Here is a 72,089-nt window from a genome sequence, read left to right on the forward strand (position 1 = left end):
CGATCTCGGCAGGCATCCCGAATCGGCATATAATGTGGTCCCAAATGAAGTCTATGTCTTCTTTCTCTCTAATTTTCTCGAAATCCTGTGCTTCAACCCACTTAGAGAAATAGTCAGTCATAAAAAAAATAAATTTAACTTTACCTGGGATCGATGGTAGAGGGCCGACAATATCCATTCCCCATTTCATGAATGGCCATGCAAATAAGACTGCGTGGAGTTGCTCTCGTGGTTGGTGAATCATCGACGCATACCTTTGACAATTGTCACACTTTTCAAACAAACTCTTTTGTATCATTTTCCATATCGGCCCCAATAGTATCCTGCTCTGATGACTTTGTGAACCAATGATTCGGCACCAGAATGATTTCCGCAGGTGCCCTCATGGATGTCTCGTAGGACGTAGTCGGTATCTCCTGGTCCCAAACATATTGCCAATGGCCCATCGAACATCCTTCTATGTAGTATTCTATCTTCGGCCAATGTGAATCGTGCGGCCTTCGTACGTAGAGTCCTCGATTCCTTAGGGTCCGATGGAAGCTTCCCGTTCTTTAGGTACTCGATATATTTGTTCCTCCAATCCCAAGTTAGACCTTTGGAATTGATTTCGGCGTGGCCTTCTTCGATTACTGACCTTGAAAGTTGTACGACAGTCCCCGAGATAATCTCATCGTCTTCGACTGATGACCCCAAATTAATAAGGGCATTGGCCTCGCTGTTTTGTTCTCGAGGCGCATGCTGTAGGGTCCATTCTTTAAACCGATGTAGAGTCATATGTAGTTTGTCCAAGTACCTCTGCATTCGATCTTCTCGAACCTCGAAGGTTCTATTGACTTGGTTTACCACAAGCAGGGAGTCACATTTGGCCTCGATGACCTCTGCTCCCAAACCTTTAGCTAGCTCGAGACCTGCAATCATGGCCTCATACTCGGCCTCATTGTTAGTTAACTTGGAAGTTTTGATAGCTTGTCTAATTGTATTACCCGTGGGCGGCTTCAAAACGATGCCTAGCCCGGACCCCTTCACGTTCGAAGCGCCGTCTGTGAAGAGGGTCCACACTCCCAATGATGTACCCGACTTTAATAATAGTTTCTTTTCGACCTCGGGTACGAGGGCTGGCATAAAGTCGGCCACGAAGTCCGCTAATATTTGAGACTTGATGGTCATTCGAGGTCGATACTCGATATCGTACCCACTGATCTCGACGGCCCATTTAGCCAATCGGCCCAAAAATTTGGGCTTATGCAAAATATTGAGAAGGGGATAAGTAGTCACCACACAGATCGGGTGACACTAAAAATATGGTTTTAATTTCCTAGAGGCGCTTATTAGGGAAAGCGTTAATTTTTCTAAGTGTAGGTACCGAGTCTCGCTGCGATTTTCGAGACTGATAAGTATAAGTAAAGTTGCTCGTTCGCTTTCGGGGTATGAAGCAGTGGCGAACTCGAGAGGTACCGCTTTAATTCTTCCAATGCTTTTTGGCATTTCGGGGTCCATGCAAAATTGTTCTTCTTTTTTAGCAGTGAGAAGAACCTATGACTTCTATCTAAAGACCTCGAGATGAATCGGCCTAGGGCGGCTATGTGCCCTGTTAATCTTTGTACGGCCTTAACATTGTCCACGACTGTGATGTCTTCGATTGCTTTGATCTTATCGGGGTTGATTTGGATCCCCCTATTTGATACCATAAAGCCAAGGAACTTGCTCGAGTCGACCTCGAATGCACATTTCTCCGGGTTGAGTTTCATATTGTATTTCCTTAGTATATCGAAGGTCTCCTGCAAATGTGTCAAATGGTCCTCTGCTCGTAGGGACTTAACTAGCATATATTCAATATAAACCTCCATTGATTTAACTATTTGTTCTTCGAACATTCGATTTACTAAGCGTTGATAAGTGGCAACAACATGTTTTAGTCCAAACGGCATTACATTATAATAATAGGTGTCGTACTTAGTGATGAACAAAGTCTTTTCCTGATACTCCGGGTTCATTTGTATTTGATTGTATCCGGAGTAAGCATCGAGAAAACTAAGGATCTAGTGGCCGGTCGTGGCATCGATCATGCGATCGATATTTGACAGAGGAAAAGAGTCTTTAGGACATGCTTTGTTTAAATCTTTATAGTCTACACATATTCTAAGTTTATTTCCCTTTTTAGGGACTACGACTACATTTGCTAACCATTCGGGATAGTTTACCTCCCGAATGGATCCTATTTTGAGAAGTTTGGGTACCTCGTCCTTGATGAATACATGTTTTACCTCGGACTGGGGCCTTCTCTTTTGTTTTACCGTGCGGAACTTCGGGTCCAAGCTCAGTCGATGTGTAGTGATCTCCAACGGGATCCCTGTCATATCTAGGTGGGACCAAGCAAAACAATCCATATTATTGATAAGAAATTTAATGAGTTTTTCCCTGAGCTCAGGGGTTAACCCCGTACCCAGGTATACCTTTCAATCGGGTAGATGCTCGATCAGTATGACTTGCTCCAGCTCTTCGACTGTTGATTTGGTGGCGTCGGAATCCTCGGGGATTATGAAGGACCGAGGGATCCAGTAGTCATCGTCCTCGTCTGTTCCCTGCTTCTCTGACTGAGTCGAGGCTGGTGGATGTGGTTTCTATTTAGCTTCATGTTTTCCTTTGGACTCCGATCCCTTTGTTGATGAAAGCGCCGATACCGGTATTACTTCATCAACTGCGAACATCTCTTTGGCAGCATGTTGTTCCCCATATGTTGTTTTTACTCCATCCGGCGTTGGGCACTTCAGCATTTGGTGAAGGGTTGAGGGGACCGCCCTCATGTTGTGAATCCAGGGTCTTCCTAGTAATGTGTTATATCTCATATCGCCCTCGATCACATGGAACTTTGTTTCTTGAATAGTTCCGGCTACATTTACTGGTAGGATGATTTCACCTTTAGTTGTTTCACTAGCCATGTTGAAGCCATTGAGAATCCAAGTTACGGGTACGATCTGATCTTGTAGGCCGAGCTATTCCACGACCCTCGATCGAATAATATTGGACGAGCTTCCTGGATCAATTAAAACACGTTTAACCTAAATTTTATTCATAAGGATAGAGATTACCAAAGCATCATTGTGGGGTTGTGAGATCCCTTCTGCTTCCTCATCATTGAATGATAAAGTACCTTCTGGCACATAGTCTCGAGTTCATTTTTCCCTGGTGATTAATACTTTAGTGCATTTGAATACAGGCCCTTGTGGAATATCGACCCCACCAACGATCATGTGGATCACGTGATGTGGTTCTTCCTGCTCGTTTTTCCTATATGCATCCCTGTATCTGAAATGGTTTTTAGCTTGGTCGCTCAAGAATTCTCGAAGGTGACCCTCGTTGAATAGACAGGACACCTCCTCCCTTAGTTGTCTGCAGTCTTTGGTTCTATGACCATGTGTACCATGGTATTTGCATATTTGATTGGGGTTTCTTTGGGATGGATCAGTTTGTAGGGGTCTGGGCCATCTAGTATCTTTGATTCTCCCAATGGCTAACACAATACCTGATGCGTCGATGCTGAAGTTGTATTCTGATAATCGTGGTGCTTCTGTGGGATCGGCATATTTTTATCGAAGCCACTTTTGCTCATGAGCCCTCGAGAGCTCTGTCCTCGATCGTTATTTCGATCATTTCGGATGTGATTGCATCCTGGGCTGATGTTTCTATGATCTGTATTATATGGTTGATACCGATCTCTGTTCTACTAGGGTTCTCTATCGATATCCCTTTGAGTTCTGCCGACGGGCCTATTTGGATAAACGGAACCGGAATGGGTCCCCAATTGATCGTCCTCGACCCTGATCTTTGACTGGTATTGATTATATACATCGGCCCAGGTTACCGCTGGATATTCAATTAAATTCTGCTTAAGCTGTCGTGATACCACCGAACTTCGTTCGTTGAAACCTTGAGTAAAGGCTTGAACAACTCAATCGTCTGTGACCGGTGGTAGTTCCATGCGTTCCATCTGGAACCGAGATACGAATTCCCTCAATATTTTGTTGTCTTTTTGTTTCACCTTGAAGAGGTCTGACATCCTAGTCGCAACCTTTATTGCTCCGGCATGTGCATTTACGAAGGAGTCTACAAGCATGGAGAAGGAATCGATGGAATTAGGAGGCAAATTGTGGTACCATATCACTGCTCCTTTCGACAAGGTTTCTCCAAATTTCTTTAGTAGAACAGATTCAATCTCATCGTCTTCCAAGTCATTCCCTTTTATTGCGCATGTATAAGAAGTGACATGCTCATTAGGGTCAGTGGTCCCATTGTACTTAGGAATTTCAGGCATTCGTAATTTATTCAAAATGGGTTTCGGAGCCGCACTTGGAGGGAAAAGCTTCTGTACGAATTCTTTTGAATCCATACCCTTTAGAATCGGCGGTGCCCCCGGTATTTGGTCAACCCGAGAGTTGTATGTCTCTACTTTCGTGTCATTTGCCTCGATTTTCTTTTCTCCCGATTCAATCCGTTTAGTGAGCTCCTCGAGCATTTTCATAATGGCGGGGTCTGTCCCCGATTCGTTGGCGTTTGACCTTTCCAGCACAGGCTCGGTCTTGTGGACGACTTCTAGTTCAATCATACTCGGTGTCCGGTGCTGGTTTTGTAGTTGTGCTATAACGGCTTGTTGAGCCTGTAACATTTCGAATATTAATTGGAGGCTAGCTCCACCATCTTCTCCGCCCTACGTACCTCGACCACCTAATCGAACTTCCCTGCGTACGCTACCTTCGGGATCAACACCCAAATTTGTATTTAGGGCGACATGTAAACTGACATCGACGGGATTTGCAATTGGTGCTCCCTCGAGGTTAGCCTGAAGCATCTCGATCCCTGGGGCGGCTATTGTCATTTTTCCCGTCAAATCCGAGGCCGTTGTCACCATGTGTAGGTGATGCTTGTGAGTTTGACATGTTTATCCTGAAAACAAAGATTCTTACGTGAACAAGTGTAAAGCAGTGTGTGTTATCAGAATCAGTATTAAGCAATCACTATTATCCTTGGCTCCATGATGGGCGCCAAACTGTTTACCCTTAAAATTGGATAACAATTAAACGTATAATGTGGTTCTAAGGACACATGATTTCACTTAATACCAATTGATAAATATGACGATTAATAACATAAATGAACTATAAAGTAAAGCAAACCAGTGTTAGAATGGAACTCAGCCCTCGAGTTTGAATACCCTTGAACTGATTGATACAAGAACAATTAAAATAGGCCAAATACCTATACGGTCCCTTAAACTTGGCTCCAGTTTCCATTTAAACACTTCAACTAAGGCCAATACCTATTATACACTTTAACTTAATGCAATATGTACCTATTAAACACCTCATGACATGTGGCACGATGTGTTATTTGCACTTAAGAGTTCGGCGGGTGAACAAGAAATGTTATATTTTTTCTTTGTTCTTCTAGACATACTTTTTTTTATTCTTTTTCTTTCTCCTTCATTTCTCATCGCTACCTCCATATACCACAAGACTTTCTTCCTCCTAATTTTCTCTAGGGCCTTTTTATAGATTCATCTTACTTCTAACATTGATTAACTTACTAATTTACTTCAAAGAATTACTTACATGCCAATGAAGAAGAGTAAAACCCAGAAATAATTTATCAAAAGAGAATGAGATAAATATTGAAATCCAAATTCGAAGTTGTAGTGTTAAATTTTATTTCTGGATTATCTTTTCATTACAGAGCGACACCTTAGAATTCACTTCAAATTTGAATTATTTACAAGTCAAGGAATAGCTCAAACTCATTTTCCAGAGAAAACAGAAAAGAAACTTAGCAATTTCAGAAAATAATCAAGCAAACTCGAGTAAATTTTGCAAAAAGAAACCCAACAAGAAAAGCGCAGCAATTTCAAACATCAACTCTGTAAAATTGATTTGATTTTACACCAATAAAACTCAACAAGAAAAATTCAGCAATTTCAGACATCAAAAACATGAATTAATTTTGAAGCAACAAACATGGAGTTCAATCCAACGATTTCGCCGGCATTGAAATTTTCCGTCAAGATGTGAAATTTAACGGCGAAGATGTACAGCTACAAACATGGAGATTTTCCAACCAAGAACACAACAATATGCTTTTTGTTTGGACATAGCTAGAGAGAGGTGGAAAACTATGAATGGGCAGGGAAGAAGCAGATAGCTTGAGAAATGAGAGGGGAAAAGAAATGGATGTCCGGAAAAGATGAGTATGGTAGGTGGGTGGGGGAGTAAAGTTTTTAATATTTTTTTAAATCTTTTCCAATTTGGATTATTTAACCTTAAATAAAGAAAAAATAAAATGGGCACAACCACGTGTCACTCTTTAATTGGATGTTGCACCACATTATCTGAAAGTGAACACCACGCACTTACCTTTTTACACTGGGTGAGTGAGAGGTATTTAATAGGTACATATTGCATTAAGTTAAAGTGTATAATAGGTATTGGCCTTAATTGAAGTGTTTAAATGAAAATCGGAGCCAAGTTTAAGGGGTCGTATATGTATTTAGCCATTAAAATATAACAAGCTGACGAACAATAGTATAAACGAGAAAGAGAATTATATTGCTTTGATATCTGTGAACAATCTACCTTACAAATGATTAAAACCCCCTTTATATAGTAGAGAAATTTCACGTATGGTATAATTCTAATTACAGAAAAAAAATCTCATGATTAGCTAATTAACTATTTCTGATTTGATCCGTTCCGAAATTTACGCCATGACCCTCGACCAGTAGCGGATATCTCGCATTTCTGTTCTTGTGCTATCTTCGATCTTGCTCGATATCTGTCTCATTTGGCTTCGATCGCTACTAGTTTCGATCTCGACATGTACTTCGATTCTGAACTTGGTACCTTATCCTCTCGTGATTTAGTCTGTTCCGTTACAAGGCCGTCCTTTGATACAACCTCCCGATTTCGGTCAAATAGTAAAATCGGGTCGGCCTGATTTTAACGGTATACACTAATTTCTGAAACAAATCTTGGAAGATATAGGGATAGTCCGACTATGATTATTATATATATCGTAGCTCTAGAAGTCTAGTTTCGATAGTCGCAAACCCGCTAGTTATTTCGATGTTCGTACATCAAAATATGATTTTTTTTGTGAAGGCGCGCAATATGAAAAGTCCAGAAACGAAAACTCAAAATATTACCTGAGATAGTACGGCAAGAATTTTGCTTCGATTCTTGGATATGCTGCAGCCCTTTGTATTATTTTAGGAGGATCAATCCCTCGTATTTTGGACTCTCCTTCACCTAAGATATGATTTATTCAGCGAGAGCGTGATTAGATTTATAAATCAAATTCAGAAATTAAGTTGGCCAATCACGAAGGAGTTTGGATCTGAATTTTTTATATGCCACAACCCTTCGAGTTCTAACTCTGTGGAAACAAGAGGCTTGTGATTTGAATACTCCTAACCCGGGGTATAAATTTCTCAATAGGAGTGCGCAAAGCTGCAAAGTCGACATGTCAGACCTAGAAATAAACTTTAAAAATTAATTTTGGTCGATCCGGAAGGAATTTTGATCTGAAAATTTGATACATTGGTGCCTTCTAAATATGGCTTCTGTTGCATCGAGCGTCTTGCAATTTGACTCATCTACACTTTGGCACAAGTTTTTGGTTAAGGCTTTTGCCAAGCCGCAAAGAGGAGATGTGTCATGTACTTCTTAGGCAAGCCACAAGGGAGGTGGGCACACCAACTGTTTGAGGTCCGTTGTAAACCTGCAAAAGAAAAAGAAAGAAAAAAAAAGATACAGCGCCTACGGTGCCATTGGCACGATGCTTCAACTCGTCATGGTGGACTTTGGTTCCAATGGCACGACTCCTCGATGTGGAGTATACAAGCTGTATCAGCAGTAGCACAATTATATTGTTCTAGTTCTGACATGCGAAATATTGTACAATTTGAATGTTGAATAGAGGTCTCCAGTAATACAAGTAGAAGAGCTTTGCGGATATCAATATGCGGTTCTTGTGTTTACTCCTGGTTCTCCTTCAATTTGCCAATCTATATCACTTGCGTGCTGCAAGTAAACAAAAAACAATTGCAAGTTAGGAGGCGAAAAAACAGATCAGCACAGAAATATATATATATATATATATGCTTGGAACCTGAAAGTTGCCATGCAAGAAAAGAAGGAAAAAAAAGATCTTTATTCTCAGAAGAAGAGTCGATGCAATTGTGAAGCTGGAAATTAAGGTGTTGCAGAAACGGAGTGTTCAAGCTCTTCTTATAGGTATTGTGTAGAGTAGTGGCAAACTTTTAATGGAATACGTACGGACTCTTCATTTTTTGAGGGATAAGAATCCAAGTTGAATAAGGATACAAAAGTGACGAAGAATCTGGTGTAAAGTCGAGAAGATGAATTTGGCAACAATTAAAATTTCCAAGGGAATCTCCTTATGAAGTCCGAAAAGGAGATATTTAAGGACTGCAATAAAGGATAGCCATCAATTAGTTTTAAAATAATATGAACGTACTTGGATTGTTCTGATGATTTTGCCAAGTTCAATTGAAAAAAAAAAAATCTTTTCTACTCATGAGTCCATTAGGACAAGTGTGGAGTAGTTAAGCTTTGATCAACATGGAAAGTATGTACGATAGCTACATACATTGCCTATTTACATGACTACATGTACTATGATTTTGGGCCAGCAACTCTTTGACAAGAAAAGGTTTTAATCATGCAATTTAAAATTGTTTACCCGAGTCAGATAATGTTAAATTTGTGTATGGTTCTAAGGATATGTGATACAAATCGTATGGAGGAATAGAAATATGTTTATTCTTGACTATGAGAATGGGAATAGTGAGCAAAAAGAATGATTAAAATAAAGCAAAACAAGCACAAGAAGATATTTTTTAATATGAAAAGTGATCTTTTATTACAATGTGTGTCCGGTTATGCTTACAAGGATTGCCCCCTTTTATAGTAGAGGGATCTTACTTTATTTATTAAAAAGAAAACATATAGTGGAGAACCCATGATGAATTGTCTCTTCCTTGATTCCCGCCAAGATTCTCTCTCTTAGTGCGGTTGTAACGGCTCTTGCCTGAGAGCTCGATACTGGTTCGAACTCGTTATCGGGTCGAGCCCTTGGCTTTGGCTTGAGTTCGACCTTCGGGGTGGGTGCAGCGCATTTCCGGCCATCCTCACACTGCTTCGCAGGTCTATTTGATCATGGGCTCGATAATGGTATCGAGCTGACTTCTCGATCGATCTTTGGAACTCGGGGCTCATTTGTACTGTCTTTGAAACTCATTCCAAAATTCCACTTCGGTCGCTTACCACTCGAAATCTATTTCGACCGTATACAAAAGTGTCACTCTTCGGGACTCATTTGCTCTAATTTAGTTCTTTTTTTATCAAAGAAGTGGAACCGAACAAAAATTGGAGTTTATCCTGAAAATATGATTTGTTTCCTATAAGAAATGAAATCAATCAAGCTGACTTCACATAAAGGCGGTTGGTGCTACAAGATCAACTAAGCAGTGTTTGCATGAAGTAAAAGCATTTGCTTACTAGTGCACCAAGTCTAGTCGATAAAGTTTATGTTCCGACAAGTCTTGTAGTATAGGGTATTTGTAGGTATTTAAATTTTATTAGATTTAAATTTATAAAATTATTTGAACTATATTTTAAATGCATGATATATTAGGTCAAATAAATATTATGTGCTAATATAATTGAATTAATTATATAAGTCCAATACATATGGGTTAAATAAATAGGTCCATATCTATTGGGATAGCCCATTTAATTGGGTTGCAAGTGATGGACACTTCATTAAGCCCATGGATGATGTCTTCCTAGAGGTCCAGTTTGGTGCCACGCGTGAAATGGCGTGGCACGCCTAGTCAAACGAAAGAGCCAATAGGATCATGCCACATGTCAAAATGACAAAGCATATCAGGTCAAATTAAATAGCCAATGAAACTGTGCCACATGTGCAACTGACATATTCTAGCCAATCAAATGCGGCCTTGTCAATCTTCAAACTGATTGTTCAGAAAGAGTTTGTTCTCATCATAATTCTTTCCTCCCATAACTATAAATAAGGGTCTTCATAACTCAGAAATGAGACCATAAATTATAACAAGAAGCAAGAAAGAGCTCGTAGATCAAACGCTACAAATTCCTCCATAAGTTCAAGTTCAAGCAATCAAGTTCAAGTTCAAGAAAACAAGTTCAAGCTCAAGAACGAAGAACAAATCAAGTTCAAGCTCAAGAACAAAGAACAAATCAAGTTCAAATTCAAGCAATCAAGCTCAAGCTCGAGAACGAAGAACAAATCAAGATTCAAGGAGTACGAGTTCAAATCAAAGTTTGTACTAGTTGAATTCAAGATCATCGTTCCTGGCAACAACTACAAATTCAAGATCAAGATTCAAGGAGTACGAGTTCAAATCAAAGTTTGTGCTAGTTGAATTCAAGATCATCGTTCGTGGCAACAACTACAAATTCAAGATCAAGCTTAAAAACCCTTGAGTTTAAATTGAAAAAGTAGAATCAGAGGGATCATAGAAATTATACGTTCATATTATTTGAAATAAAATACTAAAATTATTGTAATATTTTTCGGTCTCGATTATTTTTTTTGACTTAATTTATTGTCTACAAACCAGTTAGTTCTTTTTGGTCTTCATTGATATTTGTGAAGTGTTTCTTTAGTAGTACAAAATATATATGATTGTGCCCATATGCGGCATCCTTCGATTGTATATGTTTTTTCAGTTGACATACTGGCATCTTTGCCAAGACCATGTTTCCGGTGATTCTCCACTTTAATTCTACTGGAAAAGGGATAAATTTCGGCGACAAATGCATTCAAAGTTATTGTCATATTGTAGTGTATTTTTTTTTCTATTTTGTAATTGAAATTTCGTTTGTTATGACTTAAAAAGGTGATACACAACCGGAAAGAATCTTATTTAAAAGGGAATGGAGTGAAAATAGAAAAAAGATGTAACTAAATCCCCTAATTTAAGGTATTAATAATTAATTATATATAATTTGTAAGTAATCTTTGTTTAAGGCGGATAATATACAAAAGTAGGACAATTTTAATAAATAAGTTTCAAATACTGTATATTTAAGAAAAAAATTCCTATATTAAATCTGGATGTAAGAAATAAAATAAGAAGTCACATGGCCCAATAATAGGTTGTCAACGCATTAAAAGGGGACATACATATTGTTCCGTTAGCAAGAAGGATAGTTTTAAGTTAGAAAATAACAGTAGGAGTATTTACGAACCATAAGGTGGATGAAACGTAAATTTAAACCATTTTCAATATGATAGGGATATTATTTTGCCCTATTCAGTATAAAGATTATGGCATAAACACGCATTAGTCAAGTCAAATTCAATGTGTTTAATAAGTACAAAATTTGAGTAACTTTAAGATTGGGGTGCTTATCGGACGGATATTTACGTTTAACGGTTTGACTTACCGATTATCGATTTATAAATATAATAATTCGCTAGCTATCTAATGAAACATCGGACGAATTGATATCGAATTAATAATAATCGGGTAATTATCAGAAGGTTATCAAGTGGTTTATCGGTTAAATAAAAAAAAATTAGAGATAAGGAAAAAATTGGAGTAAAGCACACATATGCTCGGTTAGTTTTTTGTGGTAGTGCTTAAATTTACCGGATCATGACCAGTACTGTGAGCAGTGCTTACATTTATACAATCTAGGTCCAAGAAGTAACTACAAGTTCACAACTCACACTCATCACTGATTGTTGCGACCAAACACACTCACGCAAGTATACGTGGTCGTCAAGTAATATAGTAATAAGTAGAGTATCGTTCCCACGGACACTTATGGTTAACTTTTGACTAACTCAAACTCAAATAACTTATCGATTCAAGCGATTTCTCACAAAATAGATAATTTTCTAATTTACTACCTAAAAACTATCAAGTAATGAAATACTAAAAATCAACCATAACACTTAAATGATTTCGAATAACAATCAATAGGAGATAATATTCCAGGGTCACGGGTTATCTAACAATCATGTTGTATTCTTAGCTTAAAATAACTAATTGATTTATCTGAATTGTTGATTGACATGGTTGATATTACTCATAAAAATCTGTCGAGTCCGTACTCGCCTATTTAAGCTAACTTAATACCTATATGTCTATGGAATTAAGATTAACAAGAACGCATTTACAATTCCTGTATTGCAACCGAGCAAGGTAATTAGGTATATGTCTATCCCACTTGCGAATCCGTTCCCCGATGCCCGGGTTTAAGAACTTGCTATATTTAATTCTATATGCAATCTAGAGTTCCCACTTTCGAGTTCAACTCTAGATTCGTCGATAGTATTTCACTGTTAGCTACTCAGCAAAATAATTAAAAACAGAATTAAATAAACAACCCGATATGATAAAATCAACTTCGTCAAATTAAACTTCAAACATCAACATTCATGTATACCCATGACCCTAGAACAATAAGGTTCTTAGCCACTCATGTTCATGCAATCATCAAATAATTCACAAGAGTGCATAATAATCAATAAAAGAAGGAAAAATAAGAACTCGAGATGAATTTTGTGGTTCCCCAGCTTTGTCGTGGCTTTTTTCCCTTTCCCAATATGTTAGATGCCCTAAAAGAGGCATTTTTGGCTTATATATTGCGTACAAAAGTCATGGGCTGAAGTTCTCCTATTCCTAATCCGACTCAGCTTCAGGGATTGATGCTGGGGTGGATGTGTCGCATCCACCTCGTCCTCCACTTCTCATCTTCGCATGCTAGGGTGGATGCGCGCATGCGTCGCATCCACCCTTTGTTCCTCCATCTCAACTTTTCCCAGGTGCGGATGCTATGGGCCGACTTCACTGCTAAGGGTGCCCGAAATCTGATTTTTTTCTCTAGATTGGATGCGACACATCCAACCCTCTTCCTCTACCTAGAGCACCTTTTCTTCATATTTTTGCACTCCAAACACCCTAATTCATCACATACAACTCAATTAGTCATAAAACCAATAATTAAACTATGTTGGGTATTTTAAAGATCAAATAGCATCAAAAAGCTGTTAAAACATGGGTAAAGTAACATCAACACATATCGAAATATGCCCAACATCACCACCTCACACTTAAACCTTTGTTCGTACTCGAACAAACCATCACTATAATAGTTTAAACAAAATTAAGCTCTTATCATTCAAAGCATACTACACCTATGACCATGGTCATTTGCAACAATTAGGTTCTAGAATATGCATCATATACACTTCCATTTACTTGTGTCATTATTTAAAATTATTCAAACAAAGACAACATGCTCACAACAATCCTAATCTCAAAAACCGACTCAATGTCACAATGCACTCATGGCTTGAACACCCAACATCACAGAGAAGTTTAATAACGTTACCTATCCCTCGTGAAACCATGTGCCCTCACAACAAGAACAAGAGAGCGAGTTCAATCCACACATTCGAATCTCATGATCAAATATATTTTAATGACTCACATGTATCAAAGAAAATCGCTCACTCTCACAAAGAAGTTACATGCATGCAATTGGTACCATAGGCTTGCCCTTAATGTAAATCTCTACTAGTGTAAGCTCGCTCGATCTAAAATCAATTAAGACTTTTTCATGGTTGTAATGTGGGCTAAGATAAGGGTAGGATATATTTTAGGAATAGTGACTCAACCTCCTAAGCACTTTAACACATCATCAAATAACTTAAGCGCAAATTCTTCAACACCACTTCAATTTCACAAATAATATCACCCCCAACAATATTTTCTCTTTCTTTAAGCACTACTTTAATTCATACCCACTAGCAAGAACAAGAAAATAATTTATTCATCTATATTTTTCTTCTTTCTTTTCTTTTTTTTTTTCAATTTTCGCTAGTGGTGTAGTATTTTACAAAACAAGTGCACCTTTCTTTCTTTCATTGGTTCCACTCAAAAGTCACCCCACACTTAGTCCCTTCTTACTTCTTTTAGCGCTCATCTAACAATTAAAGTACTTTAAGAGGTAAAAGGATCAAAATAATGTCAATTAAGGATAAAAAGGGTATAGGCTTGTAATGTGGGTCCCAAATAAAAGTCAATAGGCTCAAAATGGTTAACTAGGGATAGATTTTATTTGTGATAAGCAATAAGCTCAAAAAGATCAAAGAAAGCCTAAAATCAATTTTCAAACCGAGCATCACCTCAAATTTCGCTTCAACTCACATACCGGGCAAGTTCTAGACACAAGTACAATACATGGACTACACAAAAACCTAACCACACATGGAACATGACTCACTAAGGATGATCACATTCCGACTCTCAAACAATGCAAGTATTTACGGAGCCACGAGATATTAAGCATTAAGCGCAAAGTGAACACAAGTCAAGAAAACGAGAAATAGTCATCACAAAACATGCTATCCAATATATATAAAGGCATCAAGATTAATATCAAAGTATAGGGGAGATACTACACATGCCAAAGCATAAGTATGTTACTATGAAACAAGTCAAGGGCGCTTAGGTTCATCATTCTTCCTCCTTTTATTTCCTAAATTCCTAATCTACTCGGAAAGAATAAAAAGCTACCCGATTCAAACTACATCTCATGGAAAAGAACCGAGGCACAAAGAAAAATCACAGGGGATTATTACTACCTAAAGAAAGCTAAAAGATATATTTTTGGATTTTTGTTTAGACTTTAATCCCTCAAGAAAACTGTCTAGGAGATCAATCGTCGGGAAAAGTCCAATTTTTCTACTTTTTTCGAATTTTTTTTCCACAAAAGCTACTACACTTAAGAATGAGTACTACAACGAAGCTAAAATAGCACAGAAACTCATCCAAACGATCTCCTCACCCCACACTTAAAATTTTGCAATGTCCTCAATGCACATTATAAATAATAAGAGGGTAAACGAGACTCCCTGGTAGGCCAAAGGCCGAAGCAATAGCGGCTCACGAGGTACTCAGACTTCCCCCAGGCATCGTCCTTTGTGTGGGCACCCCACACTTAGTCCTCACCATCTAGCTCGCTTTTGCACTCTTCTAATGGCTTTGCTTCCTATGCTCATAATCCTACAAAACAAAAATAAATACTACAAAATAATAAAAATAAAATAAAATAAAAAGTAAACAAAAATAAAAGAAAGCAGTAAAGCTGGGTTGCCTCCTAACAAGCGCCTGATTTAACATCGCGGCACGACGCAATACGTTCTTCACGCCTCCACCAAATCCATTGAGGTCTTGTGACGTGCAATGTCACCACCCCAATAGTGTTTTACTCTTTGGCCATTTACCAAGAATGTCGCCTTGGAACTCGTATCACGTAATTCCACCACCCCATGAGGTTTCACACTAACCACTTCAAACGGACCCGACCATTGAGATTTAAGCTTTCCGGGAAAAAGCTTTAGCCTCGAATTAAACAAGAGAACTTCTTGACTTGGCTCAAACTCACGATATTGGATGTGCTTATCATGCCACCTCTTTGTCTTTTCTTTATACAATTTGGCATTTTCATACGCATGCAATCGAAATTCATCAAGCTCGTTGAGTTGTAGCAATCTCTTCTCACCGGCCAAGTCCATCTCCATATTTAGCTTTTTAATTGCCCAATAGGCTTTGTGTTCAAGCTCAACGGGCAAGTGGCATGCTTTCCCATAAACCAACATGTACGGAGAAGTACCTATGGGGGTCTTGTAGGCAGTGCGATATGCCCATAATGCATTATCCAGCTTTCCGGCCCAGTCCTTTCTATTCCCACTTACTATTTTCTCCAAAATTTGCTTTACCTCTCTGTTGGAAACTTCTACTTGACCGCTCGTTTGGGGATGATAGGCAGTGGAAACCTTATGCTTAACTCCATACTTTGCAAGAATATTATTCAGCAATTTGTTACAAAAGTGAGTTCCCCCGTCGCTTATCAACACTCTTGGAGTCCCAAAACGTGTGAAGATGTGCTTTTTTACAAAGCTTACCACTACCTTTGCGTCATTAGTAGGAAGAGCAATAGCCTCCACCCATTTAGAAACATAGTCGACCGCCACCAAGATGTACCTGTGCCCATTAGAATATGGGAACGGTCCCATGAAATTAATCCCCCAAACATCAAAAAGCTCTACTGCCAGAATATTTTGCAAGGGCATCTCGTGCTTCCTTGTGATAGTTCCGGTTCTTTGGCATCTGTCACAATTTTTAACAAAGGCATGTGCATCCTTAAACAATTTTGGCCAATAGAAACCTGATTGTAGCACTTTTTGGGCGGTTCTATCCCCGCCGTGATGACCTCCATATGGCGAAGCATGGCAGTCATGCAGTATAGCATTCATCTCTTCCTCAGGAACACACCTTCGCACCAACTGATCTATGCACTGCCTATATAAGAATGGCTCATCCCACATGTAGAGTCTCACATCATGTAAGAATCTTCTTCTATTGTCAGGTGTCAATTCTAGTGGCGTCACCCCACTTGCAATAAAATTCACATAATCTGCATACCATGGGGCTTCACCTGAGGTGACTGCTAATAACTGCTCATCAGGAAATGTTTCTTTGATTGACCCTCCTTCAGCTACATGGTTCCGACTTTCTAATCTGGACAAGTGATCAGCCACTTGATTTTCTGTCCCTTTTCGATCTCGGATCTCTAAGTCAAATTCTTGCAAGAGGAGGACCCAACAAATCAGCCTCGACTTGGCGTCTTTCTTTTCAAACAAGTATCTGATAACTGAATGATCTGTGTACACGATGACTTTGGTTCCCACTAGATAGGATCTGAACTTGTCAAACGCCCACACCACTGCAAGCAACTCTTTTTTCAGTAACTGTATAATTCATCTGAGCTGGATTCATAGTTTTGCTCGCATAATAAATGGAGTGAAAGATTTTATCCCTCCTTTGCCCCAAAACAGCTCTGATTGCTATGTCACTTGCATCGCACATCAACTCAAATGATTGCGCCCAATCTGGGCCAATGATAATTGGTGCAGTCACCAACTTTCCCTTCAGCTCCTCAAATGCTCTCAGACAGGCATCATCAAACTTGAAGGGCACATCTTTCTCAAGAAGCCTGCATAAAGGAGAAGAAAGTTTCGAAAAATCTTTAATGAAACGACGATAAAAACCTGCATGACCCAAGAAACTGCGAATGCCTTTGACGGATGTCGGTGGGGGCAATTTTTCAATCGCCTCCACCTTCGCTTTGTCCACCTGCAAACCATTTTTGGACACCTTGTGCCCCAAAACTATACCTTCACGTACCATGAAATGGCACTTTTCCCAGTTTAGCACCAAGTTCGTCTCTTCACACCTAGCAAGCACTTTATCAAGGTTCATTAAACAATTATCAAAAGAACATCCAAACACAGAAAAATCATCCATGAACACTTCTACAAATCTTTCAACCATGTCAGTAAAAATAGCCATCATACACCTTTGAAAAGTCGCAGGTGCATTACAAAGACCAAAGGGCATTCTCTTGAACGCATACGTGCCATAAGGACACGTAAATGTAGTTTTCTCTTGGTCCTCTGGGGCTATAGCAATCTGATTATACCCCGAATAACCGTCCAGGAAACAGTAGTATTCCTGGCCAGCTAACCTATCAAGCATTTGGTCAATAAAGGGGAGGGGAAAGTGGTCTTTCCGGGTGGCATTGTTCAATTTTCTATAATCTATGCAAATTCTCCATCCAGTGACAGTTCTTGTAGGAATTAAGTCATTATTTTCATTAACTACTACAGTCATCCCCCCTTTCTTCGGCACACATTGAACGGGGCTTACCCATTTGCTATCAGAGATTGGAAATACAATACCTGCATCAAGCCACTTAATCACTTCTTTTCTTACCACCTCTTTCATGATTGGATTTAGTCGGCGTTGTTGCTCTACACTTGGCTTGTGTCCGTCCTCTATGAGGATTTTATGCATGCAAAAAGCTGGACTAATGCCTTTAATGTCAGACATTGTCCACCTAATTGCTCGCTTGTGCTCACGTAGCACCCTCAATAGCTTTTCTTCCTGCAATTTAGACAAATTAGAAGAAACAATAACAGGTAAAGTGTCAGAACTATCCAAATAAGCATATTGAAGGTGAGGGGGTAGAGGTTTAAGCTCCAATTTTGGAGCTTCTTCAATTGACGGCTTTGGAGGGGGACCACTTGGCCTATTAAGGGGCTCAAACGGGTGTATTCCTTGCATGTAAGCACATGATGCATCTAGGATATGCATCATCTCCTCAACCTCATCATCAATCATCAAGCTATCAAACAACATGAGTGCTTTTTCTAGAGAGTCGTCTAGATATACACTCGTGTCAAGAAGTTGCTCATCCACTTCCACAACAGATATCATAAAGAGCTCCTCATAGTGGCGGGGAAGTTGGATTGCTTTGTAGACATTAAAGACTGCTTCCTCGTTGTCCACCCTCATAATCATTTTCCCTTCTCTCACTTTAATTATTGCATCACCAGTAGCCAAGAGAGGTCATCCCAATATGATTGGAACTTATTCATCAGCCTCAAAATCTAGAATAATGAAGTCAGCTTGGAAGATAAATTTCCCAATTTGCAGCAGCACATCTTCAATCACTCCTTCAGGGTACGCTATTGACCTATCAGCTAATTGCAACATCACAGTGGTTGGTCTTGGAGCTCCCAGACCCAATTTCTTAAACAAGGACAATGGCATCAGGTTTATGCTCGCACCCAAATCACAAAGAGCACGACCCACATCAATATTACCGATTCGCACTAGAATGGTGAAGCTTCCAGGATCCTTAAGCTTTTGAGGAAGCTTGTTTTGGACCCTTGAAGTGCACTCCTCAGTAAGTGCAACTGTCTCGAACTCAGTCAATTTCCTCTTGTGAGCCACTATATCTTTTATGTACTTAGCATACTTTGGAATTTCACGAAGTACATCCACTAATGGAATATTTAATTGAACCTGACTAAACATAGAGAGAAATTTGTTGAACATGCGATCGTCATTCTTTTTCTGCAATCTCTGGGGGAAAGGTGGTGGTGGCCTTGCAACCTCCATTTGCTCTAAACTTGAATCATTTTTCTTTGACTCGTGTATTGCCTTAGGAGTCAGCTCCCCCTCAGATATAAGTTTATCCTTTCTCTTCTTTGGCGCTTCCTCTAGTTCCCTCCCGTTTCTGAGTGTAACTGCATTAATTTAGAGGGTTCTTCTCTGTATCACTGGGAAGAGAGCATGTAGGTCTAGTATTTTGATTTGCTGCCAACTGCCCCATTTGCCTCTCAAGATTTCTGAAATCGGTCCTGAGCTGTTGATTGTCAAGTAACAACTTTTTTAGCAAGTCATTCGTACTCTCTTCTGTTTGTTGGGGTGGCTTCTGAGGCTGACTTAAATTTCCTTGAGGCCTATACTGATTCTGATTCTGTTGATTTTCGCCCCATGAGAAGTTAGGATAATTCCTCCAATTTGGATTGTAAGTGTTCCCATATTGTGCATGCTGATTCATCGGACCTCTGTTTTGTTGCCCCACATAGTATATAGATTCAGGATTCGTGGGGCACATGTCACTCATATGACTATCACCACATAGTTCGCAGCAAATAGACATTTGCTGTACATGTTGCATCTGTTGTGTTTGTTGCATTGTCATTCTGTTCATCTGATTTGCCAGCTTTGCAATATCTGCTCTCATGGCTGAGAAGTCATCAAGCTCAATCACCCCTGCTGCCTTCTGTTTAATTGATCTTCTTGCGTCCCCATCTCCTTGCCAATTATGGTCATTAGCAGTGAAGTTATTTAGCAAGAGTTGTATTTCACTATACGGCCTCGCCATGCAACTACCCCCACAAGCTGAATCAAGATTCATCTTTGATGCCTCATCTAGCCCATCAACAAAAGTGTGACCCAATACCTCATCAAACTGACAATGATGTGGGCAGTCTCTGAGTAGCTTCTTGTATCTTTCTCAAGCTTGACGAAGTGTCTCTCCATCCCGTTGTTGGAACCCAAGAATTTGGCTCCTCAGCGATTTTGTCTTCTTAGTGGGGAAAAACTTGATTAGGAATTTCCTTGCTAAATCATACCAAGTGTAGATTGAGTTCGCGGGCTCCTTTTGCAACCATTCCTTAGCTTCCCCTAACAATGAAAAGGGAAATAGTGTCAGCCTGACATAGTCCTTGGAAACGTTCGGATAATTATAAGTGTCCGTAATTTCCAAGAAGTTCTGAATGTGCCTCTGCGGGTCTTCATGAGATAGACCCACATATTGCCTTGTGGACTGAATCAGCTGTACCATGTACTGTTTAAGTTCAAAATGCCCCGTGATATCAGGCTTCACGATAGCCTGAGTCATATTAGCAAGATTGGGCCTTGCGGCTTCTATCACCGGACGCTCCTCATTACCTGCCATCTCTATTGGCTGTGGTTGAACTACGATGTCCAACTCTCTTTCTATTCTCGTTCTAGCTTCGACTTCCCTCCTCACTCTATGAAGTGTTCGTTCAATTTCTGTATCAAAAGGAAGGAGGTTGTTTGCACTTCTACTCCTCCGCATTCAAGAGAAGATCATGCGTTAACACAAACAAGGCAAACTGAAAATTAAAACTTGAATAAATAAGTAATAAAAGCTTAACTCAATCAAGTAGCTAATTTCTAAGTCCCCGGCAACGGCGCCAAAAACTTATTACGACCAAACACACTCACACAAGTATACGTAATCGTCAAGTAATATAGTAATGAGTAGAGTATCGTTCCCACGAAGACCTGTGATTAACTTTTGACTAACTCAAACTCAAATAACTTATCGATTCAAGCGATTTCTCACAAAATAGATAATTTTCTAATTTACTACCTAAAAACTATCAAGTAATGAAATACTAAAGATCAACCAAACCACTTAAATGGTTTCGAATAACAATCAGTAGGAGATAATATTCCAGGGTCACGGGTTATCTAACAATCATGTTGCATTCTTATCTTAAAATAACTAATTGATTTATCTGGATTGTTGATTGACAGGGTTGATATTACTCCTAAGAATATGTCGAGTCCTTACTCGCCTATTTATGCTAACTTAATGCCTATATGTCTATGGAATTAAGATTAACAAGAACGCATTTACAATTCCTGTATTGCAACCGAGCAAGGCAATTAGGTATATGTCTATCCCAATTGTGAATCCGTTCCCCGATGCCCGGGTTTAAGAACTTGCTCTATTTAATTCTATATGCAATCTAGAGTTCCCACTTTCGAGTTCAACTCTAGATTCGTCGATAGTATTTCACTGTTAGCTACTCAGCAAAATAATTAAAAACAGAATTAAATAAACAACCCAATATGATAAAATCAACTTCGTCAAATTAAACTTCAAACATCAACATTCATGTATACACATGACCCTAGAACAATAGGGTTCTTAGCCACTCATGTTCATGCAATCATTAAATAATTTACAAGAGTGCATAATAATCAATAAAAGAAGGAAAAATAAGATCTCAAATGAATTCCGTGGTTCCCCAGCTTTGTCGTGGCTTTTTTCCCTTTCCCAATATGTTAGATGTCCTAAAAGAGGCATTTTTGGCTTATATATTGCGTACAAAAGTCGTGGGCTGAAGTTCTCCTATTCCTAATCCGACTCAATTTCAGGGATTGATGCAGGGGTGGATGCGTCGCATCCACCTCGTCCTCCACTTCTCAGCTTCGCATGCTAGGGTGGATGCGTCGCATCCACCCTTTATTCCTCCATCTCAGCTTTTTCCAGGTGCGGATGCTATGGCGGATGCTATGGGCCGACGGATGCTATGGCGGATGCTATGGGCCGACTTCACTGCTAAGGGTGCACGAAATCCAACCCCTCTTCCTCTACCTAGAGCACCTTTTCTTCATATTTTTGTACTCCAAACACCCTAATTCATCACACACAACTCAATTAGTCATAAAACCAATAATTAAACCATGTTGGGCATTTTAAAGATCAAATAGCATCAAAAAGTGGTTAAAATATGGGTAAAGTAACATCAACACATATCGAAATATGCCCAACATCACTGATCAAATAGTAGTGCTTACATTTAGTTTAATACTAGTACTTTATATACATAGGGTAAAGTGTAAATATAAAAATACTTAACGGGTTAACGGTTTATCCGATAAAAAAATTGAGTAATCCGTCCCCAAACCGTTAAGCCATTAATTATAAAATCTTAATCCATTCACAAATCATTACCCTGATAACTCGATACCAATAAGTTAATTTTACAGTTCGATTTTAAATCGCCCTACATAAGATGTTCAATAAATCAAGTAAAAACAATAATGTAAAAGCCTCGTAGCCACTTAAACTTGCACCTGAATTGGATCCCGATAAATAAATTTTCATCTTTCCCATTTAAATATTCGAGAATTAATAAACCCCTCCGTAAGTTAGAACATAGCGCGTGCATTACACATTTACAAACATGAAAATCCAGTCAGCGAAAGACGAATTAAAACTCTATACGTGAAAGGCGTAAAAACACACTCTTCACTGACTAGTTCCCCCTTGTTTTGACCTAAAGACTAAACAACCCTATGCAACAATATGAAAATCCAAAGAATGATACATCCATCAAAACAAAAAAAACAAAAATGGAAAAAATTTGCCGACTGCTGCGAATAGTGATAATAGATGAAAATATTGACTTGTTAGTAGAGTAGTGATGTTTCCCGTTTTCCGCGAAGGGCCAACCAAAAGAAGCCACACCTTAACCAAGGTCAATGTATAATCTAACTTTGACAGTGATGTTAATTGTTTAGAACAACTGTCTCCTATCCCTACCCATTTTCCTTCCCCTCCTAGTTTGAATGGAAGACCATGTCACTTAAGATATGGACAGGGAAGTCGAGAAGTTCAACTTACTCAGTCTAATTGACTTTGTTACTGCAGAGAGTGCAATGATTTGTGTCTAATTGACTTGGATGAGTGGAAAATATGAAGAAAATTGCTGCTACAGAGCTTTCGTGCTTCAACAATGGAGATCTAGGGCTTTTCTTCAAATAAGGAAGACAAACCCTTTAAATAAATGACCTTATTACGGTTGGGCATTGGAAAAACACACGCACAACAGCTAGACTAACTGACGCAACATGTGTATAGTCAACAGTTAAAAGTTGTTTATTAATTCTCAAATATACAAGGGTGTTTAAATGGAAAAGTTGAAAATTTGTTTATCTGGATAAAAATCAGGTGCAAGTTTAAGCGGCTACAAAATCATTTTGCCCAATAAAAAAAATGCTCAATAGATACCATGCAAATATAAGGTGCCTAAATGAAAAATGATATATAAGTTTAGGTGGTCCTGGATGTATATAACCTATAAATACTTTTGGTTTCAGTATTTGATTATATTTTCTAAGTACTTTCTCCATTTTAATTTGGATGATTTAATTTGACTTGACACAAAGTTTAAGAGAGATTTTTTTTTTTTGAAATATGTGGTCCTAAAAGCTTGGCAAAAGCTTTGTAGAGCCATGACATTTTATGACTCTAAAAGGTTCTTGTTAAGGGTAAAGTAAGTAAAATAAAAAATTTAAAATTGAGTTGTTTCCAAATATAAAAATTGGTCATTCTTTTTTGAACAGACTAATAAGGAAAGCGTGTCATTTAAATTAAAAGAGCACATTATTTTTGAAAATATAAGGAGAACAACAAATGGCTCACCAAAATATTAAAGCCAATACCCACTTTCGTAAAATCAGAAGAAACTCCCAAACTTTCTCTTACTTCACGCCGTCTAAATTCTTTTTAATTTTCATGATTCAGCAGCTGTCAGTTCAATTTTAGAGCAGATTCTCTTTGCACCATTTCTTCTGAAAATTACGCACCTATTAAAATCCCACTGTTCTTGCAAACAAATTCTCCATAATTTTGAGTGAACACACCAAAAAATTGTCCTCAGTAAAAGTTAACCCCAATTAGCTTATGAGGAGTATTATTAATAGAATGAACCATACCGCAAAATTGGTAAAATTAAAGATCATACGTGTTAAGGCAAATAGCACAAGAACTAAAATTAAAATAAATTAATAACTTAAAAAGACTATAATTACTAGTACTACATTTTAAGACAATACGTACTACTATTGTCCAATATAAGTGTCAGGATATAAAAGTAATAAGTAACTTTTATAATTGCAAACACCAAAACAACAGTAAAATTTAAGAGGTGGGGTATAAGAGGATAGTGTGTACGCACATAGTAGCGAATATAGAGAGATATTTCGGATAAACTCTCTACAACTTTTATAATTAATATGCTACTACTTTTATATAGTATTCCTCTGCTCCAATTTATGTGAACCTATTTACTTTTTGGTTCGTTCGAAAAAGAATGACCTCTTTCTAAATTTGAAAACAATTTAGGTTAAACTTCAAATTCTACCCTTAACGAGAAGTTTTTATAACCACACAAATATTCTGGACCATTTTTGACTTGTTTAGGACCACAAATTCTAAGGACCCGTTTGGCCATAGATTTTGCCAAAATAAACTTGGGTTTTATTTGGCAAACACATGTTTGGCCATAGATTTTACCTATAATTTTGGCCAAATCCCAAATTTTAAATCCCAAAACCAGCTATCACTATTATATTTTTTAAAAATTGCCCCAAACTTTTGTATTTTATAAAAGAGCCCACCATTTATTATTTTGTTACGATATTGCTTCGTCTTCTCGGTCATCTGATAGTGTATCATGTAGTTTATTATAAAAATAATAATTTTGTATCAAATTTATTTATGTTCAGGACTATGGTTTGCGATAATATAATGAATGTTATTGATAATGGTACTGTTGGGTATTTGTGATAATTTTTAGAACTTATGAGTATAAGTTATGTTTCATGTTTTTCCAAACCAAACTTCACCCAAATAAATGTCCAAACACATTTTCATCTTCAAACCAAACTTCACCCAAATCAAATTTTTGAGAATAAATTTGAGAATCTATGACCAAACACTAGCTAAAAGTCTTCATTTTTTTTTAAACTCCATAACAAATCAAACACGTACATGTAAATTGAAACGGATGAAGTACTAATTTTTTTTAAATTAATTGGGCAAAAAATATTTATTTTGGACTGGAGCGAGTAACACGTGTCATGCATTCATTTCTTCGTAAACTTGCATGCACAGTGATGCAGTGTAGGTACCGGCACCACTTTCTGAAGGTGGTGGAGGTGTGCAGGTGACAGAAAGGCAGTAGCCACTAAAGTAATTTTATTACCATTTTCAGCCATTGAAGCTAAAACCAAAAGAAATCACAAAAAGCAAACATTACAGATAGCTATATATACAAAAAAATAGTACTCCGTAATTGTTTAGTAGTAACATATTAGTATATGATTCTTTTTCCTTTGGAATATTGAAATTACAATTGGAGATGGAGGAGGAGAAAAAGGTGAAAAGTTTGAAGAGGAAGAGAATGACTGGGCAAAGCTTTAGAAAGTGGGTAATACAACAAGCACAACGAAGAAAGTGCTCTGGTTGGTTTTTTATTTTTATTTTTTGATTTTATCATCCTCTCTGATTTTTTTTTAAATTTTTTAGTATACCTAGGAGGAGTGAAGTGGAAATGGGGGAGGGAATTACAAGGTAGGGCATGGAAAAAAGTGAAAATTAAGGCAAACAATCAACTTCGCTACCATATTCTCTAAAGCCTAATCAATATGTTTATTAGTAAAATCTGATTTATTTTTTCAGAAAATGCTAATAAAAAGGAGGATCACGTGTCTGAAGAAGAACACCATGTGACTGAAAGTAACCGTCTCAACGAAGAAGAAACCATAAAATATGCACACAGGTATGCCTTTCATTGGAGTTATTTTTTTTTTTTTAAATATAAAAGAGTGAGGTTATGTGCACATTATGGGAAGGGAGCTCCCCTTTTTCTGGGTTTGTGAAGCCTATTTTAATTTTATTTGATATGATAATAACATAACTTGAGCTTAAATGGTGGCGTAATTATTGTTTTTGGTTTGGTCCTAAACCCTCCTACCCATGACCATGTGATATGTACATTCAAAAAGCAAAATTACATTCTCTTCAACGGAGTGAGGAGTCTAAAAAAATTATTGGTACTTTTTGCCTTTGTTTCCAATCGAAATGAAGTCCCAATACAGCCCCTTATTAGCTACTACTACTTTTTGTGGGAGATTTTGAGTGAGTTTGGTATGACTGGAAGTTATTTTCATGTAAAATATTTTTTTTGTGTGTTTGGTTGAATAGCGAAAAATATTTTTCAAAAATAATTAAAAATAAAAATTAATAGTAATATTAGCAAATTACCAACGATTAATAACAATGTGTGAAGTTAAAAGTTAAGATAATTGTGCGGAATATGACTTCCGCCCATAAGTGAGGGAAGTCATTTTCCCCATTTTGATGGAAAATGGACATTTTTTTGGTAACCAAACACATTAAAATGTTTGGAAAATATTTTCCTAAAAAATGACGTCCGTCGTATCAAACACACCCTTTGATTCCGCAGTTTTTATACTTTTTTGCATGTTTTGTAATTATCTAGCTTATCTTGCACACCATTATCAGAAAATCGTCATGCATAATCAGTCATAAATTATTTAAGATTATGGAGTATTTTCCCTGTTTTATGTATTTTCCCATGTTCATTGCTGTGATACCCTTTCTATTTTAACTCTTTTTCAGGGTGGATGATCAAAGAGAAAAACACGCTTGTCCATCAGAGAAAAATGTCAGTCATGACTAAAATTGATCTGCAACTTTTATCTCTTTTAATCAGTTTTTGTTTGAGAATATAAAGGTTTTGTTTGGATCCCTTACAGTTGCAATGACAAAAAATCATGTTAAATTATTATCAAGGCTGCACAAGTGCTGGTTCTTCTGAAAATGCAAAATGTCGATGTTTGACTGTTATGAACCTTTACTAGTAGCTTGAGGTTCTACATGCTGTATTAATCAAGTGCGATAGAACCTATCAATCAAATCTTCAAGTCGAACTGAATCATTTGGTTTGCTAAACTGTTAGGTACTTGTTAGTTTCCATAGCATTTTATTTGCACCTTCAACTATAATAGGTGGCAGAAGCATTATCTTCGAACTTTTACAGTATTTAATTACTTTAAAAGCTTAGGCACCTAAGGATGTGGCCGAATGGTCGATGAAGCTGGAATAAAGATCATGGGAGACTAATGGTTGTATCCTCACAGAGGCAAAACAGTCTAGTGGTTTTCTTCCTATTTGCCTTAGCCTCACTGTGTAGAGTTAACCAGTATTTGTACTGGTGGAAGGTTGCAAGTATTTGGTAGAATAGTTGAGGAGCTAGTGTGCAAACTGATTTGGACACCACTGTAATCACAAAGTAATTCTTTAATAAACCAGTAACCAGCACTTACCTAGTAAGAGACTATGATGAAGGAAACAAACCAATGAAATAGAATGATGAGACTTGGCTGTTTCTGTTTGCTGTTTTTTGTCAAATAAAGATAATAAGAAGCCTGCACTAAATGGAAACTTTAAAATGCCAGATTCTGGTTATTTTGGTAGTTTGAAATTTTGGTGCAACTCTCATTGTGTTATTGCCATACATACATGCCATATACTCTGGGAGGTGTTCTTGCTGTCTGTACCAAGCTGTGTTATACAACTCCTTGTCTCCAATGATGAAATGGACTTTATCAAATATCTCTGATCTCATCATGATGGTGGCCTTTACACTTTAAATCAATATGCTACATAAAAGTTGTTATTAAGCATCCATACTATTCTCTATTTTGTTGCAGTGCATACAACCAGGTTTCTGATAACGTTTTTGCTCTTGTTTGCAGTTTTTCAAATCCTTGTTTTTATTCTTTTTTCTCCCTAGAAGTGAAATGTTTGCTATATTTGTTTCTGTTGTGTATTATTCTTTTCCTTGATTGCTTGCTTTTCCAAAAATATATTCCCCTTCAAGTTTTATGTTATTCATATAGCAAAAATTGGTAATAATCCTTAAGCATTTTATAGTCTGAGAGAAGTTTTAAAACTGCTATTAGCTTCACTTTAGCAATTGAACTCTCTTTCATCTTCAGATAGCTCCTTCTATTACATTATACTAATAAAGAGTTTTTGGGGCCCAAAGAGGTTTGATATATTAGGGTCTTTTTAACGTAAAGAGAATACGATACTCCTGTTAACAGGTTTGATGGAAGGCACCATATAAGTTGGAATAAACATTTTAGGGTTCTAAGTGAGACTAAGCACTTACATAAGAAATCTTTTGAAAAGCTTGGCAACCACTGCCTTGTTTTCCCTTTTGAATGATATATCTTTGTCTTTGAACCTTTCCTTCTGGAAGTGATAAAGGACAAATTAGTTTTTGGGAGGCTGATTGTCATTGCTTTTTATCTTGGAGAATTTGAGCTAACTGATCAATCTGTCTGCTATATTATGTAGGACAAAAAGGACATTGAGCCTTTTAGATCAGAGCTTAGAGTTGACAGGACTGCGAATTGCAAGGGCTCCAAACAGGATGATAAGATTGAAGGTGAATCTAAGGACTGTTTAATCTGCAAGCAGGAGGGAAATCTATTGTGAGTTAATCAAGCACCATCTAGTTACTCCATTGTAAATTCTTGTACTTCATGGTTCTAGAAGGTTGAGAAAAAAGAACTATGAGCCCTAGTCCCACATGTAAGCTTTTCTGTATTGCTTTGACTCTTCTAGCGTGTGTTCAGCCGGTTATGTGAAGAAATTTGTACCATACTATTTTTTTAGTTAATTTATTGTGTATAACCAAATTAAACTTTTTTGAACCGTTCCAATATTAATGTTTTATGGAAGTAAAACCTAACCTAATGATTCGATTTGCTCATGTTTATACCGAAACTTATTTATGAAAAAAAAACCCTAAAAAATGGTTTGGCTAGGTTTGGTTAGATCAGCTCGATCAGTTTTTTAAATTTTTTTGACATCACTAGCCCCTCCCAACCCTCATCTTGCTGAAAGAAAAATAAAAATCCACACAACATAGAGACATCAAAGGTAAAACAGAGGAAATATAATGTAACTCAAATATCTTTAAAGGTCATGTCATATTTTGTTTATTTTAATCTTTTGAAAATTTAGAATCTACCATTGCATCAAAAAATGTTGCTGAAGTAGGAAAATAATAAAGTTTCCAGGGTCTTGGTTCAACGGCAAAGGTAGTAATTAGTATAACCTAGGATGTGTTAAGAGCATGTCACCAGTTTGATTTCTGCTTGGTGAACCAAGTCTGGCATTTATATGAGAAAGTTTTGGGGGGGGGGGGGTAGGGGGTAGACTCATTACCCACCAAGTCTCGAAATTGAGAAAAACGGATTTCCTGGTTTCCAAAATAAAAGGAGAATAATCAGAAACACTTTATGACCATTTCATTTTAGCTGCCTTGGTTTTGAAAGACTTGGAATATTTGCTTATGGAGATTATAATTAATTCTAGAACTATTTGTCATTATGACTGTGAAAGAGCCTGAGCATCCAACACCAGTCCTTAAAGAAATTGAGTATCCACACTATTCAACAATGATTTTTCTGGGATGATGTTCAGTTATTTTGCCTTTGGTTCTTGAAGTTGACTATGTCCCTTAGAACGAAGTGGCTACAACTGCTGGTGAAAGTGCTTTCTACTTCTGGAAGTATGAGAGAATTTAAACGTAATATAATGACCTCCAACTACTTCTTGGCTTTGCACCTGTTGAAATCAGAGAATCACCTTTCCTTTGTGTTTTTTTTTTCCAGATCCTGTGCTGGACAAGGATGCAAAAGGAGCTTCCATCTTTCTTGTGTTGACCCCCCTCTGTCCTATTTTCCACCTGGACCATGGCACTGTTATTGGTGTGTTAGAAGGAAGTTGAAACTAGGTGTTCATTCTGTGTCTGAAGGAGTAGATTCCCTTTTGGATGTCAGAGAGTGTAATTTGGGTAATGAAGGTGCAAGCTATCTGCAAATTCTTATAGCTTGTCTTGATTATGTTTTACACGAACTGTGTGTGATATCCAATTGTCTCATTGTACTTTGTTAATGTGGCACCAGTTATGCAAAAGCGGGAGTATTTAGTAAAGTACAAAGGTCTTGCTCATGTTCATAATCGCTGGATTACAGAGAAGCAGCTGCTTCTTGAGGCTCCAGCAGCCCTTAGAAGATTCAAGAAAAAAAACAAGGTATATGATTATCATTATCTTTCCATTCTTGCCTTCTTTTTTCAGCAAGTCACCTTTGAAAGCTATGTGATGATTTCTCCAGAGTGTAAGTTGGAAAACTGAATGGAGTCTTCCCCATCGTTTACTAGACAAGAGGTTGATAGCAGTTACAGATCACAACAACACTCACGTGCATGGGATTGATGAAAATGATGCAGATTGCCATTATGAGTGGCTTGTGAAATGGACAGGTCTGGGCTACAGTCATGCCACATGGGAAGTGGAGAATGCTTCATTTCTAAGGTCGCTTGAGGCGGTCAAACTCATGACTAATTATGAAATCCGACATCAGCAGGCTACGAAAGAGTTGCATCCTTTGACGGAAGATGAGGTAAATCTCATTAGTAAATGCCAACTATGTGACGCTGAGCTTGAGATTGGGGAGGATCCTTTCTGTTCAACATGCTTTTGGTGTACACTAAATTCATGAAACTTGCTTCTACTGAAATTGCTTTTGATGCTGTTATTATATTAATGTTACCTTTAGTTACATATGTAACTTTCACTTAGATGTTTGCCTTGTTGAGAAGCACATCTTCGGATGAAGTATTGCAGTTGGTCAAAACTATGAATATTTGTTCTCCAATTTTACGTTAGAACTCCAATGTGTTAACGTCATCTTTAAGAATATTTGAGACTTCTCAGTTCGTTTACGTAGATTTATGAGCGACGCACGACTTGACTTCTCCTTAACGAAATTGATTATTTTTAAAAATGATACTTGAGGGTTTGTTTAAACTGCAATTTTGATGCAATCTTGCTAGTTTTCATCCTAATCCTAGTCTCATATTTGATAGAGGATACCCTGGAAGAGTTTGCATGTCCTCATTGCTCTGGAAATTGAATCGACCTTGATCCGTTCTGAAACTCCATATAAGTTGGGACAGGAACTTTTACAGATCAAAGTAGTTATCTAGTATTTCATTCTCTTTATAAGTGTTTACAAATATATTCTTGTTGCCTTTGTCTATCGGAAACAACCTCTCTACCTTCGTAAGGTAGGGGTAAGGTATGCATACACTCTATCCTCCCCAGACCCCACTTTGTGGGATATCACTGGGTTTGTTGTTGTGTTGTTGTTGTTGCCAAAAGTATTTTTCTTCTGAAGCTTCTTCCTCATTATGGTAATCAATGAAGGGGAAAATGTAAACGCTAACGTGTTATGTTTGCAATTTGGTAGCCCAAGTGAAGTCATATTTTTCAATATTCCTGCAGAAAAGGAAAGCCGACTATCAAGAACTGCCGAGACCTCTATTTGGAAGCGCTCCTCAGGTCCATAATCATCTTACTTATATCAACACTCTTCGTAAATATTGGCAGAAGGGTCAGAGTGCTGTCGTCATTGATGACCAGGTGGATGATTGCTTTTCCAACTCTATCTACGTGCAAACGTACTGTATATACACGTACTCACACGCCCCCAAACACACACTAACTTAGAAAAGAAAAAAGCTTGTGTTATTCTTTCATTTCATAATTCTCTTTCCAATGCACACGTCCTCTTTGCAACTACAACTGTGCAGCCAAAGTCTATCTAAAGTTCCCATTAGCACATTAGCAAGATTGTAGCCCCTGCTGTTTTAACTTTTTCCTTTGCTTGCTCCAGAGGTTTCAGCCTTTGAAATTTTGCTGAACCTCCATTGCATTCCTAGTCAATCATAAATTTTGATACACCGAGTTTCAAGCTTGCCGATGATTCTCCAATTTTTCTTTTGTTGTAATGTGATCCTCCAAGATTTTTACCTATATAAATGCCTGATGCAGCTTCGTTTGAGTCTAAATATTAACTGGAGCTGAACTGTTCCATGTTTGGAATTTACAGGAGCGGATTTTGAAGGTGGTCTTATTTCTATTATCCTTGCCCAAGGATATTGGTTTGCCTTTTCTCATAATCACAACTTCTGCTGAACTTCCTCTTTGGGAAGCTGAGTTCTTACATTGGGCATTTTCTGCTAACATTGTTGTGTACAAAGGTAATAAAGATATACGAGCAATTATAAGGACACTCGAGTTTCACAACAAACAAGGTGCCATTATGTTTCAGGTTCTTCTGTCACCTTATGATGCTATTGTTGAGGTAAACTTCTTTTTGTTTTCATTTGTTTTCCTTATCGCATATAATGAAAGACGAATTATTCATATCTTAATTCTCAAGTATTGATCTCTTTGAATGTTGTATCCCATTTGAACTAATTACAATGCATTGTACTTTCAGTCATATTAATATGGCATAATAGTTTTTCTGATCCATGTATAGCATTTATCCTTCCGTAGGATCTTGAAATAATAGTTTTTCTGATCCATATATAGCATTTATCCTTCCGTAGGATCTTGAAATGCTGCATTTATCCTTAGTAGGATCTTGAAATGCTTAAACCCATAAGTTAGGAGGCAGATACAAGATAATAATTTTTTTTGATCTACATATAGCAGTATCCTTATTGTTTAATTGTCCCACATTGGTTGATGGAATAGGTTGTTGTCTCCTTTTATAGATTTAGGCAATCCTCATCGGATGAGCTAACCTTTGGGTTGAGTTGGTCCAAGATCCATTTTCTTAACATGGTATTAGAGCGACCTATTTCTATTCTTAGTTTATCCAATGTTGGGCTCCCATGTTGTATTGTCCATTCTATATATGTCCAGCCCTCTGTGTGTGGGGATGTTAGATTGTTTCACATTGGTTGATTGAGCTATTGTCTGCTTATATGGTATGAGGCAATCCTCACCTCATGGGCTAGCGTTTGGGGTTTTGTTAAGGTCCATTTTCTCAACACTTATGCAGGATCTTGAAATGCTTAAATCCACAAGTGGGGGAGCAGATACGGTGTTATATTTTTCTGATCTATATATAGCTATCCTTATGCAGGATCTTGAAATGCTTCAGCCAATAAGCTGGGGAGCAGTAATTATAGATCAGTGCCAGGGTTCTGCCATGTCAATGCTTCTCTCACAAATTAAAGTGCTTGTTTCTGATATGAGATTGCTTATTTTCCGTCAACTAGAGGTTTGAATTCTTCTATTCTGTATAGATTCCCAAGTATCTGCAGCAACTTACGTTTCCTAAATGTATCAGGGTAGATGTGATAGAGGGTTCAATCACAGTAATGTTCTCTCTTTACTTTATCCTGAGTATGACAAGGCCGACAATGATCTGTCGTACACTGATCCCAACATAGACCTAACTGAATTCAAGGAAAGGTTAAAGCGCTTTGTTGCATATGAGTGCAACTCCTCCACATCCAAGTTCATTGAGTACTGGGTTCCAGTCAAACTCTCCAATGAACAAATTGAGCAATACTGCAATTGCCTCTCTTCGAATTCAGCTTTGCTTTGCTCACGTTGGAAGAATGACTCACCAAATTCCCTCCACAACATACTTGTATCTACCAGGAAGGTTTGACTTGTTTTTGACTGTTTTCAGCTTCCAATACTCTGTCTTTAAGAGTAAAACCTTCAGTTATTGTAAGTGACATATCACCATATCTCCGACTTGGACTTTGATTTTTGTTCTCAGTGTTGTGATCACCCTTATCTCGAAGACCGGTCTCTGCGAGACATAGTTCTAGAAGGAATTCCTGTAGATCAGCACTTTGATGCTGAAATTAAACTAAGTGGAAAATTGGAATTCCTCTATAAGATTCTTCGTGAGATCAAACAGCAAGGACAAAGAGTACTCATTCTTTTTCGGGTATCTGCTTTTACTTCTTCAAAATTTTCTTTCGTTCTAGTTCCTTCCTGATTTCCATACGTGTCTTTGATATTCCCAATTGACTGGACACTACCATATAAATGATTATTGGTGCCTCTAGGAGCTCTCTTGTGTATTCTTTCTTATTTGTTATTTGTGAATGTATAAATCCCTCAGGAGACTGATTGTATTTTGTTGGATTTGCTCTAACATACATGTAAACTTATTTTATGTCTCTCTTATTGGTTTGCTAGCTAATGTTCGTAATTTCGTATGATGCTAAGTTGTTTATGTTACAGTCTCTTGGTGGCTCGGGGGTTATTTCCATCGGGGACATCTTGGATGATTTTATTCATCGAAAATTTGGTGAGGATTCTTATACACGCATTAGTGGGGAATTCAGTCGTAAATTGAAGCAAGCTACCTTGAACAAGTTCAACAATGAGGGAAGTGGGAAATTTGCTTGTTTGATGGAGACTCGTGTTTGTGCTCCTAGTGTCAAGCTTTCGAGAATAGATACAATTATTTTGTTTAACAGTGACTGGGACCCAACAAATGATTTAAGATCCCTGCAGAAGATTGCAATTTATTCAAAATTGGAGCAAATAAAGGTACTCCGTCTATATTCATATTTTACTGTTGAAGAGAAAGCACTCATTCTTGCAAAGCAAGGTATGACAATTGACAGCAACATAGAGAATATAAAACAATTCCATGAGCTGCTAACTTGGGGTGCCTCTTTTCTTTTCAAAATGCTTGATTGTTTCCATGTACAATCTTCACAATCAAAAAGATCGTCTGACATTGCTGCTTTAGATGATGTCTTTGCTGAATTGTTAGGCCTGATATCTAGTAATAGTGAGAACAGTGATTATAACAGCTGTTCAAAGATATTGAAAGTGCAGCAGAATGGAGGGACTTATCCAAGAAACATATCTCTACTTGGTGAAGTGGAAATGCAACTGATGGATGATTCTTCTTTTGTGAGAGGAATGACGAATGAATTTCCCAACGTTTTCTGGACAAGTCTGTTACATGGAACGGTTCGTAGGTGGAAACACTTGCCTAGACTATCACAAGGGATTAGAAGGAAAGTTAGACCCCGGGTTGATTTGTGTCAGCCATCCGAAAGGGAACAAGTTTCTGAAAAGAAAGGCAGGAAAGAGGGCAATAAAGTTCATCTTACTCCAGAACCCAAGTTAAGGACGAAAAGGAAATTGCATGTCCAGGGAAAGAGACTCAAACTTGGTAATGCAGTGCCTATGTTGTATCTTTGTATCCATTAATTCTCCTTTATCATCAGACACTGACATATTTGCTTTTTGATGCCAAACTCATTTTCTAGGGATGTCTCATCTTTCTGCTGGTAATAAGTATAAATGCAGGCGTCTTGTGACTAATCCCAGTCTGCAGTGCGATATTGACCGGCAAGGTAGAGCAGCTATTGACAAGGTTCAGTCCCGAGTTGGCTTAACCATGACTGATCAGCATCGAAAAGAAAGTATTTCCATGAAATCAAATCAGGTGCGGGGATATCTTCCTGAATTCTTTCACTTTCCGAAATATTCTCCAAAATGCATCTGGAAATTGTTCTAAGTTCTAACAACAACAACAACAACCCAGTATAATCCCACTAGTGGGGTCTAGAGAGGGTAGTTTGTACGCAGACCTTACCCCTACCCTACCCTGGGTTAGAGAGGCTGTTTCCGATAGACCCTCGGCTCCCTCCCTCCAAGAACTCCCCACCTTGCTCTTGGGGTGACTCGAACTCACAACCTCTTGGTTGGAAGTGGAGGGTGCTCACCACTAGAGCAACCTCTTGGTTCTAACAAGTAACATGAGAAATCAGTTTTTCAATGAATGAAGCAGTGGCCTCTAGCATGTGATCTGGCATTAAATGAAATTCTCCTCTTGCTTGTTCATCAAGGGTTAAGTTACTGGATGACTCTGCAAAACTTACACCAGGGAAGGTATTATGGTAAAATTTAACCAGAGGAAAGGTGATATTCTCAATAAAAGAAATATTAACATCAAGAGATTGTGCAAGTTGTAAAAGTTGTCGAAACGAAGTTTTAGAAAATGTTGAAATTTCATAGTTTCTTACGCCAGGCAACAACAACAAAAAAAAAAACCCAGTGTAATCCCATAAGTGGGGTCTTGGAGGGTAGTGTGTACGCACACCTTACCCCTACCTTATAAAGGTAGAGAGGCAGTTTCTTACTCCGGGCAATTATGAAAAATATTGCCTTTATCATGAAATATATGAAATTTATGATCCCACCATGCGCTCATAGCATCTTACTGAATTACTTTCTAAAACGTTTTTGCGTAAATTTTAATTAGATATTCTTTAGTAGGAGAATTTAGAATGTGGCTAAATGTTGGCTGTGGTCCCTTATATGCACTGGGCAAGTTGTTTCCGTCTGACAATCTATCTCGCGGTGCTGGTTTCATTTTCTTCACCTCTAGTATCAATGGAATGAACTTTCATCTTTGTTATTGGTGCCATGAAGTTTCTTGAATCAGAGTGGACACCTGATTGTTTTCTCAAACTTTCTTTTATCTATCTCAGCTGCCAGATTCCAATTTGCCCGCCTCTACTGGCCGTGATCAAGCTCATGCATTTGTGCCCATTGACAATCACCAGAGCCATAGGAATTGTATTGATTCTTCCAGTCACCAGGTTTTAGATTTCATGGACCTTCAGCCAGAGGAGTTGAATTTTCCAATAGACTCTTCTATTCAGTGGTCTACAGGAAATTTGCTACTGCAACAACATACGAGTACAGGTGCAGGAAACGATGCGAGTATGAGAAGCAGAAACAGCCAGGAATATCAATGTCGTCCTGATGCCTCTCCAGACGCATCTGAGCTGCTTCAATCCCCTTGCCCATACCCACTTCAAATGGAGATGGAGAGGATACTAAAGGAGAGAGAACAAACTACAAAATTGCATGAAAATCTGGTTTGTCCTTCTGACCTGTGCCCCTTTCTTGTTCATTTCTGTGTCCTTTTGATTTATTGTTTATTTTTTAATTTTAAAAATATAATAATACTTCCCATTGCAAAGATTACTGAAGGTTTCATTATAAAATTTTATGCAGAATTTGCTCCTGATATCTGAATATGAAAAAGAGCTAGATGCGATAAAGAAGAAGTATGATTTGCTGTTTGAGATTGCTGACACAGAATTAGTTCAAAAGCACAAAGACCTTGATACACTCTACAACAAAGTGCATATGAACAAGTTACTAGCTGAAGCCATGACCCAGATACAAAATACTGCTTGGTCACTAGAGATGACAGAAGGTATGCATTTTTATAATAAAAATCTTAATAATAATGATGGTAACTGCAATTACATATGCTTCACAAGAACAACACTTCAATCAATCTGTTAGTGGAGTCAAAGCCTTTTAAACTATAATTTGTTAACAGTGAACAGCATTTTCAAAAATAAAGCTAGTAGTCTCATATTTCTCCTTTTTCTCTGTTCTGATTCTGTCCATCCAGACGGCCGGAACTTGTCTAGTCTTGATATAACTTTGGAGATACAAATGTGAAGTAAATTACATCTCAACCTCTTTTATTTCGAGCTCGATTAACTTTTGACATTTTCCTTTCTATCAGTTACTGTCTAATTTATATCAATGATATCCTTAATGTGTGCTTTTCTTACAGGAACTGGACAATCATCACCAAGCAGACCTAGTAGAGTCCCGGCAGTGACTGCTGCATCAACACAACCAGCAAGTCAATCATCAAATATTCTAAACTATCCAAGTTTAGTTTCTGAACCTGTCAACTCAGAGCAACGAGCTGCGGACCATCAAATATCCTCTCAGAATTTTTCAATGGCTGTCATTCCATCTCAAAATGCTGAATTGCCTATAGTGACAGAGTCAGCTGCAGTTCCGCCAACAAGTGCAAGGGTCACCCTGCAAACGACAACCTCTGCTAATCTGCCGATAAGTGGTTCACCTATGACCCCAACACGAAACTTGCAGCCTGTCATCCTCACACCATTTTTATCGACTAGTGTTCCAAGTCAACTCTCGATCCAAACTTTTAGTTATGCGGCGAGCCCTGCAACAAGCTGTGTACTAAGGGCACCAGCTCCACATCTGAGACATTTTAGACCACTGCCAACAATGAATTCTTGGAATTCCAGCCTGTTGCAGTGGTGACACTGCATTTTAGTCACCTGGTTTACAGATTTGGTGAATCACAATACTTAGGTTATCACAGACAATATGTTTGGTCATTTTGCTCTCTCTCTCTCTATATGTATATATATATAGTGTTACTAGGTTTTTGGTTGATCTCTAGAATGGTAGTTTGTCAAATTTCTAGGAACCCCTGACACCGGATAACGTTTTCTTTTAGGTTTTAAACTTAGTTGCCTGAGTCCATTTGTTGCATATAGCACTATACATGTAAAGTTTTGGCCTTCACCCTTTTGTTTCAAAAGTTAATAGCTTCATGCCTATTGAATATTTGGTCTAACAGGCATGAAATTGCATGTTTTGTACAGAATTTTGCTGAAATACTGTCAGAGAAAAGCATTTGCTCGATAATCTATTCATATTTCGTGCATGTTAAGATGAGAACCAGCTCTTGCTGGTGGGCTGCCTCATTATCTGTTATGCTACTAAAAGAATTTACATATACCAGATGTTTTAAGGCCAGTTGAAAGTGTGTTAATTGCATGTGTCAAAGAAACTGACTTTTGTTAAACCTACTTAAAGAATTATTAGACATACATACAGGTCTCAAGTATCTTCCAATACACATTGTGCTTTTAGTACCGATTGCCTTTCCTTTGTTCTAAACTTTGACTAAATTGTCATAATTTATAGCTTAACATTACGCTATAGAAGTACTAGTTAAGTGAGTGTAGTTTAAAACTGTTGGAATTTTAACCTTGTGTAGCTTAAAGAGGGTGAATGAGAAATGGAGGAAAAATGAAATATTTGAGTTTCTCTCCTTGCCAAAGGGACATTGTCCCATATTGAAGGAAGAAAAGGCTTTTGATGGGTATATATATAATTGCTCTTCTTCTAGTTCTTAAAGAGTTAAGAAGAAGGCAAGCCTCACGCTGTCGTCGTCGCTCGGCTTCGGCTTCGTCTTTGGTCATTAATTGATTAATCTTTTTGGACAAAATTTCTTTCAATTATTTAATTAATTAATTAAATAATTAACGAAAAATTGAATCCGGAATAATCCATGACCCGCGACCCGGTCCGATAAGGCCTGTTTTCTTTCCCGAATTATTTTAAATCCGTTTTCCCGCAATATTTCAAACAACCTGTTCCAACATCCATGGTTGTTTCTGAAAGGTTGCAAACCTTTTCAGAAACAATGCCAGCAACTCTATAAATATACTTTGAATCCCATAATCTTTCCTTATGAAATTTTCTGATCTTCTTCTTCTTCTGCACAAAAATTTCAGTGTGTTTTACAGCCTTCGAGTGGCTCGCTGTTCACCGGCGTTTTTGGTACTAACACTCCGGTGAGTTAAATCGTTCTATCCTGGGCGGATATATTCCAGCACCTCGGGTACTTGAGGAAAATAATTTCCTTAAGGACACACTGTGTATTCAGTGGACTCGATTTATTCCTATGCTGTTTTTCCAGAATTTATTTCGTTAAACAAGTATTACTAACTTTCTGTTTTGTTTATATATTTCAAAAAGTTTAATGATTTAATTGTTTATTACAACAATCCAGATTTATAACAATCTTAAGGAAATTATTTTATTATATTCTGTATTTTGTTTGTGGAGATTAAAACCTGGGTGATTTTCTACTCCTTCTGAATTTTACTATTCTGATTTGAAGATATAAAAACTTTATTAGAGTATTGAAATTCAGAAAACGATTTGAAGAACATAAAAACTTCATCGTTTTCTGTGAAACAGTATATAAAAACTTCGGTTTTATTTATTATACATATTGTTTGTTGTTAATAACAGTATTGTTTACTGTTCTGATTTTGCCATTAATTGAACTCTTTTGTTATTTACAGTGAGAAATGGCAATTGATAACGGAAATTCTTCCGTGACTATTGCGGCAACGACGATAGCCTCGTCAAGCCGGACTGTTGTTCCACCGGTAGAGAAACTGGAGAAATTTTTCGGAGCCAACTTCAAAGGATGGCAGCAAAGGGTGTTCTTCTGGCTTACCACACTTGGTATGCAGAAATTCACTAGTGAAGAACCTCCAGTGCCTGCTGCGGATATGCCGGACAACGAGAAATTCATGATTGTTGAGGCGTGGAAGCAGGTAGATTTTCTTTGCAAAGGCTATATCTTAAGCGCTTTAGAGGATGACTTGTACAATGTCTACAGTGCGATAAATACTTCGAAAGAATTATGGGACGCACTTGAGAAGAAGTACAAGACTGAAGATGCATGCTTGAAGAAGTTCGTGGTTGCCAAGTTTCTAGACTATAAAATGATAGACAATAAAATTGTTGGAACCCAAGTTCAGCTGAAGGTATGGTTGTGAATGAAGCATTTCAAGTGGTTGCAATGATTGAAAAATTGCCTCCTTCGTGAAGAGATTTCAAGAACTATCTTAAGTACAAGCGCAAAGAAATGAAGTTGGAAGATCTTGTGGTTCGTCTCAAGATTGAGGAAGACAACAAAACAGCCGAGAAGAAGTCTCGTGAAAATTCAACGATCATGGGAGCTAATATTGTTGAGCAGGCTGCTCCAAAAAGTAAGAAGAGAAAGAGGTCTTCTGGACAGACTAAGGAGCAGAACAAAAAGAAATTCAAGGGCAGCTGCTATAATTGTGGAAAAACCGGTCACAAAGCCCCTGATTATCGTCTCCCGAAAAAGTATAAGAAGAAGGGACATGCCAACATAGTAGAGAAGAATGATGACATTGATGATATGTATGCAATGCTTTCGGAATGCAACCTAGTTGGAAATCTGAAGGAGTGGTGGATTAACTCTGGATCCACTCGACATGTTTGTGCTGTCAAGGAAGCATTTGCGACTTACTCTACTGCTGGTCCCAAAGAAGAGCTTTCCCTAGGAAATACTACAACAGCCAAGATTGAAGGTTATGGGAAGATATTCCTGAAGATGACTTCCGGCAAGGTGTTAACGCTTTACAACTTTCTTCATGTTCCTACTACTAGGAGGAATTTAGTTTCTACTTCTTTACTTGTTAAGAATGGATTCAAATGTGTATTTGTTTCTGATAAAGTTGTAAGCAAGAATGAAATGTATGTTGGAAAGGGCTACCTCACAGAGGGTTTCTTCAAACTAAATGTAATGGTTGTTGACAGTATGAATAAAATTTCAGCTTCTTCTTATTTATTGGAGTCAAATGATTTATGGCATATTCGTTTAGGACATGTCAATTATAAAACCTTGCGGAAGTTAATTAATTTAGAAGTATTGCCTAAATTTGAGTGTAATAAATCAAAATGTCAAATATGTATTGAGTCTAAGTTTGTAAAACATCCTTATAAGTCTATTGAAAGGAATTCAAATCCTTTAGACTTAATTCATATTAACATTTGTGATATGAAGTCGACACCATCTCGAGGTGGGAAAAAGTATTTTATTACTTTTATTGACGATTGCACTCGATATTATTATGTTTATTTGCTTAATAGTAAGGATGAAGCAATTGAAGCATTTAAGCAATGCAAGAATGAAGTGAAGAATCAATTGAATAAAAAGATCAAAATAATTAGAAGTGATAGGGGTAAAGAATATGAATCTCCGTTTGCAGAAATATATTCGGAATATGGAATTATCCATCAAACTACTGCACCTTACACACCTCAATCCAATGGAATTGCGGAAAGAAAAAATCGGACATTAAAGGAAATGATGAATTCTTTATTAATAAGTTCCGGATTACCGTAGAGTTTCTGGGGCGAATCTATCCTTACAGCTAACCGAATACTCAACAGAGTACCCCACAGCAAAACGCAATCTATTCCATATGAAAAATGGAAAGGAAGAAAACCCAACTTGAAATATTTCAAAGTGTGGGGGTGTCTAGCAAAGATACAAGTTCCTTTACCTAAAAGGGTTAAAATCGGACCAAAAACTGTTGATTGCGTTTTCATTGGATATGCTACAAACAGTAAAGCATGTCGGTTTTTGATTCATAAATCCGATAATCCCAAAATTCACGTTAATACGGTAATGGAATCAGATAATACTGAATTCTTTGAAAGCATCTATCCGTATAAAACTGAATGTGAGTCGTTAAGTGAAAGACCTAAACGACCTCGGGAAGAACCAAAGGAAAATACTCAAGTATAGAAGATCCAAGGCGTAGCAAACGTCAAAGAACATCTACTTCCTTTGGACCAGATTTTGTGACATTCTTGCTTGAAAATGAGCCTCAAACTTTTAAAGCAGCTATGCCATCTTCCTATTCAGTGTTTTGGAAAGAGGCAGTCAATAGTGAGATTCAATCAATTTTGGATAACCATACATGGGAATTGATAGATCTTCCTCCTGAAAATAAGCCTTTAGGTTCGAAATGGATCTTTAAACGGAAAGTGAAAGCTGATGGAACTATCGATAAATATAAGTAAGACTTGTTGTCAAAGGTTATAGACAAAAGGAAGGCCTTGATTACTTTGACACTTACTCGCCAGTAACGAGGATAACATCTATTAGGGTGTTAGTGGCACTAGCGGTCGTGTATGGTCTTGAAATCCATCAAATGGATGTTAAAACAGCTTTCTTAAATGGAGAATTAGAGGAAGAGATTTACATGGAACAACCTGAAGGTTTTGTGATTCCTTGTAAAGAAAGAAAAGTGTGCAAATTTGTTAAGTCGCTTTATGGACTTAAACAAGCACCAAAACAATGGCATGCCAAATTTGACCAAACAATGTTAGCAAGTGGGCTTAAAATCAACGAGTGCGACAAATGTGTTTACATTAAAAATACTCCAGGTCATGAAGTCATTGTTTGTTTATATGTTGATGACATGTTGATAATGAGCAAAAATATGGCAGATATAAATGCTACTAAGCGCATGTTGGCTAGCAAATTCGATATGAAAGACTTAGGAGTTGCTGATGTGATCTTAGGAATCATAATTCACAAGATTCCACAAGGTCTAGCATTATCACAGTCTCACTACATTGAAAAGGTACTTGACAAGTTCAAGTATTTAGATTTCAAAATTGCCAAGACTCCAATTGACGTGAGTTATGCACCTCAAAAGAATGAAGGTGAAAGTGACTCACAACTGGACTATGCAAGAGTATTGGGAAGTTTGATGTATATCATGAATTGTACGCGACCAGATATAGCATGTGCTATTAGTAAACTGAGTCGGTTTACAAGTAATCCCAATCACATACATTGGATGGCAATGAAACGAGTTTTGGGGTATCTCAAACATACCCAAAATTACGCTTTGCATTATAACAAATATTCCTCCGTGATCGAGGGATATAGTGATGCAAATTGGATCACTGGATCATCTGAAGTTAAATCCACGAGTGGATATGTTTTTACAATTGGGGGTGGAGCAGTGTCTTGAAAATCATCCAAACAAACATGCATCGCCCGTTCTACAATGGAATCTGAATTCATAGCTTTAGATAAGGCCGGTGAAGAAGCTGAATGGCTCTGGAATTTCTTGGAAGATATTCTATTTTGGCCCAAACCTTTGGCACCTATTTGTATACATTGTGATAGTCAAGCGACGATAGGCAGGGCAGGGAGCGTTATGTATAACGGAAAATCTCGTCATATACGACGGAGACACAATACCATTAGACAACTACTCTCTAGTGGTGTTATCACAATTGACTACGTAAAGTCAAGAGATAACGTGTCGGATCCACTTACAAAAGGTCTATCTAGAGAGGCAGTTGAAAGATCATCAAAGGGAATGGGGTTAAGGTCTAGGACAAGTCATCATGGCGATAACTCTACCTAGAAGACTGGAGATCCTACGAGCTAGGTTCAAAGAGATCAAACAAAGTTATGAATGATGGTTCAACATTGTCAAATAACTCAACCCATTCTCGTGATGAAGACAATGTTCAGAAATCGAGGTAAAGCATTAAGACTTTTTGATGAGTCAACAAAGCTTAAATATTTTTTTAATGATTTGCTAAGTCTGGTAGGATATGATCAGATAGTGTGTCTATAGGATTACACGTTTAGAAATCACTTATGTGAGTGTGAAGTGTAAGCCGCTTCAAGGAGAATGAAAGTAAAGCCCCATTCTCTAACCACTCATGAAACCAGGCGGTGTTCATGGCTGAAACGAACGCAACCGTGAGAACCATAGATGGTTAAGGATTGATTGTGTGACTTATGTTGTCTAGGTATACAACAAAACTCGACGGTTCAAAGATATCAAATCTACCGATTGACCGAGTATATCCGATATAAGTTTACTATGAAAAGTTCAAAGGGAAACCTACTTATCTAGATGCAATTAATTCTTGCATGTAAAACACACACGTGTCCGTGCATTCCTTTATTTTATAGTCGTTCCCCATTCATGTGGGGGATTGTTGGGATTTTAAGCTTGTGTAGCTTAAAGAGGGTGAATGAGAAATGGAGGAAAAATAAAATATTTGAGTTTCCCTCTTTGTCAAAGGGACATTGTTCCATATTGGAGGAAGAAAAGGCTTTTGATGGGTATATATATAATTGCTCTTCTTCTATCTCTTAAAGAGTTAAGAAGAAGGCAAGCCTCGCGGCGTCGTCGTCGTCACTCGCTCGACTCGGCTTCGGCTTCGGTCAATGATTGATTGATTAATCTTTTTGGACAAAATTTATTTCAATTATTTAATTAATTAATTAAATAATTAACGAAAAATTCAATCTGGAATAACTCATGACCCGCGACCCGGTCCGGTCAGGCCCGTTTTCTTTCCCAGATTATTTTAAATCCGTTTTCCCGTAATATTTCAAACAACCTGTTCCAACAGCCATGGCTGTTTCTGAAAGGTTGCAAACCTTTTCAGAAACAATGCCAGCAACTCTATAAATATACTTTGAATCCCAGAATCTTTCCTTACGAAATTTTCTGATCTTCTTCTTCTTCTGCACAAAAATTCCAGTGTGTTTTATAGCCTTCGAGTGGCTCGCTGTTCACCGACGTTTTTGGTACCAATACTCTGGTGAGTTAAATTGTTCTATCCTGGGAGGATATATTCCAGCACCTCGGGTACTTGAGGGGAATAATTTTCTTAAGGACACACTGTGTATTCCACTGGTATCGATTTATTCCTATACTGTTTTTCTAAAATTTATTTCGTTAAACAAGTATTACTAACTTTCTGTTTTGTTTATATATTTCAAAAAGTTTAATGATTTAATTGTTTATTACAACAATCCAGATTTATAACAAAAATAAGAAATGTTTATTGTGTTCTCTTTTCTTTTTAACTTTCCTAGAAAAAAAAATCAAATAATTGACATGAATGGGACTTTCCTAAAGTGACATGACATGACGTGTTAAGATTTTTAATGTCTCCTCATTGGTAACGTAATATTGTACTTATTTCTTTCTTGTGTCAATAATTACTGGAAATTGTCTTAATACTTATTTATTAGTGATTTTCCTAATGAGCGTGTTAAATTTTACAGATTTTATGCCACTTATAACAGTATTGATGATGTGTTGTAATTTTTTAATTTCCATCTTTACCTTGTGCTTAGGATCATTTGTTTCAGACATATCAACGACAATTTCATCAATTTATATTCCTTTAATTTGGAAATCATCAGCCATCCCTTAATAGTTTGTTTTATATATTTAGTAAGCGTTTGGACAAAAAAATATAATGTAAAAAAAATAAGAGTGATATTTGGAATTTAAAATTATGTTTGGACGTGAATTTCAGTTGAAAAGAAATATTACAATTTTAAGAGTGGAAAAAAAATTCCGAAAAATTTGGAAAATTGATTAAAATTACTTTTTAGTTTTTGAAAAACTCATTTTCGAAAAATCTCTAAAAACTTGCAATTAGTATTCTATTCTTTTAAGAGGACAGAGTAACATATGGGGAATACAGTTTTTGGTGATTTGAGTAGTGTTCCATATGCTTACTGAACATTCCCTACTTAAGATGAAGAATTGAATAGAAAAAGAAAGAGGAACAGATTGAACAGAAGAAGACTTGCCAGTAAGATTTAAGCACACTGTCACTTTTCATTAGGTTTATACTGAAAAGAGACATTTACAGCTACAATCCAACATATTTAAAAGAGTTCTAACACTCTTTTTAAGTTAACCAAAAAACTATAAGTTCACAACATATTATGATAGTAATTCACCAAAGAGTAAAAAAAGAATCTGAAAAATAGCAATTGACAAACATTAACAAAAGTTCCCGCCGCGCGAAATCAAGCAAACAACTAACAGATAGGAAGAGGAGCACCATTCCAGCTCTTGAGACACTCCAACATTGGATCAATGATTTGTCCATTGCACATTGCTGTGAACACTTTGTCACACTCCTCGCCCGGTGATCGGACTTTTTCTCCTGTCAATAATTCTGTTCCAAGCTCCTTTCTCACAAACCTGTACAATGGATAAGATCTGCATTCTGTAATCCTGTTAGGAATAGCAGGGTTTCCACTTTCTAATGCAGCTCTTGCACTCTCAACTTCCTTTGGTAAAACAGCCTTCAATTCATCTTCGAAAGCTCCAATCTTTTGAAAGATTGAGCTGTTCACATTCTTCTCACTTTCACCATTATTCATTGCATGATCAACAAGTACTTGTCTCAGTTTCTGCATTAAAGGGTAGTTGCAACTGCAAGGATCATCAGCGTAGGCGAACAAGTATTCCCTATCCACGATTCGAAGCAATTCCTTTTCACAGAATCTTGCTGGATGAAGTTCACCATTAGCACCCATTGTAAGAGTTCTCTTAGCTACTTGGCTAACTGTGTTCTTGACTGCATTCTTTAAGTTTTCTTCCAAATGCCTCAAGTCTATAGCTTGGCAAAGTGCCACGAGATAAGTTGATGACATGAGCTTTAAGATATCAACAGCTTCAGCTGTTTTCCTTGCTGAGATTAAGCCTAAGGAGTTGACATCTTGGTTGTGTTGTTCAGCACTTTGGACATGGTTTGTCACTGGATTTGCCAAGAATTGAAGTTCTGAGCAGTAAGAAGCCATGGCGATTTCAGCTCCCTTGAAACCATAGTCCAAGCTTGGATTCCTTGATGCAGTGAGATTAGAGGGCAAACCGTTGTTGTAATAGTCGTTGACAAGTTCCGAGAATTGAGCAAACATCAATTTCCCAATTGATGCAAGAGCCAATCTTGCATTATCCATGGAAACACCGATAGGAGTGCCTTGGAAGTTGCCACCATGTAACGCCTTGTTTCTTGAAACATCGATCAAAGGGTTATCGTTCACTGAGTTAATCTCCCTCTCAATCATCTTAGTTGCAGCGCGAATGACTTCAATTTGAGGGCCAAGCCATTGTGGAGATGTTCGGAGAGCATAACGATCTTGCTTTGGTTTTTGTAGAGGATCCATTTCATGTAGCTTTTGAGCCGCCTTCACATAAGAGCTTCCATCCAAAATATGTTCCATAATAGCAGCAGCCTCAATTTGACCAGGGTGGTGCTTCAACTTGTGTGTCAAATGGTCAGTGAATTCGGGCTTTCCGTTCATTACTTCAGCGAAAATTGCTGATAAAACTTCAGACATTACAGCAAGAATGTTGGAATCAAAGAGGACCATTGATGCCATACCAGAACCAACTGCTGTACCATTCACAAGTGCAAGTCCTTCCTTAGGCTGCAACTCGAAAAATCCACCGTTAACACCAGCAACGCGGAACGCTTCTTCAGCATTAAGTGTCTCACCATTGGGACCAACAGCCTTGGAATTAGGCCTACCAGTGAGCAAACCAGCAATGTAGGATAAAGGGACAAGATCACCCGAGGCAGTGATCGTTCCACGGAGAGGTAAACATGGAGTGATGTTGCTGTTAATCAATTTTGTAATAGCTTCCAAGATTTCAAATCTGATGCCAGAGTAGCCTTGTAGGAGTGTGTTGATCCTAACAAGCATAGCTGCCCTTGTTGCTGAATGTGGCAATGTGTGGCTTGTTTCTGTTCCATTGCCAAAAACACCAGCATTCAAGAACCTGCCAATTCAATGTCAACAACATCAGCTATTGAACTGAATTGTACCAACCAAATTTAAATAAGAACATGTTTTATTTGTACTTTGTCCTATCTACTTTGTGACGATATTTAAAAATTACTAGTATGAGAAAATTAGCCGAGGGTCTATGAGAAAATTAGTATGAGATTATATTGGATATATTATTGTTTAGTACGAGAAAATGACTAGAATAGGGATCAAGAATTATAAGGCTTAAGAAAAAAAAAAGAAAAACTTGTAGTGTGTTACATCAACTCCCATCATTTCAAGTGATATAAAGCCCCTTTAAAGTGGGGCACACATTTGTTATATTTTTGGCCTTGTGGGCAGGGGAGGGGAAAATGAAAAAAGGAAAAAAATGACATAGCCGCTAATAAAATAATAAGCGAAAATATATATATATTTTTGTATATATATATATGTATGTTGTATAAAAAATATATAAAGTTTATACACTTTTGTAGCTATCAGATATAAATAGTTTCGGTGCAGGTTAAAGGTAAATTAGGCCCAAAAATAAAAGTGAAGTTTAAATTTGAGATTTAAAATTGTCATTTCATAATTTTTTTAACAATTCTCTTTAAATAAGTATAAAATTACTTATTTATGCAATATTTGTTTTAAAAATTATTTGTACTTTAAAATAAATAGATATCTGACAAGAGACAGCACATGGGACTACTGGGATTCGACCCAAATAGTTGGAAATTTAAACTGTTTAAATAAGCCCACTTGTCTCTCATCTATTATTTGAGGACCCACAAAAATAATTTAACTATTTAAAGATGTTTATTTAAATTATTTTTTCTTACTAAATTTAGGAAAATAGTAGTAGGAAAAATTTACTGAATAAATTCTTACATGTACTTTATACAAAACTAGAAGGAAGGTGAAATGACTAAAATCTCCTCCACCAACCACACACTCTTTTTCCAACCCAACAAAAGTCAAACTAGTGGCTTGTTTTTTTTTTACAGTTGTACAAAATTTAATTTATATAATTAGATTTATAGATGTAGATGCAAAATTCCTGTACTTCGTATCAAGTTCCAATATAAAATATTTTTCCAAGGGCTATTTAATATTTTTCTTTACTCAATAATTCAAATTTCAAGATGTAAATCTAAAGTACTTAGTTCTTGGTCTAGCGCGTGTGATAAATGTTTACATATACAAACTTTATCTTCTCTACTATGATAAAATAAGAAAAATTTATAGTACCAGATTATATTGTTCTATAATAATAAGAGACTTTTCATATTTGGTCGGAAATAATAACTTGAAATATAGCTGCTATAATCGTTTAGATTACATAGAAAATGTACACATTTTACCTTAAAGTTGATATCATTTAAAACTCATTTCCTCTTACAAAAAGAGTAGTTGACATAAGAGTTAAAGTAAATCATTAATAACTATTGACTCAAAATAATAGATAATTTTTTTATAAGGTCAAATTAGTATATATCATTAATAGTTATTAACTCAAAATAGTAGATCATTAACTCATAAATGCTAGTCAGATTTTCTTGCAGAATAAGAATTTAACTATTAAATCTTTGATAACACCACAAAACACTTTAACCATCTAAAACATAACTATATATATATATATATATATATATAGCTGCTTACAATAAACTAAAATAATAACGTAAAATAACCTTTTCTACTGACCGTGTAAAATTTCCTTAACGCTGTCATAGAAAAATGTAGATGCTATTATTTTTTTCGGACTAAGGGTCACTGCAAACTTCTGACAGAAATCTTGTGTATAATAAACTCGTATATCTTGAAAATAATTAATTTAAATTATTTAACACACTTAACGATAAAAATCTTTAGGAGGAAACAAAATATTAAAATTCTGGTGGAAAAAGAAAAGTTAAGTAGATGAAAAGTGGTTTACCTAATAAGTTCTTTTTGAAGAGCACCACCATTCTTGGTTCTCCTATGAGATGTAGCACCAAAACCAGTAGTAACACCATAACTATCAGTTCCTTTATTCATACTGTCCATAACCCAATCACTACTAGCTTTAACACCAGCTCTTGCCTCTTCAGAAAGTTCAACTTTAACACCATTTGCACTTTTGTCCCTAACAGCAATAGCAGCCACTTGTGCCACTGTTAAACTTTCACCACCAAGTTTTACCATTGGTTTTCTAAATTCACTCACCATTTTTTTCACTTCATCCAAATGACTCCCTCTTAAGGATTCAGCTGCCATTTCCCAATTCAATGGATCAGCTGATTTTTTGCACAACTCAAAGTTTTCTCCTCCATTAACATGACCATTTGATGCCATTGTTTGATCAAGAATTGGCTAGAAAATAAAGAATTGGCTAGAAATGTTAAAGGTTGTGAGGAGATTTGGAGAAGAGAAAATGGCTAAGAATTGAAATTGTTTTTTCTTGTTTTTTTGAGGAGTGGTAGATAGGAGATGTGGTGTATAAATAGAGGGGAATGGAACTCAAATGTTGGTAGGTAAAGAAAATATAGTGAGGGGTTGTAACAAAGAAGACTAAATGGTGGTTGTTGGTAGATTAATTTTAGCCCTTGATTTTAGGTGTAATTAACGGTTGAGATTTGAGACTGACGTGGGTACTTCATGCAACATGGGTTTATTTATTTATTTATTTGTTAAAAAATAAAATGAAAAAAAAATGTTTTGGGTTGGTTGGTGGATTTGGGAGAAGGTTAGAGTTGTTTGGGTTGTTGGGAGAAAATTGAGGGGTTAAGATTGTAAATTCAACTCTTTTCCTCTTTTAAAATGGAGTTGTTTTTAATGTGTTTCAATAAATGAAGGATTATCCAAGAATTTATTTTGACTCAATCTGTAATTAATGAACTAGCAAAAATATAATCTTTCCGTAGAAATATAAAATCTACTTCAATATATGTTTGTATTTTTTTGTATTTTACGATTTAATTTCTCGTAAGAATAAATTTTAAAATATCCGTACAACCGAGCTAAATATATCGTTATTTAGTTTGAATAAAAGAGCACGATAAATTTCAAATTAAAACTATCACCATAACTTTCCAAATATAAGTAGATATCGTTCTCTCTTTATAAGACCCTAGTTTGTTGTTCCATAAACAAGTGTTAAGATTCATATTATTATTGACAGCGAAATTTTTTATTGATATTGAAATTTTAAATTTAAATTTTTTTCAGTATGAATGAATGAATTCTAGTTGGAGCGAAGTGAAAGGAAATAATTCTAATGTACATATTTCCTATTGTGATTTTTCTTTATTGGTCCCTAATTTTAAATTGTTAAGAGAAAGAAAGGCTATTCTATAAATTTGATAAACTTTGCATTCTTGTCCGGATCTCCCAAATATAACGAATCTAGAGAAGATTTTGGAAATCCAAGAAAAGATAAAATTTTAAAATATATCAAAACAACTTACTACTAAACAAATATAGTGGAGCTTAAATAAGAAAAGTATTTCACATTTTTCAAATTTCATAACTTTTAAAATTCACTAACAACCAGACCACTTATTATTTCTTCTGTTTTTGACCTTCCCCTCCCCCCCCCCCCCATAATATCAATTAAAGTCGTTCTTTTTATTTTATTTTTTTAATTTTCCCTCTCAATTATAATCGTTTGACTGAGCAAGTACGAAACAAGAACGTGTCCACAAAGTCCAGCTACCATGTATTAAACGTGGACAGTCAATTTGAGTCTTTTTTTCTCGTATTATTGGGTGGAATCTAACTTAAAAAGTTTCTTTTTCTTTAGTTTTTAAGATAATTGTTGTTACAAATTTTGAAGAAATTTAAAGAACTGTAAAAAAATAATTGCAACCACAATATAAATATGAAGAAACATAATTTTATTGATAAAATTATGCGGGTATAATTCTGTTTACTCCCTTGATTTTTCTCTCTAGATCGTTCTCCATGATTCGAAGGTTTAACCAGTATATTTCTCGAACGCGGGATGATGCTAACTTCCTTAGCATGTATTTGATCTCCATGAAAAGGAAGAACATCCGTTGATCACTTCGGCGGCTTTGAAAAAGACAATATTTGATGTCTTTGATCTCTTAGTGAATATTTCATGAATTTTTATGGAATTTCGAGATCGTATATTTGATCTCTTTGAAGGACATATATAGCCTTATTTATAGGCATAAATTAGAGTTTGGGTGGAGTAGCCACCAAGTAACCCTAATAAACTCTTAATATTTCAAGAGTCTTCTTGAATTTAGGATTTATATTGATCTGCTAAAATTTCAGTGTCCACACCCATAACTTTAAAAATATAATGGGTTCAATGTTAAAAATCTTAAAATTGAACACATAAGATTTAAATCCTGGATCCGCCTCTGGTGAGATGGTTGAGATCTCTTTACCGTTGATCAAAGATCTCGAGTTCGAGTTCGAGCTTTAAGAATGAAGAATTTCTTGATAGGGACCTTTTACCCTCTTAGTAGGCTTACCAAGTACAAATTTGAATTAGCCAAGTAAGTGAGTTAAAGGATATTGGTTTTTTAAACAAAAATGATAACATATAGTCATATAATATCAAATTTAAATAGTGAATTTTGATGTTTTTCTTAAAGTGCATGAGTAATTTACTAGTCTGGTGTTTGGACGGATAAAAAGTCATTGATTAAAAGAATATGAATTTCCTGAAATTTACCGAATTTTGGTAATTTTGCGAATTTTACCACCGTTACGTGAAATTTGTTACTCCAGATTTATTCAAGAAAATAATGTTCCTCTACCTAAGCAAGTTCATTATTAGTAATATGATTTTTATTTCCTTTTTTGTTTAGGAACAAATCCATGCTCTCTTGAGTCTGAAAAATGTCAAAGTGTCTCTTACACATAATTTATGTATATTGATATTATCAGATGATGAAGTGAATAATCAGGACTTGAATTCATAATTTCTAGCCATTAAATGTCTAATCACATAGTAATAAATAATCATGGTTATATCATGTTATGCAATATATAATCAGATACAGATGTGTTCCCATACTAAGCTATTGAATTAAGGACCATTACGCCTTGGTTCCAAATTAATCGAGTCGTTATATGCATCCCTTACTATCCACTTCGCTCAATCGTTTTATTTGAGCAGTCATTTAACTTGTTGCCTACGTAACACGTGTCAATACGGCGAACAATACCTCTAACGTATTAACAATAGTTTAAAAATATCTTCCGTTAATCATTTGATCCACAAATACTCCTAACATTTATTTTTGGGTTCAAACTTATCCCTATATCTAACAGAAGAGCCAACAATACCTCTAACGTATTGAAAATGGCTCCAAAATACCATATGTTAACATTTTGGTACGCAAATGCCCCTAACGTTTGTTTTTGGGCTCAAACTTACCCTTATATCTAACACAACTAACCTGGTCAATATTTTGACTTTAACTTCGCCATGTGGCCTTTTTTTAATAATTGTATTAAATAAACCCACTTGTATCTTTTAAAATACCCAACGACCCTGACCCGCTCCTATATATTTGGACGGTCGGCTAAAAATAATTACATTCGCTAGTTAAATATATAAAAAATATACATTGATTATATATAAAAATATTTATATTATACATTTATATTTTAATATATATTTTACATGATATTATTTTTAGGAAAAATTATACGGTGTAGTTTTTTCTTCAAATTTTGCAGATCTTAACAAGTTTAACAAATATAAATTTTAATTTGCAAACATAAAAATGATAATTTTCTATTTATATGATTCTAAAGGAGAAGCAAAGAAACAGATGGAAAAAAAATTATTTAAAACCTTTAATTATATACATATCGAACTGCTTAGCACATTAATGGACTTCACATGATCTTTTCAATGGGAACTAATAGTGTTTTAATATATAATGATAGAGCTAAAATATTGGCAAAACCTGTCGTTCCATTGTCCGATTTGCTTAATAAAGTCAAGTTATAGATCATAATTAATAGGGAAAACTACACCGTATAATTTCTTCTTAAAATAATATCATGTAAAATATATGTTAAAATATTAATGTATAATATACATATTTTTATATATAATCAATGTATATTTTTTATATATATTTAACTAGTGAATATAATTATTTTTAGCCAACCATCCAAATATATAGGAGCATGCCAGGTATATATGGGTAAGTTAAAGTCAAAATTGACCAGGTTAGTTCTGTTAGATATAAGGGTAAGTTTGAGTCCAAAAACAAATGTCAGGGGCATTTGCGGACCAAAAGGTTAACGAGTGGTATTTTTGAGCCATTTTCAATACGTTAGGGGTAAGGTTAGTTTTGTTAGATATAGGAGTAAGTTTGAGCCCAAAAATAAATGTTAGGGGTATTTGCGGACCAAAAGGTTAACATAGGTTATTTTTGAGCCATTTTCAGTACGTTAGGGGTATTGTTGGCCCTTTTTCGTATATTTTATATGTGAAAATTTATTATACGCACATGTATTCGCGATGTTGTATTCATGAATACAGCAGTAAAAACTGCCTAAAATCAAGGCAGTCCATGTTGGGATTAAAGATTGGTCAATGAGAAATGGAGGAAAGAAAGTGGAGGGAAAGTGAGCTCCATTTTGCTTTGAAAAGAGCAAAGTGTCCCCCATTGGTGGTGACACTACTAGAAATTCGGCAAAAACCGACCAAGGTCGACCGACCAACTTTGGTCGGTCAAAAAGCCGGCCAAAAAATCGACCAAAGTTGGTCGGTTTTTCAAAATATTTTTTTTTAATTTTTTTTTTACGAAATCGACCAACTTTGATCGATTTGTTTTGGCGCAAAAATACGGAAAACTATTTTTGAGTCCCGTAAAATTTATTTTTCAAGAAACCGACTAACTTTGGCCAATTTTTCAATTAAAATAAATAAATATTAATATTAAAAAACCGACCAAAATTGGTCGTTTAATTTAGCCGGTCATTTTTAAAAACCGACCAACTTTGGTAGGTTATTTTCGTGCGAAAATACAATTAAAGAGTATAAATCAAATAAAAGACAGTCTTAAAACAAAATGCACCAATGGTCTAGTGGTAGAATAGTATCCTACCACAGTACAAACCCCGGTTCGATTCCCAGATGGTGAATCTTTTGATTACATAATTAAAAAACCGACCAACTTTGGTCGGTTTTTTTTTTTTGCAATATCTTTTTTGAATTTAATTGACCGACCAAAGTTGGTCAGGTAATTTCCGACCAACTTTGGTCGGTATGCTTTTCCGACCACTAAAATACCGTCCACACGTAAATGGTCGCGTTTTGGACGGTTATTGGCCATTACCGACCAAAGTTGGTCGGTTTTTTTGGTCGGTTTTTACCGGATTTCTAGTAGTGTGGCGGGTGCATTGCATAGGCCAAATGGAATTCTCCGGAAAGCGAAGATGCCATATGGACATGTGAATGATGTTTTCTCTCTATCATCTGGGGCAATAGAGATCTGATTATACCCTGAGTATCTATCCAAGAAGCAAAAGTGGGAACTCCCTCCTGTTCCAACAGTCATGGCTGTTTCTAAAAGGTTGCAAACCTTTTTAGAAACAGTGCTAAAAACTGGCTATAAATATGCCTTGATCCGAGAATCTTTCCTTATGAAATTTTCTGAGCTTCTTCTCCTTCTTCTGCACAATTAACATTCCAATGTGGTTTACAGCCTTCGAGTGACTCGCTGTTTCACCGGCATTTTTGGTACCAGCACTCCGGTGAGTTAAATCGTTCTATCCTGGGAGGATAACATTCCAGCACCTCAGGTACTTGAGGGGAATAATTTCTTTAAGGACACACTGTGCATTCAATCGTCTCGATTTTATTCCGAAATTATATTTCAGATTTGGCTTCATTATTTCAACATTCTGTTGCTGCTAATTTTCTGTTTCTTCTTCTGTTTCAGAAAATTTACTGTTTCGTTATTTATTATAATAATACAGATTGTCTAACAATCTTAAGAAAATTATTTTTTTTATATTGTAATCTGTATTCTATTTTTGGAGATTAAACCTGTGTGATTTTCTACTCCTTTTGAATTTTTCTATTTCTGATTTGAAGATATAAAAACTTCATCGGAGTATTAAAATTCAGAAATGATTTGAAAAAGATAAAAACTTCATCATTTTCTGTGAAACAATATATAAAAACATCGGTTTTTATTCATTAAACGCACTGGTTATCATTAATTACAGTATTTTTTACTATTCTATTTTTTTCATTAATTGAACTATTCTGTTGTTGACAGTGAGAAATGGCAATTGAAAATGAAAATCCTTCTGTGACCGTTGCGGCAACGACGATAGCCTCGTCAAGCCGAACTACTGTGCCACCAGCCGAGAAACCGGGGAAAATTTCTAAAGCCAACTTCTAAGGATGGAAGCAAAGGGTGTTCTTCTGGCTTACCATGCTTGGTATGCAGAAGTTCACCAGTGAAGATCCTCCAGTGTCTGTCGCCGACATGCCGGACAATGAGAAGTTTATGATTGTTGAGTCGTGGAAACATGCAGACTTTCTTTGCAAAGGCTACATCCTAAGTGCTTTGGAGGGTGACTTGTACAATGTCTACAGTGCTATGAAAACTTCGAAAGAATTATGGGACGCACTTGAGAAGAAGTACAAGACAGAAGATGCATGCTTGAAAAAGTTTGTGGTTGCCAAGTTTCTAGACTATAAAATGATAGATAACAAAACCATTGGAACCCAAGTTCTAGAGCTTCAACTTATTTTTCACGACCTTATTGCTGAAGGTATGGTAGTGAATGAAGCATTTCGAATGGATGCAATGATTAAAAAATTATCTCCTTCGTGGAGAGATTTCAAAAACTATCTAAAGTACAAGCGCAAAGAAATGAAATTGGAAGATCTTGTGATTCGTCTCAAGATTGAGGAAGACAACAAAACAACCGAGAAGAAATCTCGTGGAAATTCAACGATTATGGGAGCTAATATCGTTGAGGAGAATGCTCCAAAAAGTAAGAAGAGGAAGAGGTCTTCTGGACAGACTAAGGAGCAGAACAAGAAAAAATTCAAGGGCAACTGCTACAATTGCGAAAAAGCTGGTCACAAAGCCCATGATTGTCGTCTCCCGAAAAAAAAACGAAAAAGTGACAGACCAACATAGTGGGGAAGAATGATGACATTGATTATCTGTGTGCAATGCTTTCGGAATGCAATCTTTGGAAATATGAAGGAGTGATGGATTGACTCTGGAGCCACTCGACATATTTGTGTTGTCAAAGAAGTATTTGCGACTTACTCTAATACTACTCCCGAAGAAGAGCTTTCCATGGAAAATACTGCAACAACCAAGATTAAGGGTTATGGGAAGATATTCCTGAAGATGACTTCCGGCAAGGTGTTACGCTCAACAGCGTTCTTCATGTACCTACTATTAGGAAAAACAATAGTTTCAACTTCTTTACTTGTTAAGAATGGATTCAAATATGTATTTTCATCTGAAAAAGTTATTGTAAGCAAGAATGAAATATATGTTGGAAAGGGCTACCTCACAGAGGGCCATTTCAAACTCAATGTAATGGTTGTTGACAGTATTAATAAAATTTTAGCTTCTTCTTATTTATTGGAGTCAAATGATTTATGGCATATTCGTTTAGGACATGTCAATTATAGAACCTTGCGGAAGTTAATTAATTTAGAAGTATTACCTAAATTCGAGTGTAATAAATCAAAATATCAAATATGTGTTGAATCTAAGTTTGTAAAACATCCATATAAGTCTGTTGAACGGAATTCAAATCCTTTAGACTTAATTCATACTGACATTTGTGATATGAAGTCAACACCATCTCGAGGTGGAAAAAATATTTTATAACTTTTATTGACGATTATACTCGATATTGTTATGTTTATTTGCTTAATAATAAGGATGAAGCAATTGAAATATTTAAGCAATACAAGAATGAAATGGGGAATCAATTAAATAAAAAGTTCTACCCGATTCTCATATTTTCGTGTGCTATAGCCCACGCCTTCCGAGTGGGCCGGGCCCCTCGGACGCCGATTACCTAGAATTATTATGGGCCATCAAATACGACCTAAGGAATCATAGTCACCGCCCCACCATGACCGTTCCTCATTGTTTTGCGTTTTACAGTCAAAAAACTATAATTCAGCACGATTACCATATTTTCGTGTGCCGCTTTCCGAGTGGGGCGGGCACCTCCAGACCCGGATTGCCTGCAATTTTTTCGGGCCATCAAATACGACCTAAGGAACCATAGTCACCACCCCTCCAAGATCGTTCCTCATGTGTTTGCGTTTTACGGCCAAGAAAATAGAATTCCGCCCGATTCCGATATTTTTGTATGCTATGCCCACGCCTTCCGAGTGGGCGCGGGCCCCCGGACTCCGATTGCCTAAATATTTTTCGGGTCGTCAAATACGACTTGAAGAACCATAGTCACCGCCCCGCCATGATTGTTCTTCGTTTTTTGTGTTTTACGACCAAAAACTAGAATTCCGCCCGATTCCCATATTTTCGTGTTCTATAGCACACGCCTTCCGAGTGGGCCCGGGCCCCCGGACCCCGATCGCCTAAAATATTTTTGGGCCGTCAAATATGACATGAAGAACCATAATTATCGCCCCGCCATGACTGTTCCTCATTTTTTGTGTTTTACGACCAAAAAACTATAATTCTGCCCGATTCCCATATTTTCGTGTTCTATTGCACACGCCTTCCGGGTGGGCCCAGGCCCCCGGACTCTAATCGCCTAAAATTTTTCGGGCCATCAAATACGACCTAAGGAACCATAGTCACTGCCCTTTCATGACCGCTCCTCATTTGTTTGCGTTTTAAGGCTAAAAAACTAGAATTTAGCCCGATTACCATATTTGCTTGTGCCGCCTTCCGAGTGGGCTGGGCCCCTCCGGACCCGGATTGCCTTAAAATTTTCCGGGCACTCAAATACAACCTTAGGAACCATAGTCACCCCCCGCCATGACTATTCCTCGTTTGTTTTGCGTTTTACGGCCAAGAAACTTGAATTCCGCCTGATTTCCATATTTTCGTGTGGTATAGCCCATGCCTTCCAAGTGGACCCGGGCCCCCGGAATCGGGTCATAACCTATATGACTCATTTGATCAAATTTATATAAAAATTCCCGAAGGATTTAAAATGCTTGAAGCATATAATTCAAAGTCTCGAGAAATGTAGTCAATCATATTACAAAAATATTTGTATGATTTAAAATAATCAAGGCGCATGTGGTATAATCGCCTCACTGAATTGATGAATGAAGGTTATATAAATGATGGCATTTGTCCATGCATTTTTACAAAGAAAACAACATTAGAGTTTGTTATACGTGTTATTTATGTTAATGACATAAATCTCATAGGAACTCCAGAAGAGCTCTAAAGGGAAAAACTTTGTCTTGGTCTACAAATTGAATATTTAGCAGACGGTATCTTTATCCATCAATCTGTCTATACAGAAAATATCTTAAAATGCTTTTACATAGATAAAGCGCACCCATTAAGTACACCAATGGTTGTTCGATCACTTGACGTGAATAAGGATCCGTTCCGACCTCCAGAAGAGGATGAGGAACTCTTTGGTCCTAAAACACCCTATCTCAGTACAATCAGTGCACTTATGTATCTTGCTAATACTACAAGGCCTGACATAGCATTTTCTGTTAATTTACTAGCAAGATATAGCTCTTCTCCTACACGGAGACATTGGAATGGGATTAAGCATATTTTGTAATATTTAAAGGGAACTCTTGATATGAGTTTGTTTTATGCTAACAAAGGTAGTGCAGATCTTGTTTGTTATGCAGATGCATGTTATTTATCTGATCCCCATACAGCTCGATCTCAAACCGGGTACGTGTTTACATGTGGAGTTACTGTCATATCATGACGCTCCACAAAGCAATCAATTGTTGCTACTTCTTCAAATTATGCTGAGATAATAGTTATTCATGAAGCAAGCAGGGAATGCGTATGGTTGGGATACGTGATTCATTTTATTCAAGAAAAATATGGTTTGGAATGTGATAAAAGATTCATAATTTTATGCGAAGACAATGATGCATGCATAGCCCAATTAAAGGGAAGATTTATAAAAGGAGATAGAACGAAGCACATTTCACCAAAATTATTCTACACATAATCTTCAGAAAAATGGTGACATTGATGTACAACAAATCCGTTCAAGTGACAATTCAGCAGATTTGTTCACTAGGTCTTTGCCAACTTCAACTTTTGAGAAGATGGTATACAAGATTGGAATGCGGAGATTCAAATATTTGAAACAAGATTTTTATCAGGGGGAGTGAAATATGCACTATACTCTTTTTTTCTTACTAAGGTTTTTTTCCCATGGGGTTTTTCTTGTAAGGTTTTTAATGAGGCGGCTAGAAATGCGTATTACTAAATATGTGTACTCTTTTTTCTTCATTAGGTTTTTTCCTATTAGTTTTTCCTAGTAAGGTTTTAACGAGGCATATTATCTTTTAATGAACATCCAAGGGGGAGTGTTGTGAAAATATTATATTGTGGATGTCCATTCATTACTCCGCTATAGATAATCTTCCTGAAGAAGATTATCCATTTAGTACTCTGTTGAAGTTTATCTACAAGCAGCTGATACAGGCAGGTTGCAAGCAACTCAATGAAATGATTTGCAGCAATTTCTTATTAAACAATCAGGTTGCAAGCAGCTTATGCAGACAGTTTACAAGTAGCTGATGCAGGCAGGTTGCAAGCAACTCAATGAAATGATTTGCAAGCAGCTAAAGAAAAGCCCTGTAGTTGCTTCCTGAAAAGCTTCGCAGCTACTTCCTTTCTTCTATAAATAGAGGAGTTTTCAGTTCATTATGAATATAACTCTGAAAGTTGAATAAAATAACAATCTCCCTCTATACTTGTCTTCAGCTTATTTCTTTTATAGTCTTTATTTTAAAACAAGCAAATTATATTTGAGAATAAAGTGGCTGCGCTTAATTTGTTAGGTTTATCTTATTATATCCATTAAAAAATTGCTTTAAATTATGTTCATATATACTTGAGTTTACCTATGAGTGTGTTTCCACTTTACTAGGTTAATTGCATCTTAATTGCCACTTCATTTTAGTTCTCCTTCATTTTAACGTGCTTAATAATTAATATACTTCATTTTTGTTCTCCTTCATTTTAACGTGCTTAATAATTAATACTATTCGTTAATTATTTGAAACGCCTTTTTAATCTTCTTTAAGAAACAATATTAAAAAAAAAAGTGAAGACAAAAGTAAGTGAGACTAACTTTATCTTAATGATGAAATAGAATAAATAAACATGGAATGATCAAATTCACTAGTGATAATGATTTTTTTTGATAATTAGCGAGTGAAAAAGTTTAATAAAGATAATGAGGTTCTTGATAATTAGCAAGTGGAAAAGTTTAATAAAGGGAAAATTGTCAACTTAGCGACAATTAGTAATTTTACCCTCTATTGTACTTTGTGTCGAATTTTACCCCGGTGCTCCAATTTGAAAGTTAATGCAAGGTAATTTTAAACCATTTTACACAGAAACTTCATCAATAACAAGGGCAAATACGAGATTACATTCTAACAACAAAGTTGTAAATGAATCCAAAATATAACGAACAATAAAATTAAGTAATTTCGGATAGTATTAATTCAACTAAAGAGTTAGATTCTTCCTAGCTATTCTTCCTTTTGGTTTTTCACCCGGTGCTCGGTACTTGTTTTGGAGTCTGACTATATCCTGATTTGCATCGGGTAAGGCCCTATTCGAGGGAAAGCACTCCCTAACAAAGATTTTTTCATACCTAGGGCTCGAACACGAGACCTCTGGTTAAGGAATCTTTGGTGCCGGTGGTATAGCTATTCTATTATTTCCTATTTTATGACTTTTATATAAGTTTTTAGGTTTCTCACATGGTGTATTATATTTGTATTAAGATTTGCATCGCATAAAGGTCATTAGAAGAAACTCCTGCATAAGTTTGTTTGCTTGTAAACGTGTTATTAAGTTACATTTTCAAACATAAACTAGCTATTAAATGATTTCTAATAAAATTTAGAAAATAAATTAACATACTCAATTTGTTCAAAATAAAAGAATAATTGTATGCAAATACGTTTTCGTATACATACCACAAGTTTTGAACTTCTTGGCACAGTAAAAACTCTGGTTCTAGTGAACTAGATTAACAAACGTGTTCGAGACCAGACCATAACTACTACATACGAAAACTTTTCGAGCAATAAATACATACAATATCACGAGGGCGGATCGGATCGGATTTAACACATTTCAGATTGTAATTTCGGATTCTATAAAATGCAATCTGAATCCAATTCAAATTAACACCGGATTAGATCGAAGGACAGACTGAGAATGAGAGACATAAATGTAAGACTTAAAAAAGGCGGACATAGTAAAGTGAGAGACTTCGATATAAACTAAGAAAATTCTGAAGAGAGGCGGATGAAATGAGAAGACTTAACCCTAAAACGAAAATTTAGTATTTATACATGTCCATATAATTCGAATTTCGGGTCGGATTGGATTAAAATTGTACCAATCCAAATCCGATCTGAATATTCGAACTTTTAAAAGATCTAACTCATACCGATTTGAATATCCGAGATTCACAATCCAAAAATCCGAATCGAGTGGATTGGTTGTATTTTCGGATATCCGATCCAAATAGCCCTAGCTAGAGGCGGATCCATGATTTTAACTTTATGGGTTCAGAACTCAAATTTCAATTGAGTTATGGGTTCATAGTTCAATATTTTCAGCAATTTTAATAGGTTCGACACAGATAAATTAAGATCTAAACTAAAAATTATAAGTTCAAGCTACTAGATCCGCCCCTGATCACGATGTAATTGAAATTTTCTCACGCTTAATTAGAGATATTAATTTTGAACCTTGGGAAAGAACATTTAGCAAAGAGTACTTTACATCCCGTAGGGGTTCAGCTATTTAAAATCACAGCAAATTTTGATAGACGAGTGAGTAAATTTAGAATACCATGTATAAAAAATTATTCCATCCGATCCATAATAAATTATCATTTTACCTTTTTATTTTGGTCCAAAATAGGTGTCCATTTACATAATCAAGCAAGAATTAATTTTATTTTTTCAAAATTTGTCCTTATTTACATATTCCAATGTGTCAAGATAACAATTAATTAAGATTAATTTAATGAATAAGTTTTTTTTCTCTAGGAGTTCATATTTCCTTAATGAGTGTGTCAAAAATAAAATGAACACCTATTGTGGACGGAAAAGAGTATAAGAATAAGTTTACACTCAATGATGCGAGTGGATAAGTAGATATATCATCATTTAGTTGGTGGCTTAATTTTGAACTAAAATAAATAAATAAAGGAATGATTAAACTAATAAAAGCAGTTCCCTGAATCATAATTAAGAAACATATATTCTCTATTGAGTCAAATCAGTATTATTAATGCATGGCCTATGTGTGTGTAGTATTGGTATCCACCTAACACCTTAGCTAGCCTAATCTATACGTTGAAAAAATTGACATTATTCTTCTTTTTAAATAACTTTCACCAGCTTTAAAAACTACTAATTTAATTTAATACACATAAAAATTAATATTCCTCAAGTATGATCCATTTGCCTGAACATTTATATTATAATCTTAGCATAAGATTTCATGTGTTTTTTTTAATAGTTATTTTAGTGAATCAAGCTTATTGCAAATATAATAGTAACAAAAAGATGAATTTAATCTGTTTAAATTTTCTGTATTAATGTCGCAGCATTTAATAATATTGGAATGTAAGCAAGTTGCTATTATAATAATAAGAAGAAATTTAATGAAAATGCCCATTATTATATGTAAATTGGTCTTGAATGGTAAGTGGCAGTCAAACTTCTATTTTGGGAGTCAAATATATTTTTTTTCTTCTTAGAATACCGTGTCTTATTCTTTCTTAACTTTGTTACGTTTTGCGAGTCCGTGTTTTGAAACTGCTCCCGATTGTTTTAATATATTTTCTTCTGGTAATTAATTATTTTAAGATATTTATTTGAACAACTGTGGATTTCATGTATTTCGAAGTAGTATTAACTTGAAAAATACTTAATTAAAAAAATGATAATTAAAAAAAACTTGAATATATTTAAATTGCGAGGGAATATAGTTCCATCCAAAAAGAGTGGCAAATTTTGAGAACTAACTTAAAAATTTTGAATTATCTTTTTTGGTCAAGGAGGAAAACTTTGGGGTTATTATCACTTTTAGCCCGCATCAGAAACTATTTATATTTGATAGTCGAAAAAGTATATAAATTTTGTATAATTTTTGTATATAACATATAAAATATATATATACACACAAAATATACAAATTTTATATATTTTTTCGATTATTATTTTTACAGCGGCTATATAATATCATTTTTTCAAAACTTTGGACGTTTAGAAAGTGGGAATTTATCTAATTGGTTATTTCTAACTTTGTGGTGAAAACGATTTCATAATTATTCAATAGAGAGAAAAAATTTGATTCAGGATAATTAATTAACAGGACGATATTAACTTATTTTAGTAATACTATTCGGGATGAAGGGTCAGTACATGTACACCTCAATTTGCTACCTTCTATTAGTGTAAGCATCGGATAATTCTGTCCATCAAAATTTGGATAAATAGGAAGAAATTAATTAGTATTTTTGCCTCCGATGAGATTTAAATATGAGACTTTATGGTTCGCAATTCACTTTATTGACTACTAGGCCACACTCTTGAATAATACGTCAGCTTTAGCACGTCCTATGGTAAAGATGGGCATATATTCAGGTTATAAACCAAAAAAATACTACTCATCAAATAATAGTAACCATTAGAAGATTTTTATATTTTGGTTTGTGTTTGAAAAAAAAAACTATGAAGAAAAGGTTATAACTATTATTTCGTAAATTAAATTCGGGGAAAATGAAGAAAATGTAGCAATAGTATGTGGATAGAAATTGTTAGCGTCACTGGCATTATTCTCAACAACCTCAACTCACTTATACTGCATAGTCATATTATCCTAGTGGTGTTTGGATTTAATTTAAGATTAGTTTTTAGTATATATATTATTAATATGTGTTTGGAAGACAATAGTATGATTAGAAAACTAATGTCAAATTAGATCATCTTTAGAAAATCAAATTTATGTCTGAGTAGATTTACTTTCGCCAAAAATGTATTTGACTCCCGTTTGAACATAGAGTTTGGATACTTTTTTTTCATAAAGAAAAATTGAAAATAGTGTTTGTTCATGCAATTTGATCAGTTTTAGAAAACAATTTGAAGAAAAATTTTCAAGTTCCGACGATTTTTTTTTTCCAAACACAAAATTTTAATTTTTTGCCAAGTAAAATGTATGTCCAAACACAACTTCAACTTTCAAAAATTATTTTTCGACATTACAATTTTATATTTTTTAAGTTTCAACCAAATCTATATCTAAACGCTAGTTTAGTTTATATAGACGAAGCAAAGCAAGGTTGATGACCAACTTTTGAAATGTTTTACAAAGACGTCTTAGAAAAAATGTTGCAGAAAATTTCCTTGCATTTGCCTAGTAATGTCTTGTAAATGGAGAATTTGGCGTTTTTAATTGAAATATATCTAACCTTTGTTATTTCGTACTTTCTTGGAACCCTAAATGATCTTTCCTATGCTGGTTTCTTAACTTTCTTTTTCCCTTTTATTCTTTGATTGATGTCAACAGCAATTGTTCCTAAAATAATAGTGTTGACAATATATTCGAATCTCGCTTAGATCCAGCTTTTAGTTATTGCCAATTTAATTTGCACTGTACTAATCCTAGAACAATATGGTCAATAACACCCCCTCCTCCCCCAAAAAAGAAAAGCTTGCACGAATTAGTGATGGACAATTTAATAGCTAAACAGAAAAAATCGTTGTTAATCCTATTTAGTAACGAATTAGCTATAAATTATCAAAAAATTCTGTTAGTTTTAAGAGATTTAGTGATAAATTAGCGACGAAATTCGTAACTAATTCTAATTTTTTTGTTGTGTTGTCTCGCTTCGAAGATATGAAGACTACTATTAGAGTCTAGAGCAAAACCATTCTAGTTATGATTTTAAGTTGAAGGGGGAAAACTTTTAGGGATACTTCTTTTTTTCTCCTCACATAGGAGAATCAGGAAAGGAGAATGGGAAATGGAGTGGCCACAAGAATTAAATCCACATTTATATACGGAAGATTCTCACCGATATCACTAGACTATAACTTCAGAAAATACTTTAGTTTCTTTTCTTAAATTCTTAGGGGTCGTTTGGTATGAAAACAAATTACACATGGATTATAATGCAATGATTAGTTATGTAGGGATTAATAACACATGAATTAATAATACATAATTATTTTTTGTTTCTTGTTTGACTCATTGCACTAAAATTGGACGTGAAAGATATCATTTAAAATATTTATTTATTTTCATTGAAAACCAATGAGCTTACAATTATACCCTTAGATGCTTCACCTTCATTGACTTCTAGGAAAAAATACGGATAATTTTATCCTTTAGATGCTTTATTCATGTATACATAAATTGATTGTCACACCCCCTTTCTATCCCCAAAATAATATGTGTGTTGTGTGGATTGTGGGTTAAAGAGTTTTTTCAATTAAAGTAATAATTTTGAAATAGGGATTATTTTATTATTCAGAGTCGCCACTTGGAATTGATTTTTAGTGTTCCATGGTCACCTTTTATTTGAATCCCTAATCAAAGGAAGGTTTGACTCTATTATTATAGGTCTGCGAAAACAAAGTCCAGGTAATGAATTCTGTTGACCGGAAAAAAAGTGTAAGGCATTCCCCGAGTCCCGTGGTTCTAGCACGGTCGCTTTATTGACTATATTTGGCTTATATTATTTTTGAACAAACTGTGCTTTAATGGATTCATGCTTTGCCTATGTCTGCTTTTATTGTTGATGACTTTATTAAACTCAAAAAACTAGGACGAGCATCTCCTACCCTAGCTTACACTAACCAAGACGAGTATCCTCAACCTTAGTTCATGCGTCGTGCCTAGAATTGGAGCCTACTAGAAATTAAAATAACAACTTTTATTTATTAGAAAGAATTGGAATAAGACGTGTCCTCGCGACCTTGCCATTTTATTTATGTCTTTATTCTGAAGCGAGTCTTCCCGACATCGGTTAAGACAAAATTATTTATTTTTGTTAAATCTATTACTTTGGGGTTTAGATTATGGAAAAATATTTGTTCATCTTTATCGTGAAAGAAAATGACTCTTTGTAGCTTAATAGTAGTAAGACAACATATGGATACTATGGATATTGAACCTTACTTAAAACCTTATTCGTATTTTTATTGCTATTAAATAAGTGATGTAACTAGTATAAATCAATCCTTTTAAGAAATTTATATACCTGCATTTGCGCCTAAGATTTGCCTACCACTAATTATTTTATTGGATTATTTGAATTAAACCAGCATTGTTAGTGAAAAAAAGAAGAAGAAGCTGAATTTAATTATTGACAATCATGGCCAGCACTTGGATTTGATTGGCAGTGGGCTGCCTTGAAAGGATATGGGCCACCTTAGTCAAATTATTAGATTAATTAGTATGACAATCGCTTTCAATAATTTCAACTCAACTTTTCATCAAACGAACTTAAACACTAAATATTAAAGTCATATGTTCGTTGAATTAGAAAGAGAAATCTTTTCTTGTTTCGAGATTATTTCCTTCATTGCTACATTTAATTCTAAGTGAGACCAGACCAAGTAAATTTCCAATACTTTTAATTATTTAACATGACTCCAAGAGGATTACACTGATGATGTTAAGAGCATGGATTACCCATATTTTATGCATTTATTCAAACTAACTGCAAATAAAAGAAAAAGGATGAACAAATCAAAACAAGAAAAGTATTTGCAACCTACTGACGGAAAGAAGCTAAGAATTTAATTTGAGAAGGAAGGAATCAGTTAATATGAGAATATAGTCCCCGCTGAGCTCCATTATGTATGTAAAAATTAGGTGAAAATGGTGGCTCAATCTTCACGATTTTAAGAAAAATGTGGCGGGTGGGATTTCTTAGATCTACTATTCGTAGAGTTTGAAGGTTTTTTGAAAGATTCGATTTGAGGATATGGAAAGAGGAGGTGTTGGGGGTTACATGGTGAAATTTTGGGGTCATTTGGAGGTTGGCCGTCGCCGTGGGCGATTTCCGGCGGGTGGCAGCGGTGGTGGGGGCAGATATGGGAGAGAAAAGAGAGAGGAAGAAGAAAAGAATTATTGGGAAAATAAGGGCATTTTTCAGATTTTTGAGGCTTTAAATACCTCTTGAGAGATCAAATATGGACCATTAGATCATGTGGTGATCAATGGGTGAGATTTGATCTTGGGTCACTTAATGAAACAACATAGTTTTGAGGCAAAACTAGGACGTTTCAAACCCTTTCAAGGGCAGCTTGGCCACTTTCTCTTTCAAGTTTAGCCCAATTTCTTCCTTAATCCTACTTATTAAACTAAATTTACACAAACAAATAAATTAATTTAGTAACTTATTCAAATGATCAATTAACTAGATTAATTCATTAATTGAATAGTTAGTTAATTCCTAAAATGCACAAATGGAGAAAGAACTATTTTTTGGTATTTTTATGATAGGAAATATGCAATCAAAGACACAAAAATTGGGAAAATAATTAAAGTAGCAAAACATTAATGACTTTAGGAGGCGTTAAAATAGTGCAAAATTTAGGTATTCACATTGATTATTCATGTTGTTGGTGGTATTACTCTCACTTGTTTGGATGCTTGTTCCATGTTGTATTGTATCGTGTTATTGTTTTAAATATAATATTTGTTATAATTGTTAGTTAAATTTTATAGTATCGTATTCTTAAATCTGTCATTGCGTAACGATGAAAAGTATCACTTTATGAAACGACCGATTTGGTGTGGTCGTGTTGTTACCTTATTTTTCCCCTCATCTTGTCCTTCTTTATTATTAAATAATCTTATTTTATTCTTTATCCTACCTTTTTAGATAATAATTCTACTTTGTACCTTATTTTTTCTTTATAACAATACTAGTTTATTCTTCATATTGTTGGTGCATGATATCATAAAACAACATATAATCTATCCAAATATTGTATACATAAAAAAGATACAGCAGAATACAATACAATTTTATACAACACATTAAGAAACAATACATAACAATCATCCAAACAAGTTATTATTGCACCAATTGGTATATTAAGTTATGCATCCTACCAAACAACCTCTTACCGTTCTTTCTTATTTTCCTTTTCTTTTTTTTTTGGTTTAAAGACAAAATGTGTTTGGTGAAGTGAATGGTATCAGCAAAAATCAATATTTAGGTAGGGACTATTTAGTGCTCACTTACCACTCACTTGTAAGTGCATATAATGTGGACACTGAATATTTATTTTCCTTTCACATTTCTTCTGAAACTCTAGGAAATAGGAGGGAAAAAGCTGTCAAAATGTTGAGTCAAACAGTGAGTGTGGTTGCTTGACTTTTTATTAGTCCCTTCTCTTTTTATTCAACTTTACATGGACTTTGAAGTTAGGGTCAAAAATGGACTAAGGTTGTTATTTCCACACGTTTCCATTGGGCTTTTCATCCTATTTCCTAAAAAAACATTTACTTCAAATTTAGTTAAATTTATTACTGAAGTTTTAACTTAATTACAAATTGAGATACAATTTGATAATTCTATACAAATTAGTATTAATTGAGTATCCCTTGATTGTAACCTTTAATTTGGTAACGGAATCCCACACATTCATTAAATTGGAACGTATTTTGTGTATGAACATTTATACTGAACATTTATACTGCCTAACAAAGAATAATTTTAATTTAAGGAATTTCATATACATTGAAGGTCCCAAATATTAGGCCAAATATATTAATGAGAGTTGATTTTAAAGTCTTAAATAGTAGGAATAATAACTTAAATTATAATTTTATCCAATATAAACTTAGTTTTTAAACGATGAAAAGTGCGAACAACATTTCATTTAGGACTTTTGTATTTTTAATAGAGAAAATGCATAATTACTCCCTGACCTATAACATGATTCTCAACTACACACTCTACCTTTGCGAGGGTCCTAATACCCCCTAAGCTATAGCTAAGTATAATTATTTGCACCCTTAAAGTTCAGAGTGGGTGTATTTCACTCTCCTTGGGAGAGTGAGAAGCAAGAAAAAATGATTTCCAGATTTTTCTTTTTTCTTTTTTATATTTTTAGTGAGATATATAATTTCTTACTTTTTTTTTCTTTTCCTTTTCCTTTTCATTTTCCTTTTTCTTTGTCTTTTCCTTCTTCTCCTCCACTTCGCCATTCCCGTCAACAACATACATCACTCGTCATCGATTTTTATGGCCTTCTTCTTTAATTATTTCGGTTAGTCTTCTTCCTCTTTCTCTCCCTCTCAAACACACAAATCACACTTTCATAAAAAAAAAAAATACATATGTAAAGCAAAATCACTCAGATCTGGAAACATCCATCACCGAAAAATCTTTTTTCTGCCGGAAAAAATAGAGTTTTTGAAATTTCAAATCGGAAGAAGCCTTTTCTTACCCAGCAGATACATATATACTCACGTAATTCACCATCACTCGCTTTTTAATCATAAGAGCCACCATTTTTATGCCCCCATAATTACCGGTGATAGAAACTATCCAAAACGCTACCACCACAATAGCCATTTAAAGCCTCAAGCCTAACTTAGCAGCAAAAAGAAAAAAGAAAAAGAAGAAGAACAGATCAGGGGCCAAAATTAGAACATAGGGTGAAATTTTGTTGTCTAGTTTGGTGGTGATGAGAGTAAATAAAAAAAAAAGAGAAAACAATAAGGGAAATAAAAGAAAAATAATTTTTAATGAAATATACACTTGTTTAGGGCGTGTAATTCACCTCCCAGGCTCCCAGCAGAAATTTGGTTGTAGTATTTCAAGGATGAATTTATTTTAATTTAAAATAGTTCGGGGGATAATAGGACTCTCGAAAAGAAAAAATGTGTAGTTGGAATTTCTGTCATAGGTTGGGGGGAGAAGGGGACACTTATGCATTTTTTCTTTTAATATAATATAGAAAAGTGTAATTTAATTAGTTATAGTAGGTTATCACTTTATTATCCAGGTTATCAGTGTTTGAGCAAAAAATATAGATATTGGTTCAACTAATTAAATTTATATAAATGAAGGTTAATCTTAGCTAACAATAATATTTCTAAGATGGATTTCTCGAAAATGCAACAAATATTACGTAAGTGTATTTGAATAACGGCGGCAGTTTTGCAATAAATATTCTAGAAATCAAAGACAATAATGTATCATCCAATATCAATGAATAACGATAAATGACATTTAAGTAAATAGAATGAATGAGTCACCCAAGAAAGGATGGAATCAGTGAACGTTCTTTCTGACAATGATGAGTAATGGACAATCCATTGAATATCTGAATTATTCTCGGATCTAGTGGATAAGTGAAGACAAGAATCTTAGTAAAAATGTGATGTTTGTATACTAGCAACAAGATCTGATTCTCTTTTTCAAGTCAAAGTGTATTTTTACAAATGAATATCACATGTCCCATATCATTGTGCCTTTTTCAATTTATAGGGAACATGTTCCTAAAAAAATCCTAATAGTACAAGTGTAGAGAATATCCACTAGAATATTCTCTTTAATGTTCTATCTTGAAAATAGTCGTTATAACTCTGCCAAAAGTACTCGACCTCGACCTCGACCCTTGTTGACTCTTCGATTTCAGCCCTCGTTAACTCTTCGACCACATACTTCGCTGCTTTTTGGGTCATTTAGACAAACGACGACCTGGTAACTCTTTCCCAATATTATCTTAGCTTAAATATTCTAAAGATAGATTTTTACCCATATAGTTAATCCCTCCGCTTATTGAGGC

The 72,089-nt window shown here is 35.8% G+C and overlaps 2 protein-coding genes across 6 annotated transcripts; one reads left to right on the top strand and one right to left on the bottom strand.

Moving 5' to 3' along the window:
- The first annotated feature begins 25,230 nt into the window (after nt 1–25,230).
- Nucleotides 25,231–38,409, top strand: LOC107792831 (uncharacterized). 5 transcript variants are annotated; one of them, XM_016615074.2, is made up of 17 exons: nt 25,231–25,552; nt 25,770–25,869; nt 26,733–26,778; nt 28,479–28,615; nt 29,804–29,994; nt 30,098–30,225; nt 30,308–30,595; nt 31,480–31,617; nt 32,087–32,341; nt 33,134–33,271; nt 33,341–33,661; nt 33,782–33,955; nt 34,255–35,203; nt 35,301–35,479; nt 36,528–36,920; nt 37,060–37,264; nt 37,637–38,409. In XM_016615074.2, exons 1-17 carry the CDS (start codon nt 25,450–25,452, stop codon nt 38,140–38,142), a joined length of 4,251 nt encoding a protein of 1,416 aa, XP_016470560.1. In that variant the 5' UTR covers nt 25,231–25,449; the 3' UTR covers nt 38,143–38,409. The 5 variants fall into 5 exon arrangements, with proteins under 5 accessions (XP_016470560.1, XP_016470562.1, XP_016470561.1 ...); XM_016615076.2 differs by having other exon boundaries at nt 31,480–31,536; XM_016615075.2 differs by having other exon boundaries at nt 29,804–29,985.
- A 7,691-nt stretch (nt 38,410–46,100) lies between these two features.
- On the bottom strand, nt 46,101–50,541 carry LOC107761482 (phenylalanine ammonia-lyase). Its single transcript, NM_001425747.1, is given in 2 exon segments — nt 46,101–48,080; nt 50,010–50,541. Coding segments are annotated over 2 exon segments (2,148 nt in total). The 5' UTR covers nt 50,408–50,541; the 3' UTR covers nt 46,101–46,330.
- Between the last annotated feature and the right edge of the window lie 21,548 nt (nt 50,542–72,089).

Source organism: Nicotiana tabacum, chromosome 2 (genome assembly GCF_000715075.1).
Source record: "Nicotiana tabacum cultivar K326 chromosome 2, ASM71507v2, whole genome shotgun sequence".
Lineage (NCBI taxonomy): Eukaryota > Viridiplantae > Streptophyta > Magnoliopsida > Solanales > Solanaceae > Nicotiana > Nicotiana tabacum.

What these genes read in the sequence shown, in the direction of transcription:
- LOC107792831 (XM_016615074.2), top strand. Translation starts at nt 25,450, where the DNA reads ATGGAGGAGGAGAAAAAGGTGAAAAGTTTGAAGAGGAAGAGAATGACT. An exon ending in CTTATGATGCTATTGTTGAG is followed by an intron (nt 32,342 to 33,133) that starts GTAAACTTCTTT and finishes ATCCTTATGCAG; the next exon opens with GATCTTGAAATGCTTCAGCC. An exon ending in GTCACTAGAGATGACAGAAG is followed by an intron (nt 37,265 to 37,636) that starts GTATGCATTTTT and finishes CTTTTCTTACAG; the next exon opens with GAACTGGACAATCATCACCA.